The sequence below is a fragment of the Bombina bombina genome, chromosome 1 (assembly GCF_027579735.1).
Source record: "Bombina bombina isolate aBomBom1 chromosome 1, aBomBom1.pri, whole genome shotgun sequence".
Taxonomy (NCBI): domain Eukaryota; kingdom Metazoa; phylum Chordata; class Amphibia; order Anura; family Bombinatoridae; genus Bombina; species Bombina bombina.
The window spans coordinates 204,293,888-204,365,976 of NC_069499.1; positions in this window are offsets into that span (position 1 = coordinate 204,293,888).

Below are 72,089 nucleotides of genomic sequence, written 5' to 3' on the forward strand. Positions count from 1 at the left end.
GCCACTGGCACTCACAGGAAGCTGTGCTGTCCCCAGAGCCACAAGCAGTTAACCCCAGACAGGTCTGGGTGCAAGAACCATAGGGAAAATTACAAAACAAATTAATACAACACACAGAGAAAACCCAGCACTCACTTACAAGCTCTCAGCTAAGATTTAAAAGCAAAACTGGAAAGGTTAGTCACCGCATCTGGCCAAATGGGACAAGCTCAGGTACCACGTCAAGGTCCTCTCCAATACCTGAGACCCTAAAACAGCCACACAATGCAAGCTTTCAAATCCAAACAAACTGAAAACAAAAAAAGGGTGCACAGGAATATGTAATCACCCTAGACATATACAAAACACGGAAGGGAACTGCACTCTCATACCGGACCGGGTACACATCCTATGACCCTGCAACATGCTCAGCCCTGGGTGCCACTGGCACTCACAGGAAGCTGTGCTGTCCCCAGAGCCACAAGCAGTTAACCCCAGACAGGTCTGGGTGCAAGAACCATAGGGAAAATTACAAAACAAATTAATACAACACACAGAGAAAACCCAGCACTCACTTACAAGCTCTCAGCTAAGATTTAAAAGCAAAACTGGAAAGGTTAGTCACCGCATCTGGCCAAATGGGACAAGCTCAGGTACCACGTCAAGGTCCTCTCCAATACCTGAGACCCTAAAACAGCCACACAATGCAAGCTTTCAAATCCAAACAAACTGAAAACAAAAAAAGGGTGCACAGGAATATGTAATCACCCTAGACATATACAAAACACGGAAGGGAACTGCACTCTCATACCGGACCGGGTACACATCCTATGACCCTGCAACATGCTCAGCCCTGGGTGCCACTGGCACTCACAGGAAGCTGTGCTGTCCCCAGAGCCACAAGCAGTTAACCCCAGACAGGTCTGGGTGCAAGAACCATAGGGAAAATTACAAAACAAATTAATACAACACACAGAGAAAACCCAGCACTCACTTACAAGCTCTCAGCTAAGATTTAAAAGCAAAACTGGAAAGGTTAGTCACCGCATCTGGCCAAATGGGACAAGCTCAGGTACCACGTCAAGGTCCTCTCCAATACCTGAGACCCTAAAACAGCCACACAATGCAAGCTTTCAAATCCAAACAAACTGAAAACAAAAAAAGGGTGCACAGGAATATGTAATCACCCTAGACATATACAAAACACGGAAGGGAACTGCACTCTCATACCGGACCGGGTACACATCCTATGACCCTGCAACATGCTCAGCCCTGGGTGCCACTGGCACTCACAGGAAGCTGTGCTGTCCCCAGAGCCACAAGCAGTTAACCCCAGACAGGTCTGGGTGCAAGAACCATAGGGAAAATTACAAAACAAATTAATACAACACACAGAGAAAACCCAGCACTCACTTACAAGCTCTCAGCTAAGATTTAAAAGCAAAACTGGAAAGGTTAGTCACCGCATCTGGCCAAATGGGACAAGCTCAGGTACCACGTCAAGGTCCTCTCCAATACCTGAGACCCTAAAACAGCCACACAATGCAAGCTTTCAAATCCAAACAAACTGAAAACAAAAAAAGGGTGCACAGGAATATGTAATCACCCTAGACATATACAAAACACGGAAGGGAACTGCACTCTCATACCGGACCGGGTACACATCCTATGACCCTGCAACATGCTCAGCCCTGGGTGCCACTGGCACTCACAGGAAGCTGTGCTGTCCCCAGAGCCACAAGCAGTTAACCCCAGACAGGTCTGGGTGCAAGAACCATAGGGAAAATTACAAAACAAATTAATACAACACACAGAGAAAACCCAGCACTCACTTACAAGCTCTCAGCTAAGATTTAAAAGCAAAACTGGAAAGGTTAGTCACCGCATCTGGCCAAATGGGACAAGCTCAGGTACCACGTCAAGGTCCTCTCCAATAGACGTGGTACCTGAGCTTGTCCCATTTGGCCAGATGCGGTGACTAACCTTTCCAGTTTTGCTTTTAAATCTTAGCTGAGAGCTTGTAAGTGAGTGCTGGGTTTTCTCTGTGTGTTGTATTAATTTGTTTTGTAATTTTCCCTATGGTTCTTGCACCCAGACCTGTCTGGGGTTAACTGCTTGTGGCTCTGGGGACAGCACAGCTTCCTGTGAGTGCCAGTGGCACCCAGGGCTGAGCATGTTGCAGGGTCATAGGATGTGTACCCGGTCCGGTATGAGAGTGCAGTTCCCTTCCGTGTTTTGTATATGTCTAGGGTGATTACATATTCCTGTGCACCCTTTTTTTGTTTTCAGTTTGTTTGGATTTGAAAGCTTGCATTGTGTGGCTGTTTTAGGGTCTCAGGTATTGGAGAGGACCTTGACGTGGTACCTGAGCTTGTCCCATTTGGCCAGATGCGGTGACTAACCTTTCCAGTTTTGCTTTTAAATCTTAGCTGAGAGCTTGTAAGTGAGTGCTGGGTTTTCTCTGTGTGTTGTATTAATTTGTTTTGTAATTTTCCCTATGGTTCTTGCACCCAGACCTGTCTGGGGTTAACTGCTTGTGGCTCTGGGGACAGCACAGCTTCCTGTGAGTGCCAGTGGCACCCAGGGCTGAGCATGTTGCAGGGTCATAGGATGTGTACCCGGTCCGGTATGAGAGTGCAGTTCCCTTCCGTGTTTTGTATATGTCTAGGGTGATTACATATTCCTGTGCACCCTTTTTTTGTTTTCAGTTTGTTTGGATTTGAAAGCTTGCATTGTGTGGCTGTTTTAGGGTCTCAGGTATTGGAGAGGACCTTGACGTGGTACCTGAGCTTGTCCCATTTGGCCAGATGCGGTGACTAACCTTTCCATTTTTGCTTTTAAATCTTAGCTGAGAGCTTGTAAGTGAGTGCTGGGTTTTCTCTGTGTGTTGTATTAATTTGTTTTGTAATTTTCCCTATGGTTCTTGCACCCAGACCTGTCTGGGGTTAACTGCTTGTGGCTCTGGGGACAGCACAGCTTCCTGTGAGTGCCAGTGGCACCCAGGGCTGAGCATGTTGCAGGGTCATAGGATGTGTACCCGGTCCGGTATGAGAGTGCAGTTCCCTTCCGTGTTTTGTATATGTCTAGGGTGATTACATATTCCTGTGCACCCTTTTTTTGTTTTCAGTTTGTTTGGATTTGAAAGCTTGCATTGTGTGGCTGTTTTAGGGTCTCAGGTATTGGAGAGGACCTTGACGTGGTACCTGAGCTTGTCCCATTTGGCCAGATGCGGTGACTAACCTTTCCAGTTTTGCTTTTAAATCTTAGCTGAGAGCTTGTAAGTGAGTGCTGGGTTTTCTCTGTGTGTTGTATTAATTTGTTTTGTAATTTTCCCTATGGTTCTTGCACCCAGACCTGTCTGGGGTTAACTGCTTGTGGCTCTGGGGACAGCACAGCTTCCTGTGAGTGCCAGTGGCACCCAGGGCTGAGCATGTTGCAGGGTCATAGGATGTGTACCCGGTCCGGTATGAGAGTGCAGTTCCCTTCCGTGTTTTGTATATGTCTAGGGTGATTACATATTCCTGTGCACCCTTTTTTTGTTTTCAGTTTGTTTGGATTTGAAAGCTTGCATTGTGTGGCTGTTTTAGGGTCTCAGGTATTGGAGAGGACCTTGACGTGGTACCTGAGCTTGTCCCATTTGGCCAGATGCGGTGACTAACCTTTCCAGTTTTGCTTTTAAATCTTAGCTGAGAGCTTGTAAGTGAGTGCTGGGTTTTCTCTGTGTGTTGTATTAATTTGTTTTGTAATTTTCCCTATGGTTCTTGCACCCAGACCTGTCTGGGGTTAACTGCTTGTGGCTCTGGGGACAGCACAGCTTCCTGTGAGTGCCAGTGGCACCCAGGGCTGAGCATGTTGCAGGGTCATAGGATGTGTACCCGGTCCGGTATGAGAGTGCAGTTCCCTTCCGTGTTTTGTATATGTCTAGGGTGATTACATATTCCTGTGCACCCTTTTTTTGTTTTCAGTTTGTTTGGATTTGAAAGCTTGCATTGTGTGGCTGTTTTAGGGTCTCAGGTATTGGAGAGGACCTTGACGTGGTACCTGAGCTTGTCCCATTTGGCCAGATGCGGTGACTAACCTTTCCAGTTTCGCTTTTAAATCTTAGCTGAGAGCTTGTAAGTGAGTGCTGGGTTTTCTCTGTGTGTTATATATATATATATATATATATGTGTGTGTGTGTGTATATGTATGTGTGCACATACTGTAGATACATATACATACATACATAATCGTATATATAGATATGCAATACATATATTACATATTGTACATATACAGGTTCATTCAGCTTCTAATTTGTCTTTAATATCCCTTTAATACTGAGATGAATGGTAATTTAGAAACCACAATGAAATCTAGGGATTTGTTTTGCTCTATGGACTTCATACTGGGATTAAATAACAGTCAGTGAAATAGCGAGGGGGAGCAGAGGGGGATTTTGCCCTGGGCGCCAGTCTATAGGGAGCACCAATAGAATATCAAACAGTGACAGAAGTGCCACTGTCTCTCTTTGTGGATATCTAGTAAACCTTGGTAGAGGGGATCCTCTCCCATGAATTTATGTGCTACAATCTCATATTTATCCTGCTCTCTGGTTACCAGTACCACCAATATTTAGGAGAGGGAATATGGCCACGGATGGAAGTAACTAGCTGGGATTGTAGCTAGGGATGGTTGTGGCTAGCTGGGATTGGGGACAAGAAGGGGAGTGGCTATCTGAAATCGCAAATGAAGATAGGAGTACATAGCTGGAGCTATACAAAGGGTTAAAAAGGATTAAATTATAGTATATGGACTGATGATATAGTACACATAGTTCATTGGAAAGTTACCATAAACCTACCAGTTTCATGTTATACAAATGCAAATCACTAATACAAGGGTCATTCAGCAAGTTTATCACCTATAATACAGTTGTTTGCATCGATACCATTGTACACTTTGCAATAACAATAGCAATTTTATTGTAGGTTCCCATTCTGTACAGTAAGAACTTACAGTTTTGAAAGAATGAAGCAACTAATTAGTTTCAATAATAGAAATAAAGCTTGTTTAACTAAACACAAAGGCCCTATTTATCAAGGGCTGGCGGACCTTATCCGACACTGCGGATCAGGTCCACCAGACCTCGCTGAATACGGCGAGCAATATGCTCGCTGTATTCAGCATTGCACCAGCAGACTCGCGGCCAATTGGCCGCCAGCAGGGGGTATCAATCAACCCGATCGTACTCGATCGGTTTGATTTCCAGCGATGTCTGTCTGCCTGCTCAGAGCTGGCGGACAGGTTATGAAGCATAACTGCTGTTTCTGGCGAGGCTGCAGGCTCACCAGAAACACGGGGCATCAAGCTCCATACGGAGCTTGATACATATGCCCCAAAATGTTTAAAAGCCCACTATGGTACACAGGAAAATGCATTTTTTTTATCTGAGACATTAATATCCCATACTGTTAGTCTTGTTTCTAGACCAAAACCTTGGAAAATTAAAGTCAAATTTGGAGGAAATGTTTAATGAACAATTTTTTATAATGCATATCAATAACACATCATACTTATATGTACTGTATACCAATATTGCCTCAACTTAAATTAATTAAATAATGTTGTATTTTTTTTTCTTTTTTAAAAGAAATATACCAATGATAAAAAAATGTTAAATACAAAATACACACAGGCATTGCATGGAGTAATTTGCACAATGATTTTCCCAATGTTGTGATTATGATTTATGCATTCTCCCATTTCTATTGGTTTTTGTGTGTTGTGAGGCATTACATATAACTGGCCAGTTAATATAGTTATATATTTAAGTTTAGGACCAACCAATAACCAAGGATTATAATTAGATGAGATATAGCCTTAATGAAACTAGTCCATTAAACTAGACCATTGTATATTAAGTACATCCAAAAATGGCATCAGTGTGTTTTGTCTATGCAAAAAGGCAAAGTTCCTTGTGAAATACTGTGAAAATAAAACCTAAGAGGCTAGTGTTGTGGTTAAAGGGACATAATACTCATATGCTAAATCACTTAAAACTGATTCCGTATAACTGCAAAAAGCTGACAGGAAAATATCACCTGAGCATCTCTATGTAAAAAAGGAAGATATTTTAGCTCACAATCTCCTCAGCTCAGCAGAGTAAGTTATGTCTAAAAAGTTATACTTCACCTGCTCCCAGCTGCAGGTAAAAATAAAAAAAAATGAAGAAATGAACAGCAGCCAATCAGCATCAGCAGTGCTGAGGTCATGAACTCTTACTATGATCTCATGAGATTTGACTTAACTCTCATGAGATTTCATAATAAGCTTCCTTTACCTGATTGGTGAAATAATATGAGAGTTCACGAGGCTCATCCTTTCAGCTGTCCCAGGACAGACACACTAAAATGCTGCTTAGAAATCCTTTACAATGGGAGGTGGCTACTGAGGAACTTTTGAGGTAAAATATCTTTCTTTTTTACATAGAGATGTTCAGGAGAAATGTTCTAGTCAGCTTTTTACAGCTATGCTGCATCACTTTCAAGTGTTTAAACATTTGGCTATTATGGCCCTTTAACGAAGTTCTGCATGACAAGTGACAATGACTTTATCAGAGTGTCTCACTTTGGTTAACATTATCAGTGTTAATGTTATTATTACTTGAGTACAAGCAGCACAGTGAGATAGAAAGGGTCAGTTTGAGGTGCTGGTATGAAAAGTTGAAAAAATATGAAAACATTAATATTTGATGATGAAAATTAATATTTCTGCATATTTTTTTAAAAAAATCAGTAAGCCATGTCTCTTGTCCATGCATCATTTGTGGAAAATATGTTCTTGGATTCTGTTATTTTTTTAAAAAGTCATATGCCTGTATAAGTGAATAGAAAAATGAAAATAAAAACATGTGCTTGCATTAGTAGTTAAATAAAGATAATGGGCTCCATTTGCTAAGCAGCGATAGCTGCTTTGGAGCCCCCACATTTCAGGCTTGCCTAAAATTATAGTTAAGTAGCAGCAGTCTAAAGGCTGTGACACACTGCAAGGAATGCGGCATGAGGCAAAGCAGCTGCTTCACTCCGCATCGCATCGCTTCTGAAGATCAAATATTTCATCTCTGAGCACTCAGCTTTGCAACCTCATGCAGCATAGTGCTCAGAGATGAAAAGCCAGGACACACTGAGCGTGCACAAACGCATCTACGCGTTGCGCGCCGCTCCATTTGCAGTGTGTCCCAGCCTTTAATCCGAGGAGACGGGAATGATTTACTACCAGCAAGCAGGGGACAGCACAAGCTATTCTTGTGAAATATTAAACAAGGACAGCATATGTGTCACGGCCAGGCCCAGGATTGAACCTGGGGCTCTTGGTTTCAGCCTGTTTCACTGTCTCTGTACCACCAGAGGACTCTGGCTTGTTCTGTTGTTCCTGGAGATCGACTGCCTTAACAGGCTAGCTCTCTTGGCAGCTGTAGGTTGCTTTACAATCAGCACAGCTATAGAATGCTGCCTCACTGGCCACTCCCTACCCTGACATTGTGGTATAGCCTTGCTGTTAGTGCCTCTGACATGAAGTCTGTTTGCCTGTTGTTTGGTGATTCTTCTGGTACCTGATTCCGGCTTGCCTCCTGACTTTTCTCTTGAGTACCCAAGCCCTGCAGAGGATGCCTGCCAAGCACCACTATCCCACTCCAGAACCCACCACCTGCAGAGGGCATCTGTGTCAGGGTACCAGGAACCAGACTGAGACGTGAAATGCAAAAATAATCACACCTTTATTAATAATAACAAAAAATAAAAAAAAAGAGTCCAAAAGCCAGACAAGCCAGGAGTCAAAGCCAGAGCTGGTAGTCAGACAAGCCGGGTCAGGAGCCAAAGAGAGTAGTCAGACAAGCTGGGGTCAGGAACAAAGAGAACAGCAGAGTTAGGAACAAGCAAGGGATCAGGAACCAGAAGGGACATCAAACAAACCAGGTTATACACAGGAACTGGAACACGGGAACTCACAAAGAAGTCTGAGACAACACAAGGGCGAAGGCAGACTGGACTCAGGCACTTAAATAGGGAATGCTGAGATTATAATTCTGGGACTGCAACATGTCTTTTAATGATGATGAGTGGGCAGCGTTACACACTCTGCAGCAGATTCAGAGAGAGACAGGCGAGTAAATATGTCTTCCAGCAGCAAATAGCAAATGAAAGCAGGGGGAAACCCTGACAATATGTCAAGCAACTGTATCCTACTCCAGTACCCAAACCCTGCAGAGGGCATCTGTCAAGCATTGCTATTCTGTTCATTTACCCGTGTGGATGTTACTACTGTCTAATAGTGATGTTGCAAACCTAAAATTTTGCATTCGCGAAAGGCGAACGCGAACTTCCGCAACTGTTCGCGAACGGGCAAACCGGGCGAACCGCCATAGACTTCAATAGGTAGGCGAATTTTAAAACCCACAGGGACTCTTTCTGGCCACAATAGTGATGGAAAAGTTGTTTCAAGGGTACTAACACCTGGACTGTGGCATGCCGGAGGGGGATCCATGGCAAAACTCCCATGGAAAATTACATAGTTGATGCAGAGTCTGGTTTTAATCCATAAAGGGCATAAATCACCTAACATTCCTAAATTGTTTGGAATAACATGCTTTAAAACATCAGGTATGATGTATCGATCAGGTAGTGTAAGGGTTACGCCCGCTTCACAGTGACAGACCAATCTCCCCGTTTAAAGGGACAGTCTACACCAGAATTTTAATTTTTTTTAAGATAGATAATCCCTTTATTATTATTAGTGTGAAGGAAACTGACTGCTATTATTTAACACAGTCAAAAAAGTGTTTTTTTTTTTAAATCTACACTACTGTTACACCAGATATGAGTTGCACTGGGTGACACTGTGCCCTGGCAGGCAGGCACTGAAACGCACACGTGTGAAGGAAACGGACTGCTATTATTTAACACAGTCAAAAAAGTGTTTTTTTTTTTACATCTACACTACTGTTACACCAGATATGAGTGGTGGCACTGGGCAAGTGGGCACAGTATATGCTGTGAGCCTGACACACACTCTGGCAGGCAGGCAACTGCAATTAGATTACACAGGAAAAAAAAAAAGCAGACTGATGTTCTAGCCCTAAAAAGGGCTTTTTGGGGTGCTGTCCTTACAGCAGAGATCAGATGAGTCCTTCAGGACTGTACTGGACACTGAATACACTAGCCTAGCTATCGATTTCCCTATTAAATCAGCAGCAGCTACACTGTCCCTCCTCTCACTAAGAATGCAGCTTCCAAATGAATCTAAAATGGATGCCGTCCAGGAGGTAGGAGGGTCTGGGAGGGAGGGTTTGCTGCTGATTGACTGGAATGTGTCTTCTGACTGTGAGGTACAGGGTCAAAGTATTACTCAATGATGACGAATAGGGGGCGGATCGAACATCGCATATGTTCGCCCGCCACGGCGAATGCGAACAAGCTATGTTCGCCGGGAACTATTCGCGACATCACTACTGCCTAATCTTGTTTCTAGTTTCCTGTACAATACAATCTGTATTGTCTGTCTGTTGTCTCAACCATACCAAAAAGGGTCAGTACTATAAAGAAGCCCATACCACTGGCCCCTTTTAGTGCTCATGATGGGACTTGACCATCCTCTCCTCCTAATAATACTATATTAATTTGGCATCCGAGAAACAGCCCTCTCCTTGCTTGCTTCATATCTCTCAAACCGCTTGTTTTCAGTTTCCTTTAACAACATATATTGTTATCATATGCCTCTCACAGTTGGAGTACCGCAAGGCTCTGTCTTGCTTTTCTCTCTATATAAATCTTCCCTTAGAAAACTTATAGTCTCCTTGGGATTCCAGTACCATTTATATGTTGATGATACCCAACTCTATCTTTCCTCTCCTGATATATTTCCCTCTTTAATCAACCAGATTTCCAACTGCCTCTCTGCAATTTCCTCTTGGATGTCTTCACACTACCTTCAACTCAATCTGTCCAAAACTGAGCTGCTTCTTATTCCCCCCTCTTCGAGACATCCAACACCTGACATTTCTCTGACGGATGGAGACTCTATTATCAACACCTCACCCCAGGTCCACTTTCTTGGGGTCACACTTGACTCAGAACTCACATTCAACCCACATATACAAGCGCTTACCAAATCCTGCCTTTCACACCTACGCAACACCTACGCAACATTTCCTGAATTTGTCCCTTCCTTACTATAAAAATACTTATTCAACACCTCACCCCAGGTCCGCGTTCTTGGGGTCACACTTGACTAAGAACTCACAGTCAACCCACATATACAAGCGCTTACCAAATCCTGCCTTTCACACCTACGCAACATTTCCTGAATTTGTCCCTTCCTTACTATAAAAAAACTTATTCATTCCCTCATTTTGTCACACATTAATTATTGCAATCTACTTCTAAATGGCCTTCAAAAACACCGCCTCTACTCTCTCCAATCTATTATGAATGCTTCGGCTAGACTCATCCACCTAAGTCGCCGATCTACATCTGCTGCTCTGCTCTGCTATTCTCTACACTGGCTCCCCATACACTCCAGAATACAATTTAAAGTATTAACCCTAACTTACAAAGCACTCAACAGTCTAACTCCCAACTAAATTTCCTCTCTCATCGAGAAATATTCCCCATCCCGTCCTCTTCGATCAACCTCTGACCTATGTCTCTCCACTCTCTACATCCCACTCCCGTCTCCGAGACTTTGTGCGTGCTGCTCCTGTCCTCTGGAACTCTCTACCCCACTCCATAAGATTGTCTCAAACCTTGTATAGCTTCAGACACTCCTTGAAAACCCACCTATTCAGAGAGGCTTACCATCTCTCCTCCATCTCTCATCCTAACCAAACTAATACATTAACTGCCTGACTCACTGCTGCAACTACAACCGATGTGACAAGCTATCCCAACCTTATGTCTCTGCACCCTAAACCTGTAGATTGTGAGCTTTCCGGAGCAGGGGCCTCTTCCTCCTGTACTAGATTTATTTCGTTTTGTTATGTTTTGTATTTTGTCACAAATCCTTGTCATTGTATACCCCTATCACTGTACCCAGTGCTACAGAATTTGGCATAGCTATACAAATAAATGATAATAATAAGTCTGTCACCTCAACACGTAAGCTCCAAAAATCCTGAACCCGCTCTGCCAAGTGTGACAAAAATGCTTCGTCCTTCTAAGGCTCGTTATTGAAATATTACATATAAAGTATTAATAAAAATTAATATAAATAAATAAACATACTGTAACATATTCTAAATTATCCATAGACCACATATATTTTAAAGTATGTTTTTTTAATAATTTATAGTATTTTATTAAATGTAATATTTCAATAATGCGCCTTAAGAATCCTAAATTCTTCACATATTTTACATTCCTATGTTCTTCACGTAGAAAATAATGTACTTTTTTATTGTTAAATATATATTTCTATATAGATCTGATACTGTTCATGTAAAATACATATTCACATATATATAGAAATGTGTATTAACGGATAAAAGGACATTATCCTGTAAGTGAAGAACATTGTATGTACAGTAAATATACAGTAAAACAGACATACATCAATACGAACACACCACACACACACACACACACATATTATATATATATATATATATATATATATATATACAAACATACATATACATATTTAACTTGCTAATGCAATATTTTTTGGAGTAATTTTTATCAAACCATGTTGTTATGAGTGTAACTATACTGTGAAATGTATTTTATTTTTTGTGACAGTTAACCAGAGCTCTGAGGTCGCACTAACCCGATACAAGTTAAATTCAATTGTGCTTGAGTGAACAAATTTCCTTAGTTGAAAGCTAAACCTTGGAAGGCTCATATGCTAATTTCTAAGCCCTTGAAGGCCGCCTCTTATCTCAATGCATTTGACAGTTTTTCACAGCTAGAGAACATTAGATCATGTGTGCATTTGTGCATTTTTGCTATCACTCTGTTTAAATAGAAATAAAGCTATATATTTGTTTTAAGTACAGATTAGATAACGCAAGGTATAAATCTAGTTCCATTTTGGTATATTTCGTGCCACCATTTTACCGCAAAATGCGATCATTTAAAATTGGATTTCCCACTGAAATTAATTACATACTGCTAGTGCAGTCATAACACAAATAGTTGTAAAAGCTTCTCTGGGATTCCTTTGTTCAGAAATATATAGGGAAAAAAACAGAAGGCACCTCCCAGTGCAGATCAGATGTAAACTTCACAGGACCCAAAATATATAATGATTAACATACTCACAAGTGGAAAAACACTCTGTTGTGCTAATAGACACTGTATATAAACCACTTATTTAATCAGTTTCAAATTTTGCCACTATCATGGAGTTCCTGAAAAGATAGGGAAATGAGATTTTGCGGCTCCTGCAAGATCTTTATAAGGAGCTTGAACAACACTCTATTACATTTTGGAAGTTGAAGTCCAGTCCCTGGGACATCTATCGCACCTTGCTGACACCCTGAAACAGTGTGACATATATGTATCCTCAGATTTTGCTATTGATGCAGTCAATGCAGAGTGTTCCAACATTAAGTCTACAGAGGAGGCCCCTTCCTATCAAACTAGTTTACACCCTCCTATGGAGTTAACCTCTTTGGGGCATATTTATTATTGTGCGAGCGGACATGATCCGATATTGCGTATCATGTCTGCTGCACATTGATAAATGCCGACAGCATATGCTCTCGGCATTTATCATTGCACCAGCAGTTCTGATGAACTGCTGTTGCAATACCGCCCCCTGCAGATTCACGGCCAATTGGCCACTAGCAGGGGGTGTCAATCAACCAGATTTCTTTTGATTTCTGTCCACCGCCTCAGAGCAGACAGACAGGTTATGGAGCAGCGGTCTTTTTAAGGTGCGCTGGAAACACGGGGCATTGAGCTCCATACAGAGCACGATAACTATGCCACTATGAGTGTATTCTTAAATGTGGATAACAAAGGAACCCTATATTTTTTCATGAAGGATAGTCAGGACAGATTTGACAATGTTTGCCCATCCAAGACTGAAGATGTTATAAAAAAAAATGTCAAGGTACTCGCTATTTTCTGGATATTATGGGAAACTATAATTTCCACAAAAGCTATCCTTTATTGTTACTCAGACAATTAAGATGAAAATAATTTACCATTTTGCTCCCAGTCATCGCAAGACCACAGTAGGTTAACATTTTGTTGTCCATGAGTAGCCTGCTTAGAGCTACCATACAGTAGTTCAGGACTCAAGCTCTATAAAGTTTATTGTATTGTGTTATATAAACTGTTAACCCAAGTGTTATCCTGTCCTAGGTAGAGGTTTGATTTATATTAAGGACTTTAGGGGACTCCATTTGCTTCCCGAATAAGCTTCAGGTACTTTTCATACACGCAGCTAAAGCTATTGTTGTTTAGATTTTCTAGTCAAAATATATTTTTACTCAGCTTTTAGTGCCAATTGTTTGTATTCCAATGGAATGATGCATATCTTTTTGCCTATAAACTATTTCTCCTTGAGGTGATATGCCTATTTAACTATTCCTCTGATAGAGAAAGGTGTTCATATTTAATATGCCTATTGAGACAAAGAGATGTTTTACTTTTCTCTATCTATTTGGCATATACTGTATATCAAGTACAAACTTGAACATTAGTAATTGCTTTACATATTATGTGACATGATCACTCCTGACATGCTCTATAGGCTCATGGGTTTATGCCTGCAGCCGGTTCAGTATAACATGACAATTGTTTTATTGTCCACCTCTTTTAATTGCTTTCTTTGCTCCTGAGAGTTCTATTACATTATAATATAAGTTATGAGCCTGTATATTTGTTTGCTAGTAATTGAACTAGTAGTCTAACCTCAAGGGCATTGAGCTCCATCGGTGCATTGATTAACATTACGCTGTGTCTAGATGTATCTTTAATGATATACAACATTTGGAGGATTGGACAAACGACTGGGATCTAAAGTTTAACACAGCAAAGTGTAAAATTATGCATTTAGGGAAGAAAAACAAAACAGTTAACCAGTGCTCTGAGGATGCAGTAATCATTCTTGCGTAAATGCATTCAAGTGATTATGTTTACTTTCAACTCATAATATGAGCGATAAACTCAACAAGCGCAAACACCCACTATAAACCCTGTATCGCTCAAACAAACCTTTGGGCTTCACTCGTAATCTGGCCCTATATCATTATGTAGGTAATTCGACATATGACTTTACCAACTACCAGGTACTAGTCCTAGTTTATTTTACTGTTGTCAAGAATCCAAAAACGTCTCTCAGACCGGCCTTAACTCCTTCTTTGCCTTAAGGTTTTATTTGATCTCCTTTAGGTTTAATAGTGGCCTTTTCCTTCCTAGGAGGCTCATTATTTCTTTATTGCATTCATTTTATATTGTGTCATTTGTTTCTGAGCTACTGGTAGTGCTGGAGCACAACTTGGCTTCCTGTGGTGTTTTTTTTTTTCCTTTGGTATGAAATTTAAAGCAATATTCTGTTAATAATGATAAAACATTCAAACATAGCAAATTTCCATTTGAGATACCATTTACACAATGATTTTATGTACTATAATTTATTTCTTAACAATGTGTATGATTTCTTCATTGTTCCTAGTGATCAGATACTTATATTTATGTGTTCCTTCACTGGTGGTTAATAAAAGAAAAGAAAAAGATATTTGCTTACATTATTGAATAAATAAAAGGAAAAAAAAAGTTAGCATGCCTGCATTGGGGGTTAAAAAAAGAAAAAAAGGCAATGCACCTGCAATGGAAGATAAAAAGGCAATGTGTCTGCATTGTTTGCTAAAATAGAAAATAAAAAGCAATTTGTCAACATTAGTAGTTTTGCATTGGTGGTTAAAAAAGAAAAAAAAGGGGCGTTTTCAAGCCACGGCCATGATAGGACACACATGATTACAGCTCCAGTAGAAAGAATAATAATTTACCAGTTCTTTACCAAGAAAGATTGCTTTTATAGTAACTAAACTTTGAGGGATGTTATGCAGCTCACACCTAACTAGATGGTGATCTTTACCTGATAAAAAATGCCAGAGCCCTAATACAGATATAAGGAAGTCCAAGCCATGGCCTACTATTAAATTTACTACCGAACCCCCTCCCCCCAGTTTGCCGGGTCAAACAGTCCTAATACTACTGCCATACCCATTTGTGGTACAATATAGTTCTCTGTCTTCTATTCATAATATGGAGGATTTTCACCTACGGGTTCGATTGCTGCTGGCTGAACTGGAGTGGAAAATGCACAACGGATATGATGGTTTACTGATGTTACTCAGAGCCCTGTATAGAGAGGACACTTACAATGGATCCATGGTAGAAGGGGGCAATACTGACTATCTGTACAGCACTTTCTCACCTCCAATTGAGAGACATAGTCATATCAAAGTAATCCACGCTAGCAACATAGCGGATCATCGGGAGACAAAGACGTACTCACCATTAATGCTTGCGCCGGCAGAGAGGGAGGTGGCCGGTCCCTTGGAGAAAGGCGCAGGCATTTCGCAACAACAAGCAGTAGCCGTAGCTTTGCACTACTGGCACAAACCATTCAGTGTTTCATTATGATTTCCATTTAAAATCGGTTGAAGTCTGGGGGGCAGAGCCTGGCCAAGCAGAGGAATGGCTGCTGGTTACTGAAGCTCTGTGTACAGATGCCATTCCTTAGGCTATAAAATAGAGTGAGACAGAGCCTGACGACCGAAAACTTAGTAAAGCAACCGTGGAAGTCATACAGCTCCCATGTAGGTGAGAGTAACACGCTGTGATCAAGGGGATCATTAGAACTGAGGTGCATACACCAGAGCTGGCCTACATGCGCAAAAGCATTCCATCGCAATAACGGAAATATCGCACCGGTCCACTAAAACTACTGTGGAGACCTTTGGGATACAAGTGGAGACACCGTCTTTACTCACGGAGGAGACGAATAGCATGAGCCACAGCATTCCTTTTCTATGCAGTCTCTGGATACTTGCTGACGCCATCTTGGCCCACATGGCCTGAAATGAGATGGACCTCTGCGAGCTGATCATGGCAGTGAGGTATAGTAGAGCTTATGAACGGGGGTGGTCTGTTCTATATAAAAATCCTGGGGCTCAGTATAACTAAATGCCAAAGGGCTGACAGCAACTGCTTTATTGGTCCCGGAGGAGCTTAAGGGGATAACCACTGGGGTTCTTTTTCAGACACCGATCATAAAGAGATAAATACAAGGAATTTGCAGCCACAGTTGCCACAAATAGGTACATCTAGCAAGATAACAGTAGTGACATTGCAGCAGGGCAGCATTTCCATTTCTGTCAGTTTTTATAGCACTGAATCTCCCCTTCTAGCCACGTGTGTCACAGACACAGCAGCAGCATACCAAAATGGCTGCGAAGTCAAAGTCAAAAGGAGAGAGAGTTACTAAAAACCAGGCTACATTGACAACCTCTGTCAGCAGTTTTTTCCAGAGCTCAAATAACAGCACCACAGACACAGACACAGTCACCCTAACCCAGCAAACTAATAATGCTATATCATCACATACTGCCATACCTGATATCTCTATAGATTATGCATCACAGCTTAAAGCAGATATTGCGAACCTGCCCACAAAAGCAGTCTTTGATGCTCTCAAGGACATTATTACTTCAGATCTGGCAAATATGAAGAGGGACATAAATGCAATAGGGCAGAGGATTGAGTGTGTGGAAGAATCACAAGACACCTTAAGCACTCTGTTTGATAATATTACCACGCAAACAAATGTTCAATATAGCCAAATAGAGTCACTACAAGATAAAGTTGAAGAACTGGACAATAGGAGGCGCCGCAACAATTTAAGGATCAGGGGGGTCCCGGAGTCTGTTTCACACTCAGACATTCTTAGTTATCTGCAAGGCCTTTTTAAGTTTTTGCTGAAAAACCAACAGGCACCAGATATGGAGCTAGATAGAGCACACAGGGCTCTAAGACCCCCCCCACCAAATGCACCACCCAGAGATTTAATTCTGCAATTTTTACGCTACACTGATAAGGATAAAGTATGGCAAGCAGCATGTTCGACACCTAATATCCTCTATCTAGACCACAACTTACAGATCTACTTGGACTTAAGTCCCTCTACAGTGCAAAATAGAAAGGAAGTTCGGTTTATTACCAAAGTCCTACAAGACAAACACATTAGGTATAGATGGGGATTCCAGTTCAGCCTGAATGTGTCACACGAAGGCCGTTCAGTGGTCTACAGGAACGAACAGGACTTGCCTCTTCTGTCAGAGACATTAAATATTTCTTTTCCACAACCTCATCCTTCAGATGTCCGGTCAGAGGGACCAGAGTCATCATCTCAATGTCCTCCCATTAAAGGTCCTTCTCAGAGTTGGACGAAAGTTTCTCCGAAATGGAAGAAAAATAGAGACCCTGTTAATGTGGCCTTAACCAGAGATAAAACCAACACATGACTCTTTACCCTGGCTTTGCAAGATTGATGAGAACTCACCTCGGTCATGAGTGGTATTCTCAGTATGGGAAAGATACCCCACATACTAGAAGTAATCTAGGGGCAAGAATCCAGATTTGAGCTGTTGAGTTTTCATTGCCTAGATATCTTATTATAAGAACTGTTTTGGGGACTATTGAACTCTCTATAGTGTAAAGGGAAGCTGGTAGGATGTACAGTTAAATTATTCTACTCAGACAAGTTATAGCTAAGTTATCTTAGGTTGTTTGCAAATGTTTATAATCTGTTATGCCTCTGTTTCACAAGATTATAGTATCTATATATCTCAGGAATAGGTATTGTACAAACTCCTCAATACGATGTTTACCTCAATTGGCGGGCTCGTCCAAGAGGTTATGTGTACTATTATGTTTTTTTGTCTTTTTTGTTGTTATTGTTTTATGTTTTGTTTTCATACTAGTTTCAGTCTAAAGTCAGAACGCAAGCACATTGGTACAAATCAATGGATACAATTATGGCATCTTCCACAAACGCATCAGTATAGCTAGCAGAATGCCCTCCTCCTAAGACACGCCTACAGGGGCTGCGTCCAACCTCAGCTTTCAGGTAATGGATTTCTTTGTCTTATGTCGCAAAGGTCAGTAATATTGGAAAATGCAGACACAGGGGACAGGTAACTTGAACTTTATTACAGCCAACACAAAGGGCCTTAATAACCAATATAAACAAAACTTGGCTTTGAAGGATTTTAAACAAAAAAAGGGAGACGTCGTTTTTGTACAAGAGACTCATGTTATTAGAGGACGGGAACCAAAAACATTTGCATACAAATTTGGCCCTACATATTACGCATCTAACACCATAAAGACAAATGGGGTAGGCAATGCAGCATCCTTATAAGCAGAAAGATCCCATTCACCTTAATTAAGAAACATACTGATAAACACGGATGCTATCTAGTTTTGATAAGGAAGATATATAACTCTATGGTCACCCTTGTGAATGTGCATACCCTGACGGAAAGGAATTTACTTTTTACTCCAACCCACATAATAGACACTCTTGCATCGATTATTTCATGGTGGATGTCACCAGCTTAGCTATGGTCACACAGATGAGGATTCTTCCCAATTCATGGTCTGACCATTCCATGGTTAGATGTGAGTTTAATTCGCCACATATCCCCAGATGCCAACACGTCTGGAGGATGGAGGATAACATTATTGAGGACCCTATACACCACCAACGTATTGAAAAAGCCATTTTGGAATATTTCACTCTTAACACCAACACACATCCAGCAATAGATAGTAGAACATTGTGGGATGCCCACAAAGCAGTTATAAGAGGAGAACTGATTAGCATTCACACATTTCAAAGCAAACAGGCTAATAAAATACTAAATGATGCTTTAAACTCACTTGCACTTCTGGAAGACCAACTAAGGGCGCATCAAACACAGACAGACATACTTCAAGAACTCACAGATTGTAGAGCACAGGTCAATTTTTTGATGGGCAAAGAATGCAAACAACAAGCTCACAAGCTAAGTCAAAAATATTACGAGGGGGACAACAAGAGTGGCCCTATTCTAGCCAGGAAATTGAGAAGGAGGATTAACAGGAATTATATCCTAACTCTCTATAACAAACACAATAAAGAGATACACACTTCCGAACAGATATCAGAAAGTTTTAGGTTGTACTATGAACAACTTTATAACTTAAAAAGTGAGGAAGACCAAATCTCAGATAAAGATAAAAGTATTAGTGAATACTTAAAAGACATATCTCTTAAGGCACCAATAACTTATACTGAAATTAAAAATGTGATAACTCAGCTCCCGACTAACAAAGCCCCTGGCCCAGACGGCTTTACTAACCATTATTTAAAAAAATGTAAAGATATATTAATACCCCATATGTTGTCCCTTTTCAATGATACAACGGAGGATTCGCCCTTCACATCGTTAGGGCTGGAGGCTCATATAACAGTCCTCCCAAAACAAGGTAAACCCCCAAATAAAACTGAAAATTTCTGTCCCATCTCCCTTTTGAATGCGGACATAAAAATATAAGCAAAGGTGCTCGCAAATAGATTAAAACTAATACTACCCCACATTATATCCAATGACCAGGTGGGTTTCATTCATTCACGGGAAGCAAAAGATAATACGGTGAGGGCCTTCCACCTGATTAATTAAATACAAACACATAAGACACCAACGATGGTGGTCTCAACCGACGCGGAGAAAGCTTTTGACCGTGTCGGTTGGACATTTTTACGTCGGACACTTAAAAAATTTGGTATAGATGATTCCTTTATATCTAAAATTTTCTCACTCTACATGGCCCCGGTGGCAAGGGTAAGAGTGAATGGTATTCTATCAAACATATTTCATATATCTAATGGGACCAGACAGGGCTGCCCCCTATCTCCCCTGTTATTTGCCTGTGTGGTGGAGGCTTTGGCATCAAAGATAAGATCTAACCTGGATATTCCGGGTATCAAAATAAAAGCCACAGAGCATAAGACTCTGTTGTACGCTGACGACATCCTATTTTTTCTTACAAGTCCATCGGAATTGATTCCCCAATTACTGCAAGAATTACATTGTTTTCAATCAGCCTCTAACTTCTTAGTGAATAAAGGCAAATCCGAAATGTTAATTTTACAATGCAATGATAAACTTACGGCACATATACAAGAGATATGCTCCTTCAGGGTACAAAGCTCTAGTTTAAAATACCTGGGAGCTATGTTGGCCCCCTCGACACAGGAGATGTTTCAACTCAATTATAAACTCATACAAAAGACTATTATTGCGGACATGTCCTCGTGGAGATCCCAACATATTACCTGGTTAGGTAGAATTCACACAATAAAGATGAACATCTTGCCACGTCTCTTATATCTCCTGCAGTCCTTGCCTATCCCTATCCCCTTAAATTGCATGACTAATTTGCAGAACAATATCTTTGACTATATATGGGACAAACACAAAGCTAGAATTAATAGAAAACTCGTGTTTTTACATATTAAAAATGGAGGGCTCGGAGTTCCCCATCTTAAAAAATACAGACAGGCAGTCTTCATGCAAAGGGTGGTAGATTGGTTCACCAATTATGACAACAAGGTATGGGTTAAGCTGGAACATGATATAACTGAGCAAAATCACCTGGGGGCTTTGTGCTGGCAGAGGAGAAACACGTTGCCGGCATGCATCTCCCAGAACGCAATAGTCCTAGAAACAATTAAGATATGCAATAAAATTATGGTAGAATATCCTCATGTATCCTCAAGATTCTCTCCATTGACACCCCTCTTGGATAATATTGATTTTATCTCAGGGGCTAAACTCACGAGAGACCCAAGCCTCATAAATAACCAAAGAGCTGTAATGATGTTCCATCTGGGGATCGAACAGGGGTTGAAACTATCAAATGAGCTAATAGAGGAAGGGCTTACCATTTTTAGGGACTGGTATTTACTGCGGCAGTGCCACTCATACATCTATAAACATAGCAATAGGAAAAATCTCTTGCACTCCCTAACTCCATTTGAAACTATGTGTAAATCGTCCTACCCGAGCAGGAGAACCCTTTCGCTTACATATTCTATCTTGCAATCGTCACCAAATATACCACACTATATAGAGAGTTGGGAGAGGGATCAATATAGAACTTTCACATAAGGATAGGACACACATGTTTGCCTCCATAACGAAAACCTCAACATCTAGTAGACTAGTAGAATTGAATCTCAAAATGATTCAAAGATGGTACCTCACACCCACTAGAATACACAAGATATTTCCAACCAGTAATGATCGTTGCTGGAGGTGTGGGGCATCACCGGGTAACATGACAAACATATGGTGGACTTGTCCCCCTCTTCAAAAAATGTGGGAGAGAATATCTAAAGAAACTTCGAACATGTTAGAGATGGATGTACCAGTAGACCCAACGATCTGGCTATTTAATATAGTTAGTGGTAGGATCCCTGGCTATAAGAGGAACTTACTATATATAGCGAGTAACGGTTTCAAATCTTTAGTGGCAAGAAACTGGAAGAATAGAGAAATTCACACACTAGTCCAGTGGCAAAGTAATTTGAGTCACATACTAGATTTAGAGGAGTATGCTTATGTGAAAAACAAAAGGTTAGACAAATACATCCAGAAAAAGGTAATGTGGGAGGTGTATATTAACAACACAACATCATAGCCTAAACCCTGCAACTTAATAAAATCCAGTTGAATTGATGGTTTATATGCCATGTTTTAACTGATGTGCGTTATTTCTTTAGAGTAAAGACAACTGAAACATTCTGACAAGACGTAATACTTTGTTTATGTTTTTTTGATGTTTATATTACAAATGTAACAGCAATATCTTGTACATACACTTGGATCCTTTCTTGTACTCGATCGGTTTGATGTCACATTCAAGATGTAATTTTCAATTTTTATGTTCAATAAAGCTGTTTTGAAAAAAGGAAAAAAAAAATATTTCATTTATTGACAAAATTATTTCTTTCTTGACATAGGTTTACCAGATGCGTTCAGCTAACTCCCAATAGTGCATTGCTGCATGTTCAACAAAGGATAGCAATTTTGCTTCATTCCTTTGGTAAAAGTAGTAAATTGGAAAGTTGTTTATATTTATATGCTCTGTCTGAATCATGAAAGAAAAAAAAATGCATTTCATGTCCCTTTAATGTCACGTGTACTGCAAACATTTTTTCATTCAAAATTGAATAAATGTATATATCCAGAAAAAAAAAATGGTTGTAGTCTACTATAGTACTTGCCTTCAGAGATCTACAGGTCCACGCCTAAAGTTTCACTGAGCATTCAGTTATGATGTATGGTATGTAGAGAATGTAAGTTAAATTATGCATCTCCATAAGTTTGCTTCTAGGTTCATATCCACAACAGATCCTTTTTTCCTCTAACTCATCTGACCTGTAATAAGGCACACCCTCACTTATGGGAAGTACTATATATATATATATATATATATATATATATATATACAGTGGGGAAAAAAAGTATTTAGTCAGCCACCAATTGTGTAAGTTCTCCCACTTAAGAAGATGAGAGAAGCCTGTAATTTTCATCATAGGTATACCTCAACTATGAGAGACAAAATGTGGAAACAAATCCAGACAATCACATTGTCTGATTTGGAAAGAATTTATTTGCAAATTATGGTGGAAAATAAGTATTTGGTCACCTACAAAAAAGCAAGATTTCTGGCTCTCACATACCTGTATCTTCTTCTTTAATAGGCTTCTCTGTCCTCCACTCATTACCTGTATTAATGGCACATGTTTGAACTTGTTATCAGTATAAAAGACACCTGTCCAAAACCTCAGTCACACTCCAAACTCCACTATGGTGAAGACCAAAGAGCTGTCGAAGGACACCAGAAACAAAATTATAGACCTGCACCAGGCTGGGAAGACTGAATCTGCAATAGGCAAGCAGCTTGGTGTGAATAAATCAACTGTGGGAGCAATAATTAGAAAATGGAAGACATACAAGACCACTGATAATCTCCCTCGATCTGGGGCTCCACGCAAGATCTCACGATGTGGGGTCAAAATGATCACAGAACCACATGAGCAAACAACCCAGAACCATATGGGGGGGCCTAGTGAATGACCTGCAGAGAGCTGGACCAACGTAGCAGAGGCTACCATCAGTAACACACTATGCTGCCAGGGACTCAGATCCTGCAGTGCCAGACGTGTCCCCCTGCTTAAGCCAGTACATGTCTGGGCCCATCTGAAGTATGCTAGAGAGCATTTGGATGATCCAGAAGCAGATTGGGAGAATGTCATATGGTCAGATAAAACCAAAGTAGAACTGTTTGGTAGAAAGACAACTTGTCGTGTTTGGAGGAGAGAGAACACCATACCTACTGTGAAGCATGGGGGTGGCAACATCATGCTTTGGGGCTGTTTCTCTGCAAAGGGAACAGGACGACTGATCCGAGTACATGAAAGAATGAATGGGGCCATGTATCATTAGATTTTGAGTGCAAACCTCCTTCCATCAGCAAGGGCATTAAATATGAAATGTGGCTGGGTCTTTCAGCATGACAATGATCCCAAACACACCGCCCGGGCAACAAAGGAGTGGCTTCATAAGAATCATTTCAAGGTCCTGGAGTGGCCTAGCCAGTCTCCAGATCTCAACCCCATAAAAAACCTTTGGAGGGAGTTTAAAGTCTGTGTTGCCCAGCGACAGCCCCAAAACATCACTGCTCTAGAGGAGATCTGTATGCAGGAATGGGCCAACATACCAGCAGCAGTGTGTGACAACCTTGTGAAGACTTAAAGAAAACGTTTGACCTCTGTCATTGCCAACAAAGGATATATAACAAAGTATTGAGATGAACTTTTGATATTGACCAAATACTTATTTTGCACCATAATTTGCAAATAAATTCTTTCCAATTCAGACAATGTGATTGTCTGGATTTGTTTCCACATTTTGTCTCTCATAGTTGAGGTGTATCTATGATGAAAATTACAGGCCTCTCTCATCTTCTTAAGTGAGAGAACTTGCACAATTGGTGGCTGACTAAATACTTTTTTTCCACACTGTATATATATCTGGTAGATCTGGTGTTATTCAGCTCTACTACATTAGCCACTTAGCCTTCATAATACTTATTGATGAGCTACCAACTATGATGACTAAGCCATATACTATTTAGATTTTAATGCAGAAAGTTGGGTTAAGCTAGGGATATACAAACTATTATAATCTATTCATTGAGCTTGAACCAATCCCTTTGAAGTGTAGGTCATTTATATGTTACGCCCCTCAAAATACCCCTTCACCCACAATGATATGTGGATGTGTTATATAAACTAGAGACACTTGGTCCTAGGCTAGGAAGAGGCACACTATAGACATAATTACAGGACACCTCTTTAAAAGAAATACACCTATTCCCATGTTTAGATTTATCATACACAGTAAACTTATGGCTAGATTACGAGTTTTGCGGTAGGCTGAAAAAGCAGCGTTAACAGGTCCTAACTCTGCTTTTTCACTACCACTGCTATTACGAGTCTTGCAGGTTTAGGGGCACCGCACACTTTTTTGGCATTACCGCAAACCGACTTACGTAAACTTCGTAAACGCTTTTTTCTATGGGACTTTCATATCGCCGGTATTATGAGTCTGTCCTGGGAGGCCAAAAAGTGAGCGGTACACCCTCTACCTCCAAGATTCGTAACGCATTCTAAAGTCAGTAGTTATGAGTTTTACACTACAACGCCGTAGCATAAAACTCATAACTAAAGTGCTAAAAAGTACACTAACACCCATAAACTACCTATTAACCCCTAAACCGAGGCCCTCCCACATCGCAAACACTATAATAAAATGTTTAACCCCTAATCTGCCGCTCCGGACATCACCGCCACTAGAATAAACATATTAACCCCTAAACCGCCGCACTCCCGCCTTGCAAACACTAGTTAAATATTATTAACCCCTAATCTGCCACCCCTAACATAACCACAACCAACATTATATTTATTAACCCCTAATATGCTGCCCCCAACATCGCCGCTACCTACCTACATTTATTAACCCCTAATCTGCTGTCCCCAATGTAGCCGCAACTATTCTAAATTTATTAACCCTTTAAACTTATGTTTAACCCTAACACCCCCTAACCTAAATATAATTTAAATAAATCTAAATAAAATTCCTATCATTAACTAAATTATTCCTATTTAAAACTAAATACTTACCTATAAAATAAACCCTAAGCTAGCTACAATATAACTAATAGTTACATTGTAGCTAGCTTAGGGTTTATTTTTATTTTACAGGCAAGTTTGTATTTATTTTAACTAGGTAGAATAGTTTCTAGTTATTAACTATTTAATAACTACCTAGCTAAAATAAATACAAATTTACCTGTAAAATAAAACCTAACCTAAGTTTCAATAACACCTAACACTACATTTAAATAAATTCCCTATATTAAATACAATTAAATAAATTAAATTAGCTTAATCACAAAAAAAAAACAAAATTACAGAAAATAAAAAACAAATTACAGATCTTTAAACTAATTACACCTAATCTAATAGCCCTATCAAAATAAAAAGCCCCCCTAAAATAAAAAAAAAAAAACCTAGCCTAAACTAAACTACCAATAGCCCTTAAAAGGGCCTTTTGCGGGGCATTGCCCCAAAGAAATAAGCTCTTTTACCTGTAAAAAAAATAAATAGGGCATTTAGCTCCATTGCAGACTTAAAGCCCTAACCTAAAAAATAAACCCACCCAATACACCCTTAAAAAATCCTAACACCCCTGAAGATTCAATTACCGGGAGAAGTCTTCATCCAAGCGGCAAGATGTCCTCAAGGAACCCGGCAGAAGTGGTCCTCCAGACGGGCAGAAGTGGTCCTCCAGACGGGCAGAAGTCTTCATACAGACGGCATCTTCTATCTTCATCCTTCCGACACGGAGCGGCTCCATCTTCAAGGCATCCGACGCGGAGCATCCTCTTTAAACAACGTCTTCCTCGGAATGAATATCACTTTAAGTAATGTCATCCAAGATGGCGTCCCTTAGATTCCTATTGGCTGATAGAATTCTATCAGCCAATCGAAATTAAGGTAGAAAAAATCCTATTGGCTGATGCAATCAGCCAATATGATTGAGCTGGCATTCTATTGGCTGTTCCAATCAGCCAATAGAATGCAAGCTCAATCCTATTGACTGATTGGATCAGCCAATAGGATTGAAGTTCAATCCTATTGGCTGATTGCATCAGCCAATAGGATTTTTTCTACCTTAATTCCGATTGGCTGATAGAATTCTATCAGCCATTCAGAATCTAAGGGATGCCATCTTGGATGATGTCACTTAAAGTGATATTCATTCCAAAGAAGACGTTGTTTGAAGAGGATGCTCCACGCCGGATGTCTTGAAGATGGAGCAGCTCCGCACCGGAAGGATAAAGATAGAAGATGCCATCTGAATGAAGATTTCTGCCCATCTGGAGGACCACTTCTGCCCGTCTGGAGGCCCACTTCTGCCGGCTTCCTTGAGGACATCTTGCTGCTTGGATGAAGACTTCTCCCGGTAAGTGAATCTTCGGGGGTTAGTGTCAGGATTTTTTTAAGGGTGTATTGGGTGGGTTTATTTTTTAGGTTAGGGCTTTGGGCCTGCAATAGAGCTAAATGCACTTTAAAGTCAATGCTCATACAAATGCCCTTTTTAGGGCAATGGGGAGCTTAGTTTTTTTTTTAGTTAGGCTTTTATTTGTGGGGTTGTGTAGATAAAATGAATAAATGTGACCGAAGCCACTAGAGGGCGCTAAAACAACCAATGTGATATAACAAGAGGTGGTGCCCTCCTAACAAACATATGCACTAACAATGTAAGTGACCAAGTGTGGTACTATACCTAATAGATCTATTGCACAAAAATATTCCTTGCTAACCCCTAATATGTAGAAAAGCTGCACCTCTTAATAACCAAACCCAGAAAGATATAAAACGATATATGTGTGTAAAACACACAAGAGGGCGCTAGATGACCACTTATGAGTCAGAGGTATATAGTGCCCTTGAAATAGATATAAAATATATACAAAAATGGGAATAGATCATGGACTCTCACCATAAAATGGATATAGCAAATGATATTCAGTCCAATATATGTGCACAGTGTCCGTACATCAAATGTCCATAGGATGTTGGCAAACAAATCCCTGCCGATAATGTTGAACTCTCCTCTCTCAGGTGCCCTCTTCTCTCCTTTGATAGCTGAAGACGAATCTATGGGAGTGAGGGACAAACAAAGGCGACCAATGTGTATCCAATGGTATGGTATCCCACCCTGCACACGTAAGCTATACCCAGGGTACTCACACTTTTACTGAGCACACCAATGTGCTGGTAGGTGCGGACTGGCTATCTGAGCAAACCAGCTTGCTCTCTCCGGTTCACTCTCTCATGGTAGTAACAGTCAGACTCTGGGAAGCTTGCCTCCTTTGGTAATGTTACTCTCGACCGCCAACAGGAACTCACAAATGACCCCAAGGATTGGTAATGAGAATATATTGCGGTTTCCCCAGGCTATGATGTTTGGACGTTTCTCAGGTTTCTCTGGTTGTGTGGGTGGTGGGTTTTACTGTTGGGGGGTTGTTTGTATTTTTTTTTACAGTTAAAAGAGCTGATATCTTTGGGGCAATGACCCGCAAAAGGCCCTTTTAAGGGCTATTGGTCAATTAGTTTAGGCTAGGGTTTTTTTTTTTAAATCATAAATTTTTATTGAGACAACCTTTAAGTTAACATAATAATGCCTTTGAGAATAGTACAGCAAGGTCCACAGTGACCTGGAGTAATAAATATACAATAAAAGTACATTGTAAAAGTAGAGCATGGAAATAGGCAAAATAAATATAGCGACAAGTCTCTTTTTCGATAGGGGATGTATAGGAAAGATAAAACAAGTAGCTGTGTCTTGGTTGAGAGATGAGATGATACTGGTGTCGTTAGTTCAAGAGAGTGAAGATGAATGGAAAGGATGTGGTGTGGGTGTGGGGGGAGGAGATGGAGGGAGAAGGGGGAGGGGAGAGAGTATGGAGGAGAAGAAAAAAAAAATCAGCCAATCAGAATCAAGTTGAATCCGATTGGCTGATTCAATCAGCCAATCAGATTGAGCTCGCATTCTATTGGCTGTTCCGATCAGCCAATAGAATGCAAGCTCAATCTGATTGGCTGATCCAATCAGCCAATCGGATTGAACTTGAATCTGATTGGCTGATTCCATCAGCCAATCAGAATATTCCTACCTTAATTCCGATTGGCTGATAGAATCCTATCAGCCAATCGGAATTCGAGGGACGCCATCTTGGATGACGTCATTTAAAGGAACCGTCATCCGGCGAGTAGGCGTCGGTTGAAGAGGATGTTCCGCGTCGGCTTGGAAGAAGATGGCTCCGCTCCGCTCTGGAAGAAAGAAGATTGAAGATGCGGCTGGATAGAAGACTTCATCCCAATGATGGACTTCCGACTTCAGCCCGCTGATGGAGTTCTTCAGCCGCCGCTTGGATCCAGACTTCAGCCTGAGGATGGATGTCACTCTTCAGCCCCCCACTTGGGCTTGGATCAAGACTTCGGACCCTCTTCTGGACAGATCGGGACCCGGTGAGGTGAAGACAAGGTAGGGAGATCTTCAGGGGCTTAGTGTTAGGTTTATTTAAGGGGGGGTTGGGTTAGATTAGGGGTATGTGGGTGGTGGGTTGTAATGTTGGGGGAGGGTATTGTATGTGTTTTTTTTACAGGCAAAAGAGCTGAATTCTTTGGGGCATGCCCCGCAAAGGGCCCTTTTCAGGGCTGGTAAGGTAAAAGAGCTTTGAACTTTTTTATTTTAGAATAGGGTAGGGCATTTTTTTTATTTTGGGGGGCTTTGTTATTTTATTAGGGGGCTTAGAGCAGGTGTAATTAGTTTAAAATTGTTGTAATATTTTTCTAATGTTTGTAAATATTTTTTTATTTTTTGTAACTTAGTTCTTTTTTATTTTTTGTACTTAAGTTAGTTTATTTAATTGTATTTATTTTTAGGTATTGTATTTAATTAATTTATTGATAGTGTAGTGTTAGGTTTAATTATAGATAATTGTAGGTATTGTATTTAATTAATTTATTGATAGTGTAGTGTTAGGTTTAATTGTAACTTAGGTTAGGATTTATTTTACAGGTAATTTTGTAATTATTTTAACTATTTTAGCTATTAAATAGTTATTAACTATTTAATAGCTATTGTACCTGGTTAAAATAAATACAAAGTTGCCTGTAAAATAAATATTAATCCTAAAATAGCTACAATATACTTATAATTTATATTGTAGCTATATTAGGGTTTATTTTACAGGTAAGTATTTAGCTTTAAATAGGAATAATTTATTTAACAAGAGTTAATTTATTTCGTTAGATAAAAATTATATTGAACTTAGGGGGGTGTTAGTGTTAGGGTTAGACTTAGCTTTAGGGGTTAAAAAATTTATTACAGTAGCGGTGAGCTCCGATCGGCAGATTAGGGGTTAATACTTGAAGTTAGGTGTTGGCGATGTTAGGGAGGGTAGATTAGGGATTAATACTATTTATTATAGGGTTATTGAGGCGGAGTGAGGCGGATTAGGGGTTAATAACTTTATTATAGTAGGGGTGCGGTCCGCTCGGCAGATTAGGGGTTAATAAGTGTAGGCAGGTGGAGGCGACGGTGAGGGGGGCAGATTAGGGGTTAATAAATATAATATAGGGGTCGGCGGTGTTAGGCACAGCAGATTAGGGGTACATAGCTATAATGTAGGTGGCAGCGGTGTACGGAGCGGAAGATTAGGGGTTAATAATAATATGCAGGGGTCAGCGATAGTGGGGGCGGCAGATTAGGGGTTAATAAATATAATATAGGGGTCGGCGGTGTTAGGGGCAGCAGATTAGGGGTTCATAGGGATAATGTAGGTGGCAGCGGCATGCGGTCGGCAGATTAGGGGTTAAACATTTTTAATAGAGTGGCGGCGATATGGGGGGACCTCGGTTTAGGGGTACATAGGTAGTTTATGGGTGTTAGTGTACTTTAGAGCACAGTAGTTAAGAGCTTTATAAACCGGCGTTAGCCCAGAAAGCTCTTAACTACTGACTTTTTTCTGCGGCTGGAGTTTTGTCGTTAGATTTCTAACGCTCACTTCAGACACGACTCTAAATACCGGCGTTAGAAAGATCCCATTGAAAAGATAGGATACGCAATTGACGTAAGGGGATCTGCAGTATGGAAAAGTCGCGGCTGGAAAGTGAGCGTTAGACCCTTTCCTGACTGACTCTAAATACCAGCAGTAGCCCAAAACCAGCGTTAGGAGCCTCTAACGCTGGTTTTGACGGCTACTGCCCAACTCTAAATCTAGGCCTTAGTTAATTATAGTAATTTTATTTAGATTTATTTAAATTATATTTAAGTTAGGGGGTGTTAGGGTTAGACTTAGATTGAGGGGTTAATACATTTAATATAATGGCAGCGCCATTGGGGGCGGCAGATTAGGGGTTAATAAATGTAGGTAGGTTGCGGCGACATTGGGGACGGCAGATTAGGGGTTAATAAATATAATGTAGGTGTCAGCGATGTTGGGGGCAGCAGATTAGGAGTTAATAAGTATAATGTAGGTGGCGGCGGTGTCCAGAGCGGCAGATTAGAGGTTAATAATAATAATATATTTGTCGGCGATGTCGGGGGCGACAGATTAGGGGTTAATAAGTGTAAGATTAGGCAGGAGCCGAAACATGTAAGACTGCTCCTGCTCAGGCTCATTCTGACCCATACTGCATGCTATTGTTGCATTTTATCTACTTTCCTTTTTGGCAATAAACGTTAAGTTTTAAAATTTTCTCTGCTTGCCCAGCCTCGCCTTTTTTTTTTTTTGTTCTTCTACTGATGCCAAATTGCAGACTAGCGGGTCTGCTGGCGGTTTGCGGGCTACGCTGCAGCGATGCACTACTTTGACACAGCCACAGTGCCTTACTGTGACGTATCCGAATGAGGATCCATGTGGGAGGAGACAGACCGTAACCGGAAATCTGCTTGAAACTCCATACGCCGGAGAGCACCGGGACTGGAGTACGAGCTAAACGAGCTGAAGAGCCATTTTCGAATATTAAGGTACTGTCCACATGTTTAACTTTTGAGTTAAGAACAACAACTAGTTACGATCTGCTGTCTGAGCGCTGCTTAGGGGTTTTTTCTTTGTTTGGTTAAGTAATAATAATAATATAGTTGTCGGCGATGTCGGGGGCGACAGATTAGGGGTTAATAAGTGTAAGATTAGGGTTGTTTAGACTCGGGGTTCATGTTAAGGTGTTAGGTGTAAACATAAATTTTATTTCCCCATAGGAATCAATGGGGCTGCGTTACTGAGATTTACGCTGCTTTTTTTGCAGGTGTTAGACTTTTTCTCAGCCGGCTCTCCGCATTGATGTCTATGGGGAAATCGTGCATGAGCATGTACGACCAGCTCACCGCTCACTTAAGCAGCGCTGGAATTAAAGTGCGGTATGGAGCTCAATTTTGCTCTACGCTCAGTTCTTGCCTTTTAACGCCGGGTTTGTAAAAACCCGTAATACCAGCGCTGCAGGAAAGTGAGCAGTGATAAAAAACTGAACTGTAGCACCGCATAGCTCATAAAGCAAAACTCGTAATCTGGTCGTTAGTTACTTCTCGTTCATAGGTCAGTGCTCCTGTTTCTCCTTCTTTTATATAGCCCGCAATAATATATATTTTTTTTGTGTATAGGAAGATGAAGAACTAGCTTTCACTAACTACATATAAGCCACTGTTTAAAGTTATATTAATGCAAGTGGTGCTTACCCGCTGAAACTATTATGAGACATTGGATCCAATAGGGTCCTTGATCTGACTAACACACCTCACCAGTCTCACCTAAATCAATTGGCCCATAAGTGGCCAACTAATTAGCATTCAGCTAGGTCTGTCGGACCTGATCCGCACTCTCAGATCAGGTCCGACAGACCTTTGATAAATAGGGCTCTATGTGTCTGTATCAGTGGTTAAAAATGAAAAAAGTAATCTGTCTGCACCAGTGGTTAAAAAAATAAATGAAAAGGCAATGTATGTGCATCGGTGGATAAAAAAAAGACACTGTGCCTGCTTTGATGGTTAAAAAAGAAAACAAGAAAGCAAGGCAATCTGCCTGAATTGTTTTTTTTGTTGACTTTTTTTAACCAAAAAAATGTGTCTACCTTGGTGGTTAAAAGAGAAAAAAAAAGACAATCAGCTAGATTTAGAGTTTTGTCGGTAAAAAGCCACGTAGCTAACGCTGCTTTTTTTCCTAATGCACCCTTCCAACAACGCTGGTATTTAAAGTTGTCTGAGGGGCTGCGTTAGGCTCAAAAAAGGGTGCGTTGAGCCTAACTTAGCTCCACTTCAACCCTCAATACCAGCGTTGCTTACAGTAGCGGTAAGCTGGAAAAACGTGCTTGTGCACGATATCCCCATGGGAAACAATGGGGCATTTTGGGCTGGAAAAAAATCTAACACCTGCAAAAAAGCAGCGTTCTGCTCCTAACGCAGCCCCATTGTTTCCTATGGGGAAACACTCTCTAAGTCTGCACCTAACACCCTAACATGAACCCCGAGTCTAAACATCCCTAACCATACACTTATTAACCCCTAATCTGCCGCCCCCCACTATCGCTGACCCCTGCATTTTATTATTAACCCCTAATCTGCCGCTCTGGACACCGCCGCAACCTACATTATACCTATGAACCCCTAATCTACTGCCCCTAACACCGCTGACCCCTATATTATATTTATTAACCCCTAACCTGCCCCCCCATGTCACCGCTACCTAACTACACTTATTAACCCCTAATATGCCGACCGGACCTCGCCGCCACTATAATAAATGTATTAACCCCTAAACCGCCGCACTCCCGCCTCGCAAACACTATAATAAATAGTATTAACCCCTAATCTGCCCTCCCTAACATCGCCACCACCTACCTACAATTATTAACCCCTAATCTCCTGCCCGCACCGTCGCTGCTACTATAATAAATTTATTAACCCCTAAACCTAACTCTAACCCTAACCCTAACACCCCCTAACATAAATATAATTTTTATTAAACTAAATAATATTCCTAAAATTAACTAAATTATTCCTATTTAAAAATAAATACTTACCTATAAAATAAACCCTAATATAGCTACAATATAATTAATAATTACATTGTAGCTATTTTAGGATTTATATTTATTTTACAGGCAACTTTGTATTTATTTTAACTAGGTACAATAGCTACCTAGTTAAAATAAATACAAAATTACCTGTAAAATAAATCCTAAGTTACAATTACACCTAACACTACACTATCATTAAATTAATTTAATAAATTACATACAATTACCTAAAATAAAATACAATATAATAAACTATTCTATAATACAAAAAACAAACACTAAATTACAAAAAAATAAATAAGAATTACAAGCAGTTTAAACTAATTACACCTAATCTAAACCCCCTAATAAAATAAAAAAAAAACCAAAATAAAAAATTCCCTGCCCTATTCTAAAATTCAAAAGTAACCAGCTCTTTTACCAGCCCTTAAAAGGGCTTTTTGCTTGGCCTTGCCCCAAAGTAATCAGCTCTTTTACCTGAAAATAAAAATACAATACCCCCCCAACATTACAACCCACCACCCACATACCCCTACTCTAACCCACCCAAACCCCCCTTAAAAAACCTATCACTAACCCCCTGAAGATCATCCTACCTTGAGTCGTCTTCACCCAGCCGAGCCGAATTCTTCATCCAACCACCATTTTAGTCTATGGAGATTTTTGTAAATAAACAATTTGTGATTAACCGCTATCTATCTATCTTTCTATCTATCTTACTATCTATCTATCATCTATCTATCTATCTATCTATCCTATCTATCTATCTATATCTATATATCTATCTATCTATCTATATATCTATCTGCACAGTCATATAAAATAATCTGTACTTCATTACAAATTTGTCATAGATTAATGTGGGCCTCCTGCATATTTCTTGGAAAAACAAGCAAGCAGAGAAAAAGTGAAACATCTATCACTCCAGTGAGGGGGAAAAAAGGGTGTTTGTAGTTTATGAAAATGATTGTAGTTTATGAAATGATTTCTTTGAAATGTTGTAAAAACCATTTAAAAAGTCAATTACAGAAAACATTTGCAATGTTATGTTGCTTATAATTTATGAAAAAGTTAGAGCAAAACTAATATGCTGCATTACATAAATGCATTCTTTTTTATTAGAAAATACATTTAAAAAAACAAACATATTATATAATGTAATTTCCCAAGGTTGTATTTTTTCTTGCATTTTTCAGATAGAAGATGAAAAATACAAAATTCAACAGACATATTTTCTTCTTTAGAAGTGTTTGGTTTTCTGTGTAGGTTTCAGTTTGCATATAATTCTAAATATATATCGTATATTTGAATATAATTAGAAAAACATTTTTATATATATTTTCACTAAGATATAAAACAAATAGTACATTGTAAATTTCTGTGCTAGAAAAATGATTACAAGTTTTCAATTCAAGAACATTCTACATATTTCCCTAAACATATTCATTATCACCTCTTATAAGTGCTCTGTCTTCTTATTTTTAGGTACATTACTTCTCACACATCGCCTACTGAGCTTTTAGCTATGTAAAGAAACATCAACTAAAGTTCACTTTATTATATCATTTAAAACTATACTAAATGAATATAAGAAACACCATGAAAATGCAATAGCCTTAACTGTACTACAGCAGAAAAACAATATATTTAGAATGATTTGTTTCTTCAATACTAAGCAGTTCTTGGACATATTGCAAGCAATAGCTGACCTGCTCAATAGAGGGCACTGGTATACCCAGTAGTAATAATACACATGATGATCTTTATAATCATTTTAAGTCTATGGGGCAGATTTTTCAAGGGCCGAATAGCTCCTGATGCCCTGTTTCGATGCAAGCCTTCAGGCTCGCCAGAAACAGCAGTTAAGAAGTAGCGGTCCTAAGATAAGATGGGGTTGATTGACACCACCTGCTAGCAGCCAATTGGCGATGTCAGGCAGACATGATCCCTACAGAGAATCATGTCCGCCCGCCATTTGGTAGATCAGCCTCTATCTATCTATATACATCTTTATCATGTAGAAGGGACACAAATTGTATGACAAGTTAATGTTGGGTCAGCCTGATGTGCTACACTGAGAGCTGCTTGAATAACTCTTTGATGTAGCACAGCAGAAAGATGGCTGTGCAATCTATATTAATAAAAGGATTCCATACATTATCATTGTAAGTATTCTGCCCACCCCCTGGACATGTTTATAGACTGGTTTCTATGGGCACCAGGACCCCAGTGGCACTGCACCTGCTGCACCAATGATAGTTCTGCCCTGATTGTAAGAGCTGTACCTAAGATTTGTTTATTTGTAGACTGTTTCCTTAGTCAATATAGTTTATTTGTGTTAAAAAGATTTAAAAATCCACTATTTCAGTATTTTGAAGTACAGCAGTAAGCAAGAAGAATGTGATAAACTATTTATTAGTTCTTAAAAGGTTGATTATAATTGCTCCATAGTCTAAATGTGTGATTAATTATGACAAGTAGTTGTTCATATCCTTGGCAACCATTCATCAATCCTATAAATGAAGTATAAAAATAAAATGGTCAAGAATGTAGAAGGGTATCTTTAAGGTTACAAAATATCACCTAAAAGTAAATTAACAACATTTCTAGTTTCCATGAACAAAAATGGTATTTAGAGTTGGAAATGTTGGTGCTAGACCAAAATATTAAAGGGACACTGAACCCAAATTTTTTCTTTTGTGATTCAGATAGAGCATGCAATTTTAAGCGACATTCTAATTTACTCCTATTATCAATTTTCTTCTTTCTCTTGCTATCTTTATTTGAAAAAGAAGGCATCTAAGCTTTTTTCTTGGTTCAACAGTCTGGACAGCACTTTTTTATTGGTGGATGAAAATATATAAAATATCAAACAACTTGCTGTTGTGATTCAAGATAGAGTAGTTCCAAATAAATTCCTCTGTGAATGTGTGCCGTGCTCCGTTACTTCCTGTGAACAAAAGGTAATATAGTGCAATATAGCAAAATAAAGAGTGTAAATAATAATCAGGTGTAGACCATAGAGAACATGTTAAATATAAAGCCTGAAATCCAAAAAACTCTGAAGAGAGTGTGATTACTATACCACTAATCACAATAATAAGCACATAATAGAAAATATCTTCAGGAAACATTGGTCACTACTTAAGAACGATGACATTATTGGAGAAAGATAAAAATTTCAACCCAGGTTCATTTATAGGAAGACAAATAATTTAAGGAATACCTTTGCACCAAGTATACACCAACAGAAAAAACAAGGAGTCATTGACATACACGATCCCCCAATACATTGATAAACACAAACTGGAACCGGAAATTACACTAGTTTGATGACAATGTTTCCGGTATTCACGGATCAAGCATAACATAAAGCTCAACAACAATTACACCTATCAGGGGGCGTATTACATCATTTTTGGTGCCCAAACAATTAACTTTATCCAATAGGGATACACACTATTAACTATAATAAATGATTGTATATTGTAATTACACATATATTTCACCTTAGTCTTCTTTTAGTCACTCTTTACACTGTTTTCTGTTTCTACTATATAAACGGATCATCTACAAACCATTTATGCAAAGCAAAATCTAGTGTAGAATGTCCCTTTAAGGATCTTCTTTCTTGTAGGAAATATTGGCTATGGGGTACATAATTTTGGTTCTTTAAAACTGATAATTTGTGGTTGTTTCAGTATTATTTAATGTTATAATGTATGATGTTTTGACATCAGGTTCTCTACTTAATGCCAGGAATATGTTTATGTTAGATGTATTTTTAAAAGGACATTCAATTAAAAAAAAAACTTTTATGATTCAGGAAGAGCATGCAGTTTTAAGACACTTCCCAATTTACCTCCATTATCAAATTTTGCACAGTCTTTTTATATTCACACTTTCTTGGAAACAAGATCCTTCTGAGCATGTGCACAAGCTCACAGGGTATAAGTATACTAGTCTGTGATTGGCTGATGATCACATGTCACATGATACAAGGGGATGTAAAATGAAGAAAAATTAAATTTGTCAGAAAAATTATCTACTGCTTATTTGAAATTCAGAGTAGGTGTTAAATCATTGCGTTTTTATTATGCACTTGTTAATTATGCAATTCTATTGCATTGAGTGGTCCTTTAAACAATGATGAGTATTGCTTGATAAATATATATGGTCTACAAACAAAGTTTGAAATAAAGGAACTTTTCACAAATCTTCAACCATTTTTGTATACTTAAAAAATCGGTATATTTGCAGGTGATCTTAAATGCATCATCCTTAGTCAGGATAGGAGGAAATGCAATAAGCTTAAATATGATTCTAAATTCCTTAATCATATGTGTAAACAAGAAGGGTTAAACGATGTGTATGTCACAAAGTATTTTATAAAAAAGTTTATACCTATATTCTTAGTCAGAGATGCAGTCATATCTAAATAATATATGTGTAGTCCACTGAAGATCAATAAGCAACTGTGGGAAGATTATTGCAAGTGAAGCTGTAATTTGCTATTTCGCTATAGCGAAAAATCAGCAAGTATTTTTATTTTTGTGCTACTCGGGTTGCGCTGGTATTACAAGTTGAAAGTAAACTGCGGTAACCCAACTTGCTCAAAAAGTTGAAAATCGAAAATCGTGATCAGGTTTATGCATTCCCCCATAGAAGTCAAAGGATAAAAAAAGTTGAAACAAAACCCCATAACATATTTGCAATAGCGCTAATTTTTCATATTCCAATTTTATTTACATAACGGATTTGTTCTGTTTATTCATAATTAAAAATTTCTACATATATCTGATAGTTTTTAAACAAATATATATATATATATATATATATATATATATATATATATACATATGATTATATATAGGTATAGATATATACAGTATATACAGATATATATAGGAATATCTATTTATAAATACTTAAAACATTCTGCTATGTGCAAAACATTGGGATGTCAAATATTTACAGTAAATACATAGTTAAAACGTTTATTAAATATGAATATTGCATAAATATGCTTTTATATATTTTCATATACTTAACGGGAAAAGGTTCCAATGCACTTATATATATGTCTATATATGTGTACATATGCATTAATGTTTTTAAATGTATATATGTGATTTTACATGTTTTCATCTACTTAACAGGAAAAGGCTCTAATGCACTTATATATATGTCTATATATGTGTACATATGCATTAATGTTTTTAAACGTGTATATATGTCTGTAAATACATACTGTATATACACATATAAATACATTAAAACATATATATATACATGCATATACATCTTTATGTATATATCTCAATGGTAAAGTTCTTTGGTGGCACACCTGAGATCTCATATCATAAAAACCCTTATAACGTTTATGTGCAATATTTTTTGAAAATAATATTTATAAGACAGTGTTATCATGAGTGTAAGTGTGCTTTGTAATGTATTTTTGATGTGTTTTGTGACACTTCTTTTTTTTTGGGAAAATAAAGTGACCACAGCTCAGTGATCGCGGTAAGGATTCTAGTGATTTCGCTCAACTTGTAATATCAGCACAATTCAAACAGAGGGCAAGTCATTGCAAAAACCCTCACAAAATAGTTTGTGCTTCATTAGTCTTGTATTTTTGTATACTGTCTTGGTAGGCTGATGGGAACACCTCAAGTCCTCAGATTGTTCCAAGAGAGAATTTATAGTAACCAATATTTTCATTATTTGTCATGTAGGAATATACTACAAACTCTTTTTCCAGATATGCAAGAAAATAAGATTGGTTCCCAGCATTTAATTACTGAAGTCAAAGTTGAACTGAAGAAACAAGGATATTGTCATTTAAGAACTTTAAAGTATGAGCAGAATTGCTGTTCTGTGGGTAATTATATTCTTGACCCATTTGAAATCTGTAAAGAAAGGAGATTAATTTTAGCATTGCATGAAAATGTTGAGGTGTTGAGGATACAACTACCATACAGTACTTAAGTCTATGGGGCTGAATTATCAATGTCTGTCCGACATGATACGTTGTAGTGTATCATATCTGACAGACATCGCTGAATGACGACAGCATACAATGTCAGCATTTAACTTTGCACAAGCAGTTTACCAGAAATGCTTGTGCAATGCCGCCCCCTGCAGATTCGCAGCCAATCGGCCGCTTGCAGGTGGTGTCAATCAACCCGATCGTAAAGGATCGGGTGGATTGCAGACCACAGCCTCAGAGGCAGCGGACCAGTTATGGAGCAGCCATCTTAAGACCATTGCTTCATAACTGCTGTTTCTGATGAGCCTGAAGGCTCACTCGGAAACAGGGGCATCAGGGGCCTTCGGCCCTTGATAAATCGGCCCCTATATATGAATATTATGGTGGCCTTTTTGACAAAGTTTAGCAAGATCAGTCTTGAATTGACAAGTTTTTTAGGGCAGTCGTTCATCAATTACAGCCAGATGAACAAGACTTGCTTACTGCCCCTATTGACCAGTTTGAAGTAGTCCTGACTATAGCTGCAGAGTTTTACAAAAATAGCTAGTAATATATTAAGTACAATTCTTACAAAAGTTTATAATGACACTTTAGAGGGGAGAGGTTCCCAATATGAATCACCTTTGACATTGCATTATAAGAGAGTGTACTGATAATACTAATTGGCAAATTGGAATCCCATATCTCTCATTAAAGGGACATGAAACCTAATTTTTCTTTTAAAAAAAATCAGATATAGAGACCTATCTATCAAGCTCCGAATGGAGCTTGAAGGGCCCTGTCTTCAGACTCACCAGAAACACAAGTTATGGAGCAGCGGTCTAAAGACCGCTGCTCCATAACCCTGTCCACCTGCTCTGAGCAGGCAGACAGGAATCGCTGCAATTCAACCCAAAAGAGTACGATCGGGTTGATTGACACCTCCCTGCTGGCGGTCCATTAGTCGCGAGTCTGCAGGGGGGCGGCGTTACACCAGCAGCTCTTCTGAGCTGCTGGTGCAATGCTGAATACGGAGAGCATATTGCTCTCTGCATTCAGCGAGGTCTTGCAGACCTAATCCACACTGTTGGATCAGGTCCGCAAGACCTTTGTTAAATTGGCCTCATAGCATACAATTTTAAACTAGTTTCCAATTTACTTCATTCTCTTGGAATCCTTTGGTAAAGGAGCAGAAATGCACTACTGGGAGCTAGCTGAACACATATGGTGAGCCAAAAGGCTCCATGTACTTACAGGCGGACGGACAGCTTCTCAACTTGCAAAGCTGTTGATCCGCTGACCCGTATGTATCATTACACACTCATTGCAGTGTGTAATGTCTGCCCCTTCATTCGCACAACTGAAGGGGCTGTCAATCACTGAGAGCGAGCAAGCTTTCAGTGATTTTCCCTCGCCACCTCAGAGGTGGCGTAGGGTGTAAGAAGCAGTGGTCTAATGATCGCTGCTTCTTAAATTGTGGGAAGCAGGCTCACATAGATGAACACTGCTTCGTACATGGACCTGACATATATGATGCATATACATGCTTCTACTAATCAGCAATTATATCTCAGTAGTGGTTTGTTGCTCCTTTGCATACCTAAATATGATTTTCAACAACTTATAACAAGAGAATGAAGCAAAATATATAATAGATGATAGGTTTCATGTCTTTTTATATTGATTATAAAATGTTGTCATCCATTTTGTATTTGTATTATTTTTCCTGACACTGGGGAAGTGCAAACTAGGTCGCATGAGAGTACGGGCAAAAAGAAACTGATGCGCAATATGCAGTAGAATAATAACAGTGTTAAACGTTGATTTACAGTACAGGAAACAATGCAGTGATTAAACTATAAATGCATTACTTATCTTTGGGTTTCAGATAGAGCATTAATAGCATTCAACAGCACTGAGAGTCGTCATTCAGTGGAGCACAGACTCCCTTACCCCCTTAGCAATTCTAATAATTTAAACTACAGTTTAGATGGCGTCTAACATTATGTCAATCATATTATTTTGTTTAGAAAACATTTTAGCAAAATAGTTTTTCTCATAACAAGCAAATATTCTCACACTAATGCCTAGCATTGTCTGCCTATTGAATTTCACATCCCCCAACCTAGATCAGAGCATTTGCTATGAGAACAGAAGAGAATACAAATGTAATTTATTTCTTAAAGACAATACTCTTAAAAGCATACATGTGTTAATGGCATATGTGATTGTATATACAGTATATATATATATATATATATATATATATATATATATATATATATATATATCAGTCTGGGATTCTCAAAGGGAGCAAAGAGTTTGGTCTTTGAAATTTCTTGGTCATGGCTAATGTTTTAAAGGCTATAGGTTTGTCACTTGTGAATAGATGTCTTGGGGAGCCTTTTAAAATGAAAGTAGGTGTACGAGAGGGTGTCCTATGAATCTATTATTATATATTTTTTCAATTGACCCTTTTTTACGTTGCATTAAATATGACCATAATGTAGCACGTTAAGAAAATGTGGCAAACTACTTGTGTAAATCATATTGATTTTGCTAATGATATTACTGTATTTATTTAATCTAAATCTGAATGTAAATGTATTTTTGAGCATTTTACAAATTTTGCTAGAGAATCAAAATCTCTTTTGAACATAAATACATTTTAAATGCTCTGGATATGTTCTTTAGAACCCAAATACCCTTCAACCCTGATGTTAACTAGAAAAAAAATCTTAAAGGGACATGAAACCAGATTTCTTTCTTTCATGATTTAGGTAGAACATACAATTTTAAACAACTTTCCAGTTTACTTCTATTATCAAATTTGTTTAATTTTCTTGATATCATTTGCTGAAGGAGCAGCATTGCACTACTTGTTTCTAACTTAACACATGGGTGAGCCAATGACAATCTGTCTACAGTATATATGCAGTCACCAATCAGAAGCTAGAACATAGGTTTTTTGCTGCTCCTGAGCTTACCTAGATACATTTTTCAGCAAAGAATAACAAGAGAAGAAAGCAAATTAAATAATAGAAGTAAATTGGGAAGTTGTTTAAAATTGTATGCTCTAAATCATGAATGTCTAATTATGACTGTACTGTCCTTTTAAGGTTTGTTCTGAGAAAGTTAAGAAATAGAAATCCTAAAAAAAAAAACCTTTCTTAAAGAGATGATGATCAACTCTATGGTATTAGCTAAATGACAATAAATAATACATTATTTAATAAAATTTATTTTATATTAGATTTTAATCATCACATTTTCCTCCACCCCCACAATCAATATGTTGCTGGGCAAAATACCTATTCTAATACATCTGTTTTCCTATACTTGTTACAGTTTACAAGAATGAGGAACAATTCAGCGAGTTAGTTTCCATTTAAACCACCTGTCAGCAAAATAGTATACACTCTGCTTGACCTAGCCTACTTTCCTGTGTACTGGCCTAGTGCACAGAAAACCATTCATGTGACTTCTCTAATTTTGTACAGAGAGAGAAATACAGCAATTAACTGTTTGTTATCCTACAGATAGTTGCCTGACCCAATGTTACATGCAGAGAGGTAACATTCTCATATGACAGGAGTTTTCAAACAAGATAGAAGACAAGATAATTAGACACAAATAAAGCATAAGCAAAAATATCAACTGTGGCCTATCTGACTGAAAAGCCCCTTAAAAATAACGTCAGCTACCTCCATTGTTTTACAGTCCATCCTCTGATACTTATGTGAGTGCACACAAAAATATCATAGATCAGTAACTTGTATGGCACTTAAGCGACTAAATTCTAGCAGTTCCACCATCTCTTTCTCTGTATGTCCACAGCTCATATCCTCATAGCTGGTAGACTTTGTGCCAGGGGCAACATACAGGGTGGCGTAGGTGGTATCTGGAGGGCCTGTGTCTTCTCGGAGGATCCTTGCCTGGCTGGGGGTAGTCAAGGCACACAGCTTCTGCAGCAACAACTTGAAACACGACACTACAAGAAAAAGAAACACAATGAGTACGACAAACAATATTAGGCCATGCAAGATCTTATATCCAAGTTCACCTAACCATTCTTCCAGTCCAAAAGACTAGTAGAAACCGTGAGGCACTTCTCTCAGCCTCTGTTGTACCTCTCTTATGTTGTCTATATGTTTAGCTATGAATGCAGAATTATTAGCAATGAAAATACAACAACAACCCTGTACAAGTGCACAAACTCTTCGCGTAGCAGCTAGTATGTAGTCTAAAGCCATCCTATTTTGTAATGCTACCATCCTGATTTCTACCTGCTCCTGGGAGAGCAGTTCTATGGCACTTTTTGTTTCATTAAGTTCTTCATCTAACAAATCTACTAACAAGTCTAGCTTATACATCAGAAGTACAGCTCCATATGCAGGGAGAAACCCTGCTCCCACCTACTGACTTTTAGAGGATTTTACAGTTAGATGATTACCAGCATAATAATATTCTTTATGAGTGAGCCCCCCTATACCTCTACGAGAATAAACTCAACCTTCAGGCAGCTGTTGGGAGGGATAGAACCCTGGGATGATATTATCTAGGTAACAAGAACTTTGCCACATAATGGACAATTACCTATATCCCTACTGACCTCATATCTAATATGTACCCCTAGAAGTAAAAAATTGTATAGTTTCACTGCTGTGATACGACCAGAGTCAATGGAAACAATTCTTAAATAGTGGTAGCAAAGCAGTAAAATTATGCACAGAGCGGTGTCCCCCACAGCCATTATTATAGCTACCATCCCGTTGGAGGCAGGGACAGGAAATAGGCATAGTCTGATGCAGTAGTGATGTTTAAGGAGGACCCTGAGCAGTCAGAATATCCCACAGGTATACCATCCTTGAGGTCAGGGTGACTCCTTACACACACTAGTCCTTGGTTGGGGCATTAACTATATGGACTTGAACAGTCTAGTTATATTAGAGTCTATCAGTCACTCTATGCATGTCCACCTTATGCATGTCAGTGTGATTGAGCATTTCTATCTGGAATGGGATACCTATGAATGGGGTACTATGGCTCACCGACCTAGGCACAAAACCACAAATCTAGCAATGGGATTTTGTACATAGTGCGGGTGGCAAGGACATAGGAGTTGTCTTTAGCCCATGGGGTGCCGTTTACCTGTGCAGCAAGATATAAAAGAGTTACAATAGATTACATTACAAAAATTGAGTGATCACTATAACAATAAAAGCACTTAATTAAATGTATTATTTGCACCGTAATAGAAACTGGGTTGCCACAATTGTCTGCACAAAAAGATAAGAGTGGCAATTATAATCAGATGTATGGTTATTGCGCAGTGAGGATGATCAGTCCACCAGTTACTCATTACTCAGATAGCAAGGAATAAGGAATGATACTCCCCTACACACTTAGAGGCCTATCTATCAAGCCGTCAACTATGCTGCATTCAACGGCACCAATATGCTCGCCTAACATCGCCTAAGATCGCGGCCACGGACCTGAATATGCTCTCCATATTTATAAAAAAAGCTGTCAAAAAGCTGCGCACCAAGTATGGGGCGATGAGCAGCGGACTGTTGTTAACTAACAAACAGTCATCGATCTCGCTGCTATTTGGCTTTTTCACAACTTTATTTATACCCTGTCGCTAAACACCACCACTAAAATGTTTAACCCCTATCTCGCCGCAACTTTAATAAAGGTATTAACCCCTATCCCTCCGCTCCTGGAGCCCTCCGCAACTAAATAAATGTATTAACCCCTAAACCCCTGGCCTCCCACATCACTACCACTTACTAAACCTATTAACCCCTAAACCGCTAGCCCCCCACATTGCCATAAATTAATTTAAGCTATTAACCCCTAAACCTAACAACCCGCTAAATTTACATTAAATATTAACTCATCCCTATCTTATAATAAATTTAAACTTACCTTTACAATTAAAATAAACTATATTAAACTATTAATTAACCTACCCTATTATACTAAAAATACATTAAACTATATTAAACTATTCATTAATCTACCCTAACTATTATCCTAAAATTACATTAAACTATATTAAACTATTCATTAATCTACCCTAACTATTATACTAAAATTACATTAAATTACATTAAACTATATTAAAACTATTCATTAACCTACCCTATTATACTAAAATTACATTAAAATAACAATTAAATTAACTATATTACATATGTAAACACCTAACCCTACTCAAGTTATTTAAATCTACTATAAAGAATAACTAAGTTACAAAAAAATAACAACTAAGTTACACAAAATAAAAAACACTAAGTTACACAAAAAAATAAATAAATTATCAAATATTTAAACTAATTACACCTAATCTAATAGCCCTATAAAAAAGCCCCCACCCAAAAAAATAAAAAAACCCTAGTCTACAATAAACTACCAATGGCCGTTAAAAGGGCCTTTTGCGGGGCATTGCCCCAAACAAATCATCTCTTTTACCTGTAAATAAAAATACAAATACCTCCCAACAGTAAAACCCACCACCCACACAACCAAATCCCTCAAATAAAAACCTATCTAAAAAACCCTAATCTAAAATAATTAAAACCCATACAATAAACCCTTAAAAAAACCTAACACTAACCCTCGAAGATACACTTACAGTTTTTTTTTAAGGGTTTATTGGGTGGGTTTTAATTTTAGATTAGGGGTTTGGGCTGAAAAAGAGCTAAATGCCCTTTAAAGGGCAATGCCCATCCAAATTCCTTTTTCAGGACAATGGGGAGCTTAGGTTTTTAGATTTGGGGGGTTTGGTTGTGTGGGTGGTGGGTTTTACTGTTGGGGGGTATTTGTATTTTTATTTACAGGTAAAAGAGCTGATTTCTTTGGGGCAATGCCCAGCAAAAGGCCCTTTTAAGGGCTATTGGCAGTTTATTGTAGGCTAGGGTTTTTTATTTTGGGGGGCTTTTTTATTTTGATAGTGCTATTAGATTAGGTGTAATTAGTTTAAATATTTTATAATTTATTTTTTATTTTGTGTAACTTATTGTTTTTTATTTTGTGTAACTTAGCTGTTATTTTTTTGTAACTTAGTAATTTTTAATAGTAGATTTAAATAATTTGAGTAGGGTTAGGTGTTTAAATATGTAATATAGTTAATTTAATTGTTAGTTTAATGTAATTTTAGTATAATAGTTAGGGTAGGTTAATTAATAGTTTAATATAGTTTAATGTAATTTTAGTATAATAGTTAGGGTAGGTTAATTAATAGTTTAATATAGTTTAATGTAATTTTAGCATAATAGTAAGGGTAGGTTAATTAATAGTTTAATATAGTTTTTTTAATTCTAAAGGTAAGTTTTAATGTATTATAAGATAGGGATGAGTTTATATTTAATGTAAAGTTAGCAGTTGTTAGGTTTAGGGGTTAATAGCTTAATTTAGTTTATAGCGATGTGGGGGGCTGGAGGTTTAGGGGTTAATAGGTTTAGTAAGTGGTAGTGATGTGGGAGGCCAGAGGTTTAGGGATTATTACATTTATTTAGTTGCGTCAGGGTCCGGGAGTGGCGGTATAGGGATTAATAACTTTATTTAGTTGCGGTGGGCTCGGGGAGCAGCAAGATAGGGGTTTATACATTTATTTAGTTGCGGTGGGCTCGGGGAGCGGTGGGATAGGGATTAAAAACTTTATTTAGTTGCGATGGGCTCAGTGAGCGGCGGGATAGAGGTTAACATTATTTAGGTGGCGGCGGTGTCGGGCGGCAGGTTAGGGGTGTTTAGACTTGGGGCTTATGTTAGGGTGTTAGGTGTAAACGTAACTTTTTTTCTGGCATAGAAATCAATCGAAAATCTGGCAGCATCAAACATGAGCTTTCGCTGCTTTCACACTCCCATTGATTCCTATGGATCCGCGGCTCCAGGGTGGCGGATTGAAAACCAGGTACGCTGGGCCGGAATAGTGGCGAGTGTACCTGTTTGAAAGTTGATAACTTACAAAAGTTGGCAGATAGTGCCGAATTTGTATTCGGAACATCTGTATGATGTAAGCATCAACCTGTGTTGGACTGAAACCGGCGGATCGTATGTTACGTCACAAATTTCAACTTTTGCCGGTCTGTAGGCTTTGATAAATGGGGCCAATCAGGCTCACCACAATTACGCTGCGGAATTCCAGCATATTTGCGTTTGACGGCTTGATAAATAGGCCTCCAGGTCTTTGTTCTTTGGCCTTTCAGCAAAAGGGTCAGTCTCAGGTGGTGCAAGCTTGCAGTGGGAGACGTGGATCCATGACTTGATTTCAGCAATCTTTACAGCGGTATTAGTGGTGAGCAGTACTTGGAAGGGCCCTTTCCATCTTGGCAGTTTTCCATAACCAGGTAACCTGGAGCGATGGCATGCACTGGCACGTTGTCACCCTGGGGCTGTGCAGCTTTTACCTGCAGGTGGAGAGACTTAAGAATTTCAAGGTATTACAAGATCAAATTAACCCCTTAATGACAACTGACGTACCAGGTACGTCCTGAAAAAACTTTCAGTTAGTGACAATGGACGTACCTGGTACGTCAGTTGTCTAAGAGAGTGCTGGAAGCGATCGCAATCGCTTCCAGCAGCTCTCAGGGTATTGCAGTGATGCCTCGATATTGAGGCATCCTGCAATACCTTTTAAAAAGCATCCGATGCAGAGAGAGCCACTCTGTGGCCCTCTCTGCACGGGTAGCGATGGTGCCGTTGGTGGGTGGGAGCTTACAAGGGAGGCGGGTGATCGGCCCATCGCTCCCCGGCATCCGGTTCCTTCAAGTGCTTTGTGCACGCCGGATGCTGGGAGCGTGCAAAGGGGGGGGCCTGCGGGCGCGCGCGTGCATGTGTGTGGTAGGGGGATGGGGTTAGGTGGGGGGGGAAGCTACACTACAGAAAACCGCTGTTTAAGGAAAAAAAAACAAAAACAAAAAATAGGTAGGTTGGGAGGGTTAGAGAGCTGTTTGGGGGGGATCAGGGAGGTTGGGGGCTAAGGCAGGGGTCCATCACAGATGAATAATTAAAAAAAAAAAAAAAAAACACCTTTTATTTTAGTACTGGCAGACTTTCTGCCAGTACTTAAGATGGCGGGAACAATTGTGGGGTGGGGGAGGGAAGAGAGCTGTTTGGGAGGGATCAGGGGGTGGGATGTGTCAGGTGGGAGGCTGATCTCTACACTAAAGCTAAAATTAACCCTGCAAGCTCTGTACAAGCTACCTAATTAACCCCTTAACTGCTAGGCATAATACAAGTGTGGTGCGCAGCAGCATTTAGTGGCCTCCTAATTGCCAAAAAGCAACGCCAAAGCCATATATGTCTGCTATTTCTGAACAAAGGAGATCCCAGAGAAGCATTTACAACCATTTGTGACATAATTGCACAAGTTGTTTGTAAATAATTTGAGTGAGAAACCTAAAATTGTGAAAAAATTTACTTTTTTTTTTTATTTGCTCGCATTTGGCGGTGAAATGGTGGCATGAAATGTACCAAAATGGGCCTAGGTCAATACTTTGGGTTGTCTACTACACTACACTAAAGCTAAAATTAACCCTTCAAGGTCTCTACAAGCTCCCTAATTAACCCCTTCACTGCTGGGCATAATACACATGTGGTGCACAGCGGCATTTAGTGGCCTTCTAATTACCAAAAAGCAATGCCAAAGCCATATATGTCTGCTATTTCTGAACAAAGAGGATCCCAGAGAAGCATTTAAAACCATTTGTGCCATAATTGCACAAACTGTTTGTAAATAATTTCAGTGAGAAACCTAAAGTTTGTGATAAAATTTGTGAAAAAGTGAACAATTTTTTTTTATTTGCTCGCATTTGGCAGTGAAATGGTGGCATGAAATATACCAAAATGGGCATAAATCAATACTTTGGGTTGTCTTCTAAAAAAATATATACACATGTCAAGGGATATTCAGAGATTCCGGACAGATATCAGTGTTCCAATGTAACTAGCGCTAATTTTGAAAAAAAGTGGTTTGGAAATAGCAAAGTGCTACTTGTATTTATTGCCATATAACTTGCAAAAAAAGCAAAGATCATGTAAACATTGGGTATTTCTAAACTCAGGACAAAATTTAGAAACTATTTAGCATGGGTGTTTTTTGGTGGTCGTAGATGTGTAACAGATTTTTGGGGTCAAAGTTAAAAAAAGTGTGTTTTTTTCAATTTTTTCCTCATATTTTATAATTTTTTTTTTATAGTAAATTATAAGATATGATGAAAATAATGGTATCTTTAGAAAGTCCATTTAATGGCGAGAAAAACGGTATATAATATGTGTGGGTACAGTAAATGTGTAAGAGGAAAATTACAGCTAAACACAAACACCGCAGAAATGTAAAAATAGCCATTGTCATTAAGGGTAAGAAAATTGAAAAATGGTCCGTTCATTAAGGGGTTAAATGTGATCACTTAAGCACAATTCAAGCAAACGCTTGTCAGGTTAGTGCGTCTTCAGAGCTCGGGTTAACTGTTTTGCAAAACAAAAAAGTGTTACAAAACATATCAAAAATACATTACAAAGTACACTTACACTCACTATAGCACAGTCTAATAAAAATATTTAAAAAATATTAAGGGATCAAAGATATGCGATGTAAGGTGTTAGAAAAAAAAGACAAGCAACGGCTTTAACACATACATATACATCTCTAAAGATGTATATGTATGTAAATATATGTCTATATATGTATACATATGTATTTATATATTTATGTATTTATATGTGTATATATGTATTTTCAGACATATACACAGTATATATACATACAGTATATATATTCAGACTTCAAAACAGAGCAAACTAAAAGTTCAGTATATCTTTAACCAGCACCAACCTTGTTAGATACATTTGTTATAAATCAAAACAATAACAATAATAAATCAGTATACTAACAATATTTATTTCTAAACATATTGCCACAAGCAGAAAAATAGTGAAAATACCAAGTCCACTAGTTAATAATGGGTACCCAGAACCTATAATAGGGAACTCCCCATTGGTTGTAAATCCAAAGTTGAATGTTTCATTCAAAATTAACCTTTTACAACATATTGAGGTTATGGCAGCGTCTGCCGAGTACTCTTACCCTCCGTGTGGTCTTCAGCATAGTGTGTCAGGCAGCATCTACCAAGTACTCTTACCTTCCGTGTTGTCTTCCATTCTCAGTGCTCCATTCCAGTCAGACATACGTGGGGTTTCTGGTGCCACATTCTATACCTTCCGCATCTTCTACGGTCACCACTACAGCTGTGAGGTTTAATCTTTAGCTGTGTGGGAAAAGTTATAATTTGTCCGTGGTATTGATTTTACTGCATCTCAAATAGGAAAAGGGTTTGACTAAGGACTGCACATTGAGTACTATGCTTTATTAACCCTACTACGCAAAGGTATAACGTTGAACTTAAACAGGATGCTAACTGTACTAACGACTGAAAACTAATATGACATACAGCCGTGGGGGTGCACATTGAACACATTTACTGTTTGGACATACCAAGTGGGGATACTCAATACAGCGGAAGCAGGAAACAGAGGTCCATTTTGAATGAACCATTCAACTCTGGATTTACAACCAACGGGGAGCTCCCTATTATAGGTTCTGGGTACCCATCATTAACTTTGTCTAGTGGACTTGGTAATTTTTACTATTTTTCTGCTTGTGGCAATATGTTTAGAAATAAATATTGTTAGGTATACTGATGTATTATCGTCATTGTTTTGATTTACAACAAATGTATCCAACAAGGTTGGTGCTGGTTAAAGATATACTGAACTTTTAGTTCGCTCTCGGTTAGATTACGAGTTGTGCGTTAGGGTAAAAAAGCAGCGTTAAGAGGTCCTAACGCTGCTTTTTTACGCCCGCTGGTATTACGAGTCTTGCAGGTTTAGGGGCATCGCACACTTCTTTGGCCTTACCGCAAAACGACTTACGTAAACTTCGTAAAGTCTTTTTTCTATGGGACTTCCATAGCGCCGGTATTACGAGTCTGTCCTGGGAGGCCAAAAAGTGAGCGGTACACCCTACCCTGTCAAGATCCCTAAGTCAGCAGTTAAGAGTTTTATGGTACAACGCCGTAATATAAAACTCATAACTAAAGTGCTAAAAAGTACACTAACACCCATAGACTACCGATTAACCCCTAAACCGAGGACCTCCCGCATCGCAAACACTATAATAAAAATTTTAACCCCTTATCTGCTGCTCCAAACACCGCCGCCACCTACATTATATTTATGAACCCCTAATCTGCTGCCCCCAATATCGCCACCACCTACATTATATTTATTAACCCCAATCTGCCGCCCCAATGTCGCCGCAACCTACCTACACTTTTTAATCCCTAATCTGCCACCCCCAACGTTGCCGCCACTATAATAAACATATTAACCCCTAAACTGCCGCACTCCAGCCTCACAAACATTAGTTAAATATTATTAACCCCTAATCTGCTGTCCCTAACATTGCTGCCACCTACCTACATTTATTAATCCCTAATCTGCCGCCCCCAACATTGCTGCCACATTATTAAAGTTATTAACCCCTAAACCTATGTCTAACCCTAAACCTAACACCCACTAACTTAAATATAATTTAAATAAATCTAAATAAATATTCCTATCATTAACTAAATTATTCCTATTTAAAACTAAATACTTACCTATAAAATAAACCCTAAGCTAGCTACAATATATCTAATAGTTACATTGTAGCTATTTTAGGGTTTATTTTTATTTTACAGTCAAGTTTGTATTTATTTTAACTAGGTAGAATAGTTATTAAATAGTTATTAACTATTTAATAGCTACCTAGTTAAAATAAAGGCAAATTGACCTGTAAAATAAAACCTAACCTAAGTTACACTAACACCTAACACTACACAATATAATTAAATAAATTAAACACATTAAATACAATTACCTAAATTAAATTAAATTAGCTAAAGTACAAAAAAACAAAACACTAAATTACAGAAAATAATAAACAAATTACAGATATTTAAACTAATTATATAATCCCTCATATAGTGAATCCAGCCTCCTGTGACATCCGCCTTGGTGCTACCATGTACCAAACAAATGAAATGAAAGAAAGCACTCACAGGACTTCTTACTTGTGGGTTAACCAAAAAGGCAACTTAACTTTAATTGACGTTTCGAGGTTCAAACTGATCTAGATATATATAGATTTATAGATAGGTATAGATATATATTGTACCAAAATACCATAATATATATAGAACTATTTATTTATAAATAAATAAATAGAACATATGCTTCTATGTGAAGAATATTGGAATGCTAAATATTCATATTTTTATGTCAGGTTAGCGCACTTGAGAAGATGCGATCAGGTTTGCGCGCGAGTTGGGTGTTTTTCCCCCACTTTTTTTGCTCTATTGACTTCTACGGGGGAATAAGTAATCGCATACGCAGTATTCTAAGTTCGGCTTTTTGCATACGCCAGGTTAGCGCAATAGCGATAACTTTTTGCTTTCAACTCGTAATATAAGTGCAAACCCGAAAAGCGCAAAATGTTTACTTTTAGCACAATTAACACTCGAGCTGGAGCATTAATTAGTGCTCTACTTGTAATCTGGCCCCTTATGTTTTATAAAAAGATCAAACTTTGATAAATGGTTGCATTGTAATTTATCATTTTTGATCAACTATAAACTATTCATTTGCTAGCTAGTGAGTTAATTTATCCACCGAAGATACGTTTGGCAAGAAATAAGATTTCAGATGGATGGTACAAGATAACATTATAAATTAAATATATTGCTCATTGCAAATTTTTTTTTTTACAAGTCAGTATGAAAACTGAATGAGTTATATGTACCTGCAGTTTTTAGTAGTTAATAATTAATTTAACCCAATTACTAGCCATAGGTTCTACTCCCTCTCTCAGTTTCTCAGTTTCAAAAATGCATATAAGTTTATGCCACTTTTCTACCCTCACAACATAGTCAAAGCTAGCAACAAACAGTCATTGGTTTTAAATAGCAAAGGAAAGCCCTGTGGTGAGATTATAAAATAGATTTTAAGACAGAAATTGAGCAGCATGAGATAAGAACTAAGAAAAAAGTGTATTAGAATGTGTTCTGTTTTTTACTTTGATGTAACATCTAGGGATATCAACCTGCATATTTTTAATGCCGTAGCTTTATTATTTAAATTTTTTTGCTGACTTTAACAAAAACATTTAAAGTACAATAGTACATGAAGTTTTGAAATCCACATATTAGTAAAAAAAAAAAAAAAAATTCTAATACATGAAATGTAAACGTTGCCTAAATTCATATTATACAGAACAACAAATTCCCTAAAATTTACTCTTTTATTAGCAATATTACATTTTACATTAATACTTCTAATATGTCATAAAATTGCCCCTAAATGGACTCTGATATCATGGATTATTTGCAGTTTATGGAATAAACTATATTTTCCCTTAATAATAAGGTAGACATTCACTACTTAATTTAGGAATCTTGGTATTTTGGAAACAGAGCATTCCATCTATGGGCCACATTTAACAAGTGCTGTATGGATATGGCTCACTCCCACAAACCTGTCCACCTGGCATCATGGCCAACGAGTAGTAATACACTGGCCACATTTAACATTACACAAGTTGCTGCTTGTGCAACTCAACCATCTGCTCACGCACGGCCAATAGCTTGTGAGCATTGGCTGTCAATCACCCTAGTCAGAATAATAATCATGCAGTTTGATAAATGGGGTCCTATGTGTTCTTGATATGGGTGTGCCCCCAAACCGTCTATGTGATTCTATTCTCGCTTTACTAACCTGGAGTTTTGCTAATCTTGTGGCACCTAGTAAAGTGGTTCTATGTCTAAGAAAGGAGTGCTAGTGTGTGTGTTTTTTTCCACTTTGAAACTTTCCTTTCCACAGTAGAGCTTATTCTTTACATAATCAGACTTTAACCATGCACCTTAATAGTTATAACTATTTATTCTAATTTACTTATGTAATTGTTTCAGTGCCCCTTTTCTTTCCCTTTTTCCCTTTCTCTGTTGGAATCCTCATACCTTATAATATTTTGTATATGAGTTCTCAGTTTTTATATTTCTGCTAATGACTACTAGTACTTTATGCATTATAGTCATTTGTGGGGTACTGTACTGTTTTATATAAATTTTATTTTCATTACTGCTTTTTCACTGCTAAACTGGAGTACTAGTAGAGATTATGATAATACAGGGTCAACATTAGAAACTCATCAATTGGATATTTATTCGAAGACTTTTATTTAATTATTCCTTTAAGAATTTTGATGTGAAAATTGTTAGACTCTGTGTACCTCATTTTTATTGCTATGCTTTTATTGTGTTTATTGTAATGTCGTTTTAATTCTTTGTTTACTTGACAATTTTTAATAAAGCTAATTCTTTTTTTTTTTTACTAATACAGATAAAACAATTCACCAAATCCAGAATTCCAAAATCAAGAATTATTTAGAAATCCATACTTTTTCATTAATATTATTTGAAATATATATATATATATATTTTAATGGCAATTATCAAATTCCTCTCCCATAACAGCATAGTCTTTTTCTTTAATAATTTAAAACAATTAAAAGTTGATGTGGCTTTCCTGCCGGAGACCCATTGGATAGTGAATTAAGTCCCACTCTTTCAAACCTTATTCCACAGTAGCTGAAGCCTCTTACAGTAAGAAGTCAAAGGGAGTGGCTATTCTTTTTAGTGACAAGGTTGACCTTGATCTTATATATACTGAGTGTGACCCCCAAGCTGGGGAATATCTATGCACTCAACTTAAAAAAAGTGAGATTCTATTAAAAGGCTCGGGTCAGACAGGGGACTCCTGTGTCTGCCTCTGGCTACCTTGTGCCAGTGTCTGACTCTGAAATGTGGCATCTGATCTGCTGCCCCTGGCGCGTGCATCGCTCCTCAAACTGCTGCTTCAGCAGCTATAAATCTTGTCCCTGTCCCAGCAAGTAGAAACAGCTGGGTGATGGTGAAACAGCTCAATAGACATCTATAAGTCTGCATAAGTCCCATTGCAACCTGAGGGAAACTAAACTCAGCTTCAGCCGCTGCAGATACCCAAATATCATGAAAAAGCTTTTCTGTTGCACATCTGCCCTGTGAAGTAACTGCTCCCAGTGCCCTGCTGCACATAACTGTATATAAAGACACCAGCCTTTGTGTACCAGCTGAATCTAACTGCTAGCGAGTGTTGTGGTTACTGAGCTCTATCTGCAGACTTCTTTCTTCTTGGCTGTTCCGATCAGCCAATAGAATGCGAGCTCAATCTGATTGGCTGATTGGATCAGCCAATCGGATTGAACTTGATTCTGATTGGCTGATTCCATCAGCCAATCAGAATATTCCTACCTTAATTCCGATTGGCTGATAGAATCCTATCAGCCAATTGGAATTCGAGGGACACCATCTTGGATGACGTCCCTTAAAGGAACCGTCATTCGGCTAGTAGGCGTTGGGAGAAGAGGATGTTCCGTGTCGGAGGTCTGCAAGATGGATCCGGAAGAAAGAAGATTGAAGATGCAGTTGATAGAAGACTTCATCCGGATCATGGACCTCTTCAGCTCCCGCTTGGATGAAGACTTCATCCGGATCATGGACCTCTTCAGCTCCCGCTTGGATGAAGACTTCATCCGGATCATGGACCTCTTCAGCTCCCGCTTGGATGAAGACTTCAGCCTGATCATGGACCTCTTCAGCCCCCCGCTTGGGCTTGGATCAGGACATCGGAGGAGCTCTTCAGGACGGATCGGTGAACCTGGCAGGGTGAAGATAAGGTAGGAAGATCTTCAGGGGCTGTTATAATTATATTTCTTGTTTGTTTGTTCACTATGGGAAGTGAAACATACAGGATTTCTTATAGCAATTATTATAGGAATTGACAAAAAAAATATGTATAGTGTTACAGGTTGGTTAACAGAATAAGACTTTTGCTAGGTTAACCTATCTGTGTTAATATTTGCCAGCTAGATAGTTTTATCCTACAAACACTGTAGTCTGCAGTAAACTAATTAGGCAGGATTAAAGTTCAGGTTCATGCAATAATACTGTCCAGATAATCAGTGAGATATTGATCAAAGTAGATACTGAAGCGAATATAATATAAGATATCAAGTAATAGTATTGGTAAACATACGACCTGATAATCAGTTCTGGAAACAGAGGTGTGCAAAGTTATATGAGAGACCGCGGAGGTTTGCGGCTTGCAGCGTGGAGCTGTGTGAGAATGGCTCCAGGCGGTAGCTGATGACGTCAGCGGGTAGCAGCCGATACTGGTCTGAGACAAGCCAAAAGTACAAGCTGCGGTTAGTAGTGAGAGCGAGAGTGCCGCTCTGAGATGCTGGGGAATTTAGGTGGAGCCGGATTGGCTCAGTTTCACACACAGTTCACTGAGAATTGCAGATAATCCAGCATAGAAGAGAGGCAAAGGTGTGTCTTAAATAGGCAGGTGCATTCATTAAAGGGGCAGTGAGCAGAGAAAAAAGGAAGGATCTGACATATCCCCCCCCCAAGAACACCCACAGCGAGGGTTCTAAGGACAAGGTCTTTCCGGATTTCTACGGTGGAAAAGTGAAACACACCTGGGGGCCGTGACTGAAGTAGCAGGTTCCCATGAGTCTTCAGAATGATCATACCCTTTCCATCGTACTAGATATTCCAAAACACCCCTTCGCCTCCTGGAGTCAAGAATAGCCTCTATCTCATATTCCAAATCCTGAGAAAGAACATGTGTAACAGAATCCACGGTAAATCTGTCGGAAAGACAGGGTTTAACCAGGGAGACATGGAAAGTCGGGTGCAACTTATATGAGTGAGGCAGTTGTAGAGTGACAGTAGCTGGATTCCTAACGGCAATTATAGGAAAAGGACCTATAAATAGCTTACTCATTTTCTTGGAGGGTGTATGTAAACGCAAATTTTTAGTTGACAACCAGACTAGTTGTCCTACCTGATAGACAGGTTGAGGCTTATGCCGCAGGTCATAATAACGTTTATGGGATGCTTGTGCATGTTTTATGTTGTCTCGAGCAACTGACAAGGTCTGGGAGATGTCATTCACAGTGTCGTTGACTTTAGGACAGGGAGATGGTGTATAAGGAAGGAAGCTGATTCTGGGATGGAGTCCATGATTGAGAAAGAAAGGGCTGAAGCCAGTTGAAGAATTCTTAGCGTTGTTGTAGGCGAATTCTGCCAGAGCTAGATGGTCAGCCCATTGATCCTGTTGGTTGGAGCAAAAGCAGCGGAGGTACTGCTCCAACCACTGATTGGTGCGCTCTGCCTGTCCATTCGTTTGTGGATGATATGAAGTTGTGAGCTTTTGAGTTACTTGTAGAGTATTACATAAATGTCTCCAAAAGCGAGAGGTGAATTGTGATCCTCTGTCCGAAAGGAGTACCATAGGCAACCCATGTAATCTAACAACGTTCCTGATAAACAAGTCGCAAGTTTGTTGTGCAGTGGGTACTCCTATAGCTGGTATGAAATGCGCCATCTTTGTTAGTAAATCAACTACTACAAAAATGGAGGTGTAGGACAAAGATTTTGGTAGATCGACAATAAAATCCATTGCGAGATGAGTCCAAGGGGTTTCTGGAACTGGATATGGTTGTAGAAGTCCCATTGGAGATTGATGTGATGGTTTACACGTGGCACAAATACCACAATTTGAAATATAGTCTTCTACAGAGGAAAGCATAGTTGGCCACCAATAATTACGCTTAAGTAGCTCTAGAGTTTTTTGTATGCCTAAGTGTCCCGTGAGTGGGGAATCATGATGAGCTCGTAAAAGAGAAATTCTATACTGAGGTGGTATGTATAGATGTTTACCATGGTAATATAAACCATCTGGATTTCTTTGCAGAAGATGAGTTGGTTTTGTGGAATCCTGATTTTGAGCTTTCTGGAACTGAGTATCTTTATGAACGAGTAGACCTAAAAAGTTTGATGAGGGTATAACTGTAGACGGGGTTTCCACATTGAGCGGTCTAATGTCTTTGCGGGAGAGGGCGTCAGCTTTGCCGTTTCGACTACCAGGTCTGTAGGTGATGAGATAATTGAATCGTGAGAAATAGAGATTCCAGCGGAGTTGTCTGGAGGAGAGAGTCCTACTTTGTTGTAAATATTGTAAATTTTTGTGATCTGTAATAACGATAATAGGGTGTAAAGCTCCCTCTAATAGATGTCGCCATTGCTCAAATGCAGTTTTGATGGCCAGTAATTCCTTTTCCCCTATGGGGTAATTTCGTTCAGCTGGTAGCATGAGCCTGGAAAGATAGGCGACAGGATGCATCACATCAGTAAGTGATTGTTTCTGTGACAACACTGCCCCCAGAGCATAATCCGACGCATCAACCTCTACAATAAATTGTAAATCTGGGTCTGGGAATTTAAGAATAGGTGCCGTGGTGAAGTCAGTTTTCAACTGTTGGAAGACTCTCTGACAGTCAGATGTCCAGTTAAAAGTGTTTGTGTGTTTTGTTAAATCAGTAAGTGGTTTAGCAGTCTGGGCGAAATTACGAATAAACTTTCGATAGAAATTCGCAAAACCAAGGAATCTTTGTACTTGTTTGCGATTTTTTGGGGTAGGCCACTGAGTGATAGCATGGATTTTAGAGTCATCCATCTTAATACCAGTGTTCGATATAATGTAACCCAAGAAAGTGACTTGACTGCAATGAAATTCACACTTTTCTAGTTTAGCGTATAACTTATGTTGACGAAGTCTTGCTAACACTGTTCTCACGTGGGTCACATGTTGTTGTTTAGTATCAGAATAGATCAAGATGTCGTCAAGATAAACTACTATAAAGGTGTCCAAGATGTCTTTAAAAATGTCATTTATGAAACATTGGAATGTAGCTGGAGCGTTACATAACCCAAAAGGCATAACGGTATATTCATACAAGCCATAACGAGTTCTGAAAGCTGTTAACCATTCATCTCCAGCTCTCATTCTTATAAGATTGTAAGCACCCCTGAGGTCCAATTTTGTGAAGACTTTGGCAGTGCGCAATCTTTCTATCAATTCAGGGATGAGGGGTAATGGGTAGCGATTTTTCTTGGTACGTTTGTTTAACTCCCTGTAGTCAATAATTGGTCTGAGTGACTGATCTTTGTTTTTAACAAAAAATATACCTGCGCCAGCAGGTGAGGTGGAAGGTCTAATAAACCCTTTTGCTAGATTTTCCTGTAGATATAATTTTAGGTGATCTAATTCGGGTTTAGATAGGGGGTATATGTGACCCACTGGTATTGTGGAGCCAGGTAAGAGGTCTATAGGACAGTCGTAGGTCCTGTGTGGCGGAAGTGTCTGTGCATCAGTCTTGTTAAATACGTCTTGGAAATCAGTATATTCGGATGGCAACTGAGAAGTAGATGAGAGAAGAATGTTATTGAGAGGAAAACAAGTTTGAGAGCAGTAGGAAGACGTTAGGTCTATAGTCAATTTGTGCCAGTCAAAGATAGGTTTATGGAGTTGTAACCAAGTAAGACCTAATATAACAGGATATAGAGGACTAGGTATAATGTCAAAGCTGATAGATTCTCTATGTCCTGTGGAGGTGCACATAAGTAAGGGAGTGGTTTCAAGAGTTACTGGACCATAGGATAATGAAGACCCATCAACCAAATTTATAGAAACAGGAGACATTTTTGCTTGTGAGGGTATTTTATTTCTATTTACAAAATCACAATCAATGTAATTTCCTGAAGCGCCTGTATCAATAATCGCATCAATCTTTAGGCAATGTAGATCCCACTGTAAAGTAAAAGACATAGAAATATGTGGTTGTTTTGGTCTGTTTACTGAAAGGCTAAGAAATGTTGAAGAAGTCTTACCGTTTTTTGTCTTTTTTAAGAGAGGACATGCTGTCAGGTCATGCTCAGGGGCAGCGCAGTACATACACAGACGATGAGTGCGTCTTCTGCCCTTCTCCTCAGGTGATAAAGGACCTCTGATAAATCCAATATCCATTGGAGTCTCATTATCCCTAGAGGGTACTGGTGGAGTATTCTGTCTCTTGTATGAGGTTGGGGTGTTTGCCCTCTCTTGTTTGCGTTCCCTTATACGCCTATCAATTGTAGTACAATGTGTGAAGAGATCCTCCAAATGCTCTGGTACACCAGTACGGGAGAGCTCATCTTTGATGTCTTCTGAAAGCCCAATCCTGAACTGATGTCTAAGTGAGGGTTCATTCCACTTTGATTCAATTGCATAGATTTTAAATTGTGATATATAATTTTCTACAGGTTGTCTGCCCTGTCTCAAGGCCCTGAGAGAGGATTCGGCAGATTCCTGTTTAAAAGGATCTTCATATAGTGAGGATAGAGCCTTTAGAAAATCCTGTATAGAGTTTAGAATGGGATTCTGATTTTCAAACAAACTATCCGCCCAGACACGGGGTTCACCCCTTAAATAAGAGATAGTAGTCAACACCTTAATTCTATCAGTGCTATAAGTTCTGGGTTTTAGTTCAACATCAAAAGACAAGCATTTCTAAATTCCTTAAACATTGCTCTATTACCACTAAATTTGTCAGGAAAAGACACCTGTGGTTCAGGATGTGCTTCTGAATGTGCAGTTTTAGCAGTATACATATCTCTAAGGCAATCTTTGAGCACCTGATTTTCAGTTTGCACATCTCTGAGAGTTAAATTTACAGAATCCATACGTTGAGTTAAAGTGGCAATTTGGTTTGCAATTTCTGTCATATCCATAGTGCTATACCTGTATTTAGAGGCTGGATTATACTGTTATAATTATATTTCTTGTTTGTTTGTTCACTATGGGAAGTGAAACATACAGGATTTCTTATAGCAATTATTATAGGAATTGACAAAAAAAATATGTATAGTGTTACAGGTTGGTTAACAGAATAAGACTTTTGCTAGGTTAACCTATCTGTGTTAATATTTGCCAGCTAGATAGTTTTATCCTACAAACACTGTAGTCTGCAGTAAACTAATTAGGCAGGATTAAAGTTCAGGTTCATGCAATAATACTGTCCAGATAATCAGTGAGATATTGATCAAAGTAGATACTGAAGCGAATATAATATAAGATATCAAGTAATAGTATTGGTAAACATACGACCTGATAATCAGTTCTGGAAACAGAGGTGTGCAAAGTTATATGAGAGACCGCGGAGGTTTGCGGCTTGCAGCGTGGAGCTGTGTGAGAATGGCTCCAGGCGGTAGCTGATGACGTCAGCGGGTAGCAGCCGATACTGGTCTGAGACAAGCCAAAAGTACAAGCTGCGGTTAGTAGTGAGAGCGAGAGTGCCGCTCTGAGATGCTGGGGAATTTAGGTGGAGCCGGATTGGCTCAGTTTCACACACAGTTCACTGAGAATTGCAGATAATCCAGCATAGAAGAGAGGCAAAGGTGTGTCTTAAATAGGCAGGTGCATTCATTAAAGGGGCAGTGAGCAGAGAAAAAAGGAAGGATCTGACAGGGGCTTAGTGTTAGGTTTATTTAAGGGGGTTTGGGTTAGATTAGGGGTATGTGGGTGGTGGGTTGTAATGTTGGGGGGGGTATTGTATGTTTTTTTTTACAGGCAAAAGAGCTGAACTTCTTGGGGCATGCCCCGCAAAGGGCCCTGTTCAGGGCTGGTAAGGTTAAACTTTAGTAATTTAGAATAGGGTAGGGCATTTTTTATTTTGGGGGGCTTTGTTATTTTATTAGGGGGCTTAGAGTAGGTGTAATTAGTTTAAAATTGTTGTAATATTTTTCTTATGTTTGTAAATATTTTTTTATTTTTTGTAACTTAGTTCTTTTTTATTTTTTGTACTTTAGCTAGTTTATTTAATTGTATTTATTTGTAGGAATTGTATTTAATTAATTTATTGATAGTGTAGTGTTAGGTTAATTGTAGGTAATTGTAGGTAGTTTATTTAATTAATTTATTGATAGTGTAGTGTTAGGTTTAATTGTAACTTCGGTTAGTATTTATTTTACAGGTAATTTTGTAATTATTTTAACTATTTTAGCTATTAAATAGTTCTTAACTATTTAATAGCTATTGTACCTGGTTAAAATAAATACAAAGTTACCTGTAAAATAAATATTAATCCTAAAATAGCTATAATATAATTATAATTTATATTGTAGCTATATTAGGATTTATTTTACAGGTAATTATTTATCTTTAAATAGGAATAATTTATTTAATAAGAGTTAATTAATTTCGTTAGATGTAAATTATATTTAATTTAGAGGGGTGTAAGTGTTAGGGTTAGACTTAGCTTTAGGGGTTAATACATTTATTAGAGTAGCGGTGAGCTCCAGTCGGCAGATTAGGGGTTAATAATTGAAGTTAGGTGTCGGCGATGTTAGGGAGGGCAGATTAGGGGTTAATACTATTTATTATAGGGTTAGTGAGGCGGATTAGGGGTTAATAACTTTATTATAGTAGCGCTCAAGTCCGGTCGGCAGATTAGGGGTTAATAAGTGTATGCATAAAAGGAGTTTCCGACATCCATCAATTCTTTAAAAGTACAAAGTCTTTATTTGGATATCTTAAAAACAGGAACACAGCAAACAAACGGTCAAGTGGACCTAGGCGCAGCACGCAGGCATACGCGTTTCGGAAGTAAATTCCGTAGTCACAGCCTATGTGCTAAACCCCCACATCCAGTTTAAAAACCTAATAGGCAAATGTAATTGGTTAAAACAAAACAACACCCTAGAGTCACTGACCAATAATAAGAGATTATCAATGAAGAAATGCATGTCTATTCTCTAAGATAGCAACATAATAGCACCACTATCACACTTAGCCCTATATGAAATGTGTTAAAAGAGCAAGGAGAAATGAGTACATAAATTAACAAAACACCTTATGGATAAGTGGATAGAAAAGGGTATCAAACTAAATATATACATTCTGACATCAATAGCATGTTCATGCTGCATATACATATAAGCAGAATATACCAAAAATACAGCGAAAGCATAGTAAATACAAATATGCACAGAATAGATACACTAACTAACGTCAGCGATACAATGTTTACACATTACATTACACAAAATGTAATCATTAGAAAATATGCTATACCAATGCAATGTTAATGGTGTACAGATTATATGTTAGCAGCAGCACCTATTAGGATGTAAGCATGGAATATATGGAACAATGGTAGCTGGTAGTGTCTAAAAGTCATACACTTAATTACAAAGCTTATCATATAGTGTAGAACTAGAACAAATACGTTTAACATACATTTAAGGTCTATTATAGACATCTGCATTTGTTAGTGCAAAGAGGTCAAGTCTTAAATAATTGTTAAATAATTTTTAGGTGTATTTAGCACTGTATACACTGTGAAAATTACTAAAAGATAAATCTATGAACCTTATGTAATAGAGCAGAGCACTAAGATAATATATATGTTTATGAGACTGTGTATAAAGAATAATGGCCTAAGGTTATGGTAGACCGGGCTAGAACACATACAAGAGTTGACTTAATATATTTGAAAGTTAGTATTTAAGTGCTTATACTTAGATGGCAAAAAAGCGGACAGAGAATACTCACTCCCAGTGATTGATAATATCAAACCTGGAGTTAAGTCCATTTGGTAGCCTTGTATCTAAGGTGAATATCCAATAAGCTTCCCTTAGTGCCAGAATAGTGTCAATGTCCCCACCCCTGGTTGGTCTGGTGATCTTCTCTATAGCACACCATGAAAAATATTTGAGATCATTATTATGAAAAGCTCCAAAGTGCTGGACTATAGGTGTAGTTGCTCTATTCTGTTTGAATGATGAAAGATGTTCACGCATTCTAGCATTGAGATCTCTAGAAGTGAGCCCCACATACTGTACATTGCAAAGGGAACATTCAATGAGGTATACGGCATATTCAGTAGTGCAATTCATACAAGTGCCAATATCATAAGTTTTGTGAGTAACCTTGCTAGAAAAATTCTTTGTCACTTTGACATAATCACAAGGTTTGCATTTTCGTCTGCCACATCTGTACATGCCAGTATGCCTTAACCAAGATCCCCCTGGCTCATCCTTTGATTTGAGTAATGTGAGTGCCAGGATATTACCCAAAGTTGGGCTCCTCCTGTATGAACATCTAATGCCATTTTTGACAGTGTTGATTAGTTTGTCATCCGCACAGAGGAGTGGAAAGTGCTTGCAGACAATTTTACAGATGTCATGATACTGTGCACTATGATTAGTAACAAAAGTTACACCTTTAAACACAGTCACAGTTAATAAGTGTAGGCAGGTGGAGGCGACGTTGAGGGGGGCAGATTAGGGGTTAATAAATATAATATAGGGGTCGGCGGTGTTAGGGGCAGCAGATTAGGGGTACATAAGGATAACGTAGGTGGCGGCGCTTTGCGGTCGGCAGATTAGGGGTTAATAAGTGTAGGCAGATGGAGGAGACGTTGAGGGGGGCAGATTAGGGGTTAATAAATATAATACAGGGGTCGGCGGTGTTAGGGGGAGCAGATTAGGGGTACATAAGGATAACGTAGGTGGCGGTCGGCAGATTAGGGGTTAAAAAAATTTATTCGAGTGTCGGCGATGTGGGGGGACCTCGGTTTAGGGGTACATAGGTAGTTTATGGGTGTTAGTGTACTTTAGAGTACAGTAGTTAAGAGCTTTAGAAACCGGCGTTAGCCCAGAAAGCTCTTAACTACTGACTTTTTTCCTGCGGCTGGAGTTTTGTCGTTAGATGTCTAACGCTCACTTCAGAAACGACTCTAAATACCGGAGTTAGAAAAATCCCATTGAAAAGATAGGATACGCAATTGACGTAAGGGGATCTGCGGTATGGAAAAGTCGCGGCTGAAAAGTGAGCATTAGAACCTATTTTGAGTGACTCCAAATACCGGCGGTAGCCTAAAACCAGCGTTAGGAGCCTCTAACGCTGGTTTTCACGGCTAACGCCAAACTCCAAATCTAGGTCTCAGTGTCCAATCTTCAAGCAGTCAGCTTCAGAGATTTAGATGAAGGAAAAGACCAAGAATCAGAGGTAATCTTCAAGGTGGAGAGACGACATTTCCACTAGGTTTGCATACCAGATCCTACAAAGCCACACAGGGGCTAATATCTTATCTGAAAATACGAGTAATGACTTGTGGAAAGAAAACAAACAGAGGGAAAAATTATGCAAGACTGAAATTCAAGGAAAACGTCAGAACATCTATCAAGATGGTCTGCAGGTCACATAACCATAAACCGTACCTTCAAAACTTGGCGTTCTGTCAAAACGCCCACAAAAACCAACTCCTTAAAACACCCATGTGAGGGTATACCTAGAGAACACTTCCGGATGGAAATGCTCACTCCCCCGGATGAATTATCAGTCTGTTTAGAAGTCCGACTCCCAATTGTCCACCCCTAGAAAGTGGATGACCGACAGCAAATGTGAGCCTCCTCCCACTGAACAATCTAAGTCACCTCCTACATGGCTAAGGAACCCCTAGTTCCTCCCTAATGGTTGATATAAACCCTAGAGGTGATATTGTCTGACTGGAACCAAGCTAGGGACGACTGAGGTCAAGTCATCAGAGCATTGAGAATTGCTCTCTACTCCAAGATGTTTAAAGAGGAATGCAGACACTTCCGAGTCCATAATCCTTAAAGACCCAGACAGCTTACCAGCCCAGCAGGTTGGCATCCGTGTTCACATCACCCAGGAATATCTCCAGAAGCATGCAAAATACTACGGAAGAAAGTCTCTTGTCATCTGATCTAAATCTATCCTTTAAGACAGATCCAAAAGTTCTCCATGTCATGGAAAATAGCAAAAGTAATGATGTCCATGTAAAACCATCAGACCAATTCCCTCCATACACAGGGTCACAGAAAAGTAAAGAAATATCAACTGCAGCTAAATCCAAACTCCCAACCTCCTGGTTGCAAGATGGCTAAGCTATCCACCGGCTACTAAAACTTGCTGATGGCCGGACAGAACACTGCAGAGTGGGGAAAAGGAATACATCCTTGGTTTTCTGACCTCTGAAAGACATCTCAAAGCTAAAGAATCAAATAAAGGTCCAAGCATACCACACCTGGTGTTCCCAGACGGTCTCCCCTCCAGGTACTGACCAGAACTGACCCTGCATAACTTCCAAGATCAAATGAAATTGGGCGCATTCAGGGTATTGTGGCGGTAGCCCCAAATAAATTACCCTTGTGGATAGAACAAGGGAACTCTTCTCCAGATTTATTTCCCATTCCTGGAAAAGAAGATTGGACATGATCTCTTAAAAGAGAGTTAACTCGAAGTCAGGATGATCCCTGAACTATATATTGTCCAGAAAAACACACTTACCATATCCCAAGACCTAAAGGTCTGACTGGGATGGCGCAAACTAAGAAAAGTAGAAAAGATTCCAATTAAGGAAACAATAAATCTCTCAGGTCTAAGTTCGTTATGAACGGGCCCACTAGAACCAAAGGAGAAAGGATACTACTTTGAAGGACAGAATCTGAAATATATGAGGTAAATACCTATACCCCTTTCCCAAACTGGGACTGGAACTGTCACTCCAAGAGATGAAGACCCTGAATCCAGTTCAAGGAATGCCTCTCATCCTATTTAGATTGCAGATACTCTAGAAAGAGAATTCTGCCCCTGGGAGGAAAACTTACATTGGACTTGAAAAGGCATGACCCAAACAAAGTCTCATCCTTAAAAGGATACACTAGAATTGTATATTTTGAGGAAACAGAAAGAATTGATTCTGCAACTGCAGATCTATAAAGACTAGGCTTTACCACTAAACCACAGGTAGGCTTCTCAGCTGACCATATATTTCAGTCACAATGCCCGGTGGCTAGTACAGCAAGTCTAATAAGACAAGATATTGCTCTAAATGAACAATTAAACCTCCAGCTTCTTACCTATGTAAGAAAGAAAACTAGATTATCTCTGCAGAAATCTTAGTTCTCTGATTAAAAGTAGAAAGTCCCCTTCTACTAAAGACACCATGCATTTCAAGAGAAATAGCAACAGGAAATCCTAAAAAGGACGTGAGACAGTGTCATATTACCACCCCTTATGGCTGCTCATTCTGACACCCTATAAATACTGACCTGCGTCTTCCTGTCATTGCTTGTTATTTTGAATTCCTCAGTCTTCTATTGCTCTGATGTGCTGTGAAATCTGACAGGCCTTCTACTGAGACACTTCTGACATCATCAGCTGCAGCCGAGTGTGGCCTCTCTCCTTCAGCTCTGTGAACACACTTCCTGCTCACTCCTGCTCTGCAAACTTTGAGAGTAATCCCTGCTCTCTCATTTTTTCTTAAGTTCTACTTGCTGTGATAACGGACCTGTAAACTCAGTGATATTCTACTCAAAGGTATTTTTTTGTGCATAACTTTGTTTATTCTATTAAGGATTATTTTGCATCACATTAGAGCTCTTACTTTTTCTATTATGCATATTTATTTTTACTATATCAGGGTACTCAGTTTTGTTATGTTATATAAAGGGTTTAAACAATTGCATTGAGAATTAAGACTTTTACTCATTTGTTTAGCAAATCCTTTATTAAAATAAACACAGTGCTTAAATACTATGACCTAAGTTGTGGTTTATGGTTAAAAGCTACTGTTACACACCTTTTTTACTTCAGCCTGAGTTTGTTCAGCAGCTGAGTTGTCTGCATCTCCTTTTTTCAGAAAATAATCTACTTGGATTATTACAGACAGGGAGAAATATCCCCAGATTCTCTATAACAATACTGTAAACATCTCACAGCACATCTATTCTAGAACCCTTCCAGAGAGGAAAGAAAAATATAGAACTGATAAAGTTCACAAAACTCCAAAGGAAAAACAATGATAGGGATTGCTGTCATCCAATCAGCCAAGACCTCCTGACAATATAAAAGGTTTTGAAGCAAACAACTGAAGGATACCACTTCTGTAACAGATGAAGGAATTATACTGTCCAGATCTGAGATTTCAGCCTCAGAAACTACCGGCAAATCCTCCTCACTAACTTGGAAGAAGACAAACCTGTGTAGCAGCATGCGGAGCAGACACCCTCTTATCTGAGAGTTAAAATGTCCTCTTGCCTTTTCCCTGAAGAAAATGAAAACAGACCACGCCACAGATACCGCAGAAGATACCTGAGCTTGCAACTTCTGTAAGCAAATACACTCCTCCAGGAGATTGAGAGGAACCACAGGGCACTGCATGTGACACCATATAGGCTTGGGACATACAAGGAGAAAGCTGTGGTAGTGCCTTAACAGCAACATCCTTAGAGACATGAAGTTCAAACCAATCTGTACATTTAATAGCATTTGCAAAATCAGAGGTACAGAAAAAAATAAATGTTTAAACCTATTCTTAGTTGAGCAAGCCTTCCACAAAACTTCAGCATCAGTAGAAGGAATTATACTGCCTGAATTTGAAATTTCACCCTCAGATGCACCCTCAGATTCTTCATCCTCAGACTTCTGAGAGGAAATACTTTGATTAGCCACTTCAGGATCAGAAACCTTACTTACTGTTTCTTTAAATTTTCCTTTGCGTTTTCCCTGCAGCATGGGAAATGCAGACATTGCCTCAGATACCGCAGAAGATAGCTGGGCAGCAATATCTTGCAAAATAACTCCAGACGGAGCATGAGAGGAAACGCAGGGCACTGCATGTTCAGATGAATAGGATTGGGACGCTTGAGGAGAAAGCTGTGGCACATCTGAAACAGGAGGCTCCTGAACAGCGTCCGCTAATGATGGCTCAAGGTCAAAAAGTCTATTTCTATAAACTAAAGTTCTTTCAATACATGAACAAAAAGGTACTGGGCATCAAAACATAAGCTACAGGTAACATCCTGCACAGCCTCCTGATCCATAACACAAAAAGAAGCAAATTAACAAAGAATATAATACAGAACCAAAAAAAGTTCTTAAATAAATGGTCCTTTTAAATTTACCAAATCAAGAAAACATACCCGAGGCAACACTCTACACCTCAGCAGAATTACAGAGATGCCCTACCTTTCCTGCAACCCGCAGCAAACTGAGGAAAAAAAGATCCAGTTTACAATCCGGATTTTCAGATTAGCAAAAACAGCACAAAGCCTTCTTTACAGCAGAGCCATCTGAAATATGGGCACCTCACTCTTACAGGAAGTTAAAAAAGCGCCAAAAAAAACCTTTGACATCACAGAATCAGAACCTCCCTAAAAGGGGCGGTCCTACAGCTGACAAAAAAGCCATTTTTTTAATTTATTTTTTTAAACAACTTTCTTGAAAAACAGGCTTAAAAAACAACAATAAACCCCCCCAAAAAAGTACATAATCTGTTACCAAAAACGGATCCTCACTGAGCCATCAATAAAATAAATAACTCCTCACACTAACAGTGCCTGCAAAAATTGCCATAAAAACCTGCACCCTGAGAGTAATAATAAAAAACGTCCCCCTGCAGCATTTCAGCTGAATAAGTGCCAAATTTTTCCCTGCTACATTGAAAAATAAAACTGGCACTTACCTAAATATTTATCTGTCCAGCAAAAGGACAGCTCATCTGGTTTGAGAGGATGCCATCCCTCACATGGACCTGTGAAAATACATAAAGACTGAATAAACTTACTCGGGCTACCTAAATAGGGCAGCAAAATGTTTTGGGAAAATGCAGTGAGGATTGTACCCCACAAGTTCCCAATTGCTTCAAAGTCACCATTGCCCTACTGAAGAGACTGACATGGGCTAAGGCTAGACCCTTTAGAAAGATCAGAGCAAACCGACTCTGCTTTAAAATAAAAAAAAATCTTGATTGTAGATCAGACACCTAAACTTCACCTCCTCCTTGCACAGCAGGCAAAGAGAATAACTGGGGGTTATGGGTAAGGGAAGTGACATACAGGGGTCGATCCGATAAAAATCGTTGCCCGCAAAAGCCGGCGACGCCAATATTTACGCTGGTTTGGTATCACATATACGGCGTAACCTAGAAGTTACGCGCGTATATTTCTGCCGTCGCCCATAGTTTTTTGGGCCATAGGCAGGTATACCAAACCAGCGCAGTTTGGTATCCAATATGCAGCGTAAGGACTTACGTGGCGAAAATGGAGAAATCTTACTCCATTTTCACCTCGCCACAAAAAGCAGCCGTAAGAAGCCTTACGCTGACTATTGGAGCCCCGTAACTCCCTAAACTAGCTAGAAAATAAACCTAACACCTAACGCATGCGCAATGTCTATCTACCTGTCACCCGCGATCTGCTAAATAAAACCTAACACCTAATGCATGCGCAATGTCTATCTACCTGTCAACCGCGATCCCCCCCCCGAAATCCCTAATAAAGTTATTAACCCCTAAACCGCCGCTCCCGGACCCTGCCGCCATCTACATAAACTAACTCCCCTACTGTGAGCCCCTAAAACCACCGCCATCTACCTTATCTATCCCCTTACACCGCCGCCACCTATATAAAAATTATTAACCCCTAATCTAATCCCCCTATACCGCCGCCAGCTATATTAATATTATTAACCCCTAATGTAAGCCCCTTACACCGCCGCCATCTCTATTAAAATTATTAACCCCTAATTTAATCTACCTACCCCGCCGCCAGCTATATTATCTATATTAACCCTAAGTATATTATAGTTAATATAGTTATTACATTATATATATTAACTATATTAACCCTAATTATATTATGGTTAATATAGTTAATATAGTTACTATAGTATTTATATTAACTATATTAACTCTATCTAACCCTAACACCCCTAACTAAATTTATATTAAATTAATCTAATTCATATTATAAACTAAAATATTCCTATTTAAATCTAAATACTTACCTATAAAATAAACCCTAAGATAGCTACAATATAATTAATAATTACATTGTAACTATGTTAGGGTTAATATTTATTTTACAGGTAAATTGTTAATTATTTTAACTAGGTATAATAGCTATTAAATAGTTATTAACTATTTAATATCTACCTAGTTAAAATAATTACCCAATTACCTGTAAAATAAATCCTAACCTAAGTTACAAATTCACCTACACTATCAATAAATTAAATAAACTACAAATATCTATCTAAAAATACAATTAAATTAACAAAACTAAATTAAAAAAACAAACAAACACTAAATTACAAAAAATAAAAGAAAGATTACAAGATTTTTAAGCTAATTACACCTATTCTAAGCCCCCTAATAAAATAATAAAGCCCCCCCCAAAAAAAAAAATTCCCTGCCCTATTCTAAATTAAAAAAAGTTCAAAGCTCTTTACCTTACCAGCCCTTAAAAGGGCCTTTTGTGGGGCATGCCCCAAAGAATTCAGCTCTTTTGCATTTAAAAACATATACAATACCCCCCCCCATTAAAACCCACCACCCACATACCCCTATTCTAAACCCACCCAAACCCCCCTTAAAAAAGGCTAACACTACCCCCCTGAAGATCTCCCTACCTTGTCTTCACCACACCGGGCCAAACTCCTCATCCGATCTGGGCGATGTCTTGCTCCAAGCGGCAAAGAAGAATTCTTCCCCCGGCGACGTCTTCCTCCAAGCTGCAGCAAAGTCTTCTTCCTTCCGGCAGCATCTTCCATGAAGCGGCATCTTCAATCTTCTTTCTTCGCTCCACCACCGCGGAGCATCCATCCCGGCCGACGACTGAACGACGAATGAGGTACCTTTAAATGACGTCATCCAAGATGGCGTCCGCCGAATTCCGATGATTGGTTCAGCCAATCGGATTGAACTTGAATCTAATTGGCTGATTCAATCAGCCAATCAGATTTTTCTACCTTAATTCCGATTGGCTGATAGAATCCTATCAGCCAATCGGAATTCGACGGACGCCATCTTGGATGACGTCATTTAAAGGAA